The sequence below is a fragment of the Pelmatolapia mariae genome, linkage group LG3_W (genome assembly GCF_036321145.2).
Source record: "Pelmatolapia mariae isolate MD_Pm_ZW linkage group LG3_W, Pm_UMD_F_2, whole genome shotgun sequence".
Lineage (NCBI taxonomy): Eukaryota > Metazoa > Chordata > Actinopteri > Cichliformes > Cichlidae > Pelmatolapia > Pelmatolapia mariae.
In genome coordinates this window covers 76420495-76490848 of record NC_086229.1, presented here as the reverse complement: position 1 = coordinate 76490848, position 70354 = coordinate 76420495, and the positions used below count along the sequence as shown (strand labels likewise).

Sequence of the window (70354 nt, the reverse complement as noted above, 5' to 3'; positions counted from 1 at the left end):
TTCTTTGACAGTCCCTCGTCAGTATGCGTCACGTTGTGTTCACTCCTGCCCTGTCTCGTTATGATTATCAGTGTCACCTGTGTTCCCCGTGTATTCCCACTTCCCTCGTTAACCCTCTGTGTATTTATGTCTGCGTCTCCCTCAGTTCTGTGTCGCGTTCTCCCTCATGGCTGTGTTTCCCTGTGTGTCTCTAGTTATCCATGTCCCAGTTTAGATTTGTTATATTTTTCGTGCTAGCCTGCAATAAAGCAGTGTTTTGAGTTTATTCCTGCTTCCGTGAGTTTTGCGTTTGGGTCCTTCTCCTGCCTGCACACAGCCGGAACATGACAGTAGAACGCGACCAGACAATGGACCCAGCAACTCACAACCCCTCCGCTGAGCTCCGCGAGGATTTAATTTACACGGTGGAGTATCACTGTCAGGAGTGGGCAGCGCTGCCAGGAGAAGAATATCGGGAGACCGTAGCCATCCGTTTGCAGAGGATGGTGTCCGGACTCCCATGGCTATTTGGCGCGCTACACCCCCTCATTCAGGACTTCCTCGTCTCCACCGTACGTATCCGCCCAGAGCTGCCTCTCCAGTATGAAGAGTCGGAGGATGTTCAGCCCGGTCCGCTGGAGGATTCGCGGCCCGGCTCGTTTCCTCCCCCTTCTCGGCGAAAACGGCGTTCGCGCCGCCGTCGCTCCAGTACAGCCAAGCAGGCTGCACCCGTGGGAGAGAGTGACTGTGCGTCACACACTCAGCCCAAGCCTTCTGATCCCGGACTACACGACTTATGCACTACTGTGAGTAACTCTGTTCTGCCCGCCATTGTGTTACCTGAATCGGATAACTCCGCCACTTTGTGTTTGAACTCTAGAGACACTATACAGCGAGGCACCTCCGTGTCAGATTATGCACCAGGTGCTTGCGCTAGTAATCTTTGTGTTTTTGAGCCCTCAGAGTCTTGTAATGCTCGCAGTGATCTCCCTGAGTTAGCCAATATGAATGTTTCACCTGTGGAGTTAGCTGAACTAAAGACTGTTATCCTACACCAGACTCACCTACATACTGCTACCAGCGTTGTAGTCCCGCAGAACTGTTCTAATCAGCCTGTACATTCTGTGGTTTCCCAGTCTGAGCTCAGCCACACACCAACACCACCATCAGCTCTAGATGCAACAGTGCATGCTATGGAGCACAAACCATCCGAGACTGAGTGTTCCCTAGGTGATGCTCCTTCAAGTGACTGTTTCATGTTCCAGCCTGTTTTGTCGTTAGACGTTTCTGATATTTCTCAGCCCACTTCTCAACCAGCCACTGCTCTCTCAGCTCCTCAAAGAGTTACTGAGAATGAGGCCTGTGTTGCTGAGCAAGCCACTTTAACGTCTACTCCTAGCGTTCTGCCTGAGCCAGGTGACACAGAGACTATTAGCCATTCCTCTGCTATGAACAGTTCAATCTTTGAACCAGCTCTTGTATCTGTGACTCCCAGTGTGGCTCTGTCAGTTTCTCAGGCTGTGGTTTTTTCTGTGCCACAACTTGAAAGTGCTAACTCGGACGTTACCTGTGTAACCTCGCCTTCTCTCATGCCTGCTAAGCATGAGACTGTTTCTGTTTTTCCTTGTGAACTCCTTGAAACTGTGCATTCAATGCCTGCTAAGGTTAAGAGCCGTAAGGTTTTGTCTGCTATACATACACTGGCAAAAGAATTTGGTTTGAGCACTGCAGAGCTGGTTGCACAGGTTAACTTTTCTGTTCCCCGGTCGTGTCAGTTTAACTCTGTGCGCCATGCTTTTCGGCCAAGTTTCATGGACTCTATGTGTACCACGTCTCCGGCTACATCTTGTACGACTGTGTGTAGTGTTATTTCACATCCAGGTTATCCAGACTCTGCTCGTGTGAATTCTCCAGTACCTGTGACTGTTCCTGAACTCACTCTTTTAAAGACTGCTACTACTAACATGGACAGCTTAAGAACAGCAGAGTTGCTAAAATTGGCCTGCCGTAGGTCTCTGTTTGCTGAAACTGTGTTTGGCTCCACTAACTTGGTTTCTCCAGTGTCAGTTGCTGTTTCTGTGTTTTGCTCTCCACCTCCAGTTCCTGTACCCAGGGCAGCGTGGGCCCAGCTTTCCCTTGCACCCGTATCAGTTCCTCGGGTGAGGGTGGCTGAGGTCCAGCTGGTCCCTGCTTCTGTCCCCAGCCTGGCAGAGGCTCCGTTCATCCCGGCACCCGTACCTGCTCCTCGGGTGGGGTTGATGGACACCCAGCCATTGCCTGCACCTGTTCCGGTTCCCCAGGTGAGGTCAGCTGTGACCCTGCCGACTCCTGCACCCGTCTCAGTTCCTCGGGTGGGAGCAGCAGAGGTCCAGCTATTTCCTGCACCTACACCGACACCCAGGGTAAAGGCAGCCAGAGCCCAGCTCGTCCCTGCACCCGTCTCTGTTTCTCGGGTGGGGATGACTGGTGTTCGGCCTGGCCCAGAACCCGTTCCTGTTCCCCGGAGGAGAGCAGCCAAGAGTCAGTTATCAGCTCAGTCATTATCCGCTCTGTCATTAACTCTGTCACCAGCTCAGTTAGTAGCTCTGCAACCCGTTCAGTTACTGCCATCCTCTGCTAGAAGCTCTTGTGAGCCCACTGAGCCAGCTGAGGACTGCGTGGTGCTGACACTTCTTGGACAGACTGTTTGCCCCGCACAGCCCCAGCCGTTGCATCCTAAGCAGACTGTGTGCCCTGTGCAGCTACAGTTAGCGTCCACTGAACCAGAGGTCTCCGCACCTGCTGGCTCTGCTTCTGTTGTCACTGGGGGTTCAGGAGGACCCCTCCAGCACCACCTCGTCTCCGCTGGCGGCTCCGGTCAGCCCGGCCAGCACCTCCTCGCCTCCGCTGGGGGTTCAGGAGAACCTCTCCAGCACTTCCTCGTCTCCGCTGGCGGCTCCGGTCAGCCCGGCCAGCACCTCCTCGTCTCCGCTGGCGGCTCCGGTCAGCCCGGCCAGCACCTCCTCGTCTCCGCTGGCGGCTCCGGTCAGCCCGGCCAGCACCTCCTCGTCTCCGCTGGGGGTTCAGGAGAACCTCTCCAGCACTTCCTCGTCTCCGCTGGCGGCTCTCTTCAGCCCGGCCAGCACCTCCTCATCTCCGCTGGCGGCTCTGGTCAGCCCGGCCAGCACCTCCTCGTCTCCGCTGGGGGTTCAGGAGAACCTCTCCAGCACCTCCTCGTCTCCACTGGAGGGTCCAAGTCGCCTTCGCCCGTGCCTGGTCCGGCCTCTACATCGGCTCCAGCTTCGCCGTCGCCTGCTCCAGCTTCGCCTGGTCCGGCATCAGCTCCAGCTTCGCCGTCGCCTGCTCCAGCTCCGGCCTCTGCTACGCTGTCGCCTGGTCCGGCATCAGCTCCAGCTTCGGCCTCTGCTTCTGCTTCTGCCAAGCCACCGCCTCGTCCACGTCCGGCTCAGCCTGCTAGACGTCGTCCACGCCTGGTTTGGCGTCAGCGGCCACCTTCCAGGCCGCTGACTGGACTCCTTCGCCGGCGCGGCCAGCCTCCTGACCTCCTTCGTCGCCACCGCTGGCTCCACGGTCGGCCCCCAAGACTGTGTCCTCTGCGTCGCCGCCGTTGCCCTCCGCACGGTCGGCCCCCAGAACTTTGTCCTCTGCGTCGCCGCCGTTGCCCTCCGCACGGTCGGCCCCCAGAACTTTGTCCTCTGCGTCGCCGCCGTTGCCCTCCGCACGGTCGGCCCCCAGAACTTTGTCCTCTGCGTCGCCGCCGTCTTCCACGCGGCCGGCCTCCGGACCCGTGTCCACGTCGCCGCCGTCTTCCACGCGGCCGGCCTCCGGACCCGTGTCCACGTCGCCGCCGTCTTCCACGCGGCCGGCCTCCGGACCCGTGTCCACGTCGCCGCCGTCTTCCACGCGGCCGGCCTCCGGACCCGTGTCCACGTCGCCGCCGTCTTCCACGCGGCCGGCCTCCGGACCCGTGTCCACGTCGCCGCCGTCTTCCACGCGGCCGGCCTCCGGACCCGCTCTGCTGCCACTGCCGCTTTTCGCGTGGGCGGCCTCCGGAACAGCCGTACTGTGAACTTTGGTGCTGTCGACACTCTGTTCTATGTGGACATTGCTTCCCTGTCTTGGACTATTTTTTGTGTTCCTATGACCCTGGTTTTGTATCATGCTCTTTGTGTTTCATTTGGTTTCGGTCCCTCCGTCCTGGTCCCCCGCCTCCCGCCCTGGGTGGGTTGTTTTGGTTTTTCTTGTTTTTGGTTCTCGGGTTTCGGCTGTCAGGAGCCAGCCCTTGAGGGGGGGGGTGGTGTCATGGTCCTGGGCCATGTTGGCCCAGCATTCTTAGTTTTTCGTGTGTTTTGGGATTTGTTCTTTATTTATGCCTTGGTTTCTAGGTTCTGTTAAGATGTTTCTTATTTGATTACCCCCTGTGTGCCCCTCTGTGTATCTGAGCCCTCGTTTCCCCTCCTTGTGTTTCATTCAATGTTTTTCCCCAGCCCGTTATGTCGGTCCTCTCTCTCTCCGCCTGTCTGAACCTCTGTGCACTTCCTGTTTTCTTTGACAGTCCCTCGTCAGTATGCGTCACGTTGTGTTCACTCCTGCCCTGTCTTGTTATGATTATCAGTGTCACCTGTGTTCCCCGTGTATTCCCACTTCCCTCGTTAACCCTCTGTGTATTTATGTCTGCGTCTCCCTCAGTTCTGTGTCGCGTTCTCCTCATGGCTGTGTTTCCCTGTGTGTCTCTAGTTATCCATGTCCCAGTTTAGATTTGTTATATTTTTCGTGCTAGCCTGCAATAAAGCAGTGTTTTGAGTTTATTCCTGCTTCCGTGAGTTTTGCGTTTGGGTCCTTCTCCTGCCTGCACACAGCCGGAACATGACATGTTGTAGACATAGTAAGACAGCTGATCAAGTTGTTTCTCTAACTCGCTAAACTATGCATTTTGTAAAGGGTAAAGCAGCCTTGGCAATTGTTTGACTTGAAATTGTAATTTTAATCTCAACATTTTGACTTTATTTTCAAAATTGATAATATTTTTTTCTTATTTAGCAACTAATACCCCGTCGTATGAACCCGTGTACTTCTGTGATATAAATCACAAGCTAGAAATGACTAAAAAACATGCTGTGAAGTTGAAGATTTATTAGGCTGTGTTTTCAGTTTTTCACTTTCAGAAAAAGTATATATATTACATGTGCAGCTTAAACTACTCTTTTAATAAAACATCAAGGCAGAACAAAATCAGGGCTGCTTCAAGATACGGGGACTAAACCCCAATTCAACCAGACCCAGAACTGATCTGGAATTAGAACAGGACTACAACAGTTCAAAATTAGGACTTAACCAACAAAGAACCAGAATCAAAACTAGATGACAGTAGCACTGAAAATCATCATAGACCTGCACTACACTGACAACACCTCTTTATTGTGGTAACATGAGACTGTATCTTCGAGGCTTGAGTTTTGCGAACCTATCAATGACATTTTCAGGGTCAACATTATCCAAGTATTCCTTTTCAGTAGATAATATGGCCAAATCATTCAGCCTCTCTTGTCCCGTGGTTCTCCTTAGCCACGTGTGGAGACGACGCAAGGCACTAAAAGAGCGCTCACAGCTGCAGCTACTGACAGGAATAGTTAGTGCAATTCTAAAGATGACCTTCAGAGTTGGGAACATGTCTTCGTCAAGGAAGTGGAAGGCAGTTGTAATGATGTGAATGTCCTCTTTTTCCATTTTTCTTTTCATTAAGTTTTTTGCCACAACAAGTTCTTCAGGCTTTATCGTCACATGGTAGTGTGCCGCAATGGGTTTTAAGGCATCTTCAGAAAGGAATGTTTGGGAGGATGGATTGCATGCCTGAATGCCCTCCATTATTTTCTGTCCTGCCCCTGAAAATCTATCTGCTAGCTCCTGCAACATTCGGTCCAAACAAGGAAAGAATATCCCGCACCTAAACTCTGCTGAGCTTGTGAGATTTGGTGTTGCACCACAGCTGGACTCAAGCACAAATCCTTTGAGTCTTTTCTGTTTGTGCCGTGCTTCCTGAGGAATCTGGATGTGGCAGCTTCCACAAATGTCCATGGCCTTCTCAAATATTTCCTCAGCAGCAGCCTCTGTGCGCAGTTTACTTAGTGTATCAACTACCGACATCTTGTACTCCATAGCTTTGCCCATGTCTAGCCTTTCTCCCTGCAGGTAGCGGTGCAGGCCTTCAGTGATGCCAAGCAGCTGTGAGAACATGATTAACATGTACACAGTCTTGGGTTTTGACAGCTTGGACAAGATCCCTTTAGCAATAGGAGTGTTTGTGGCCTCGAGAGTTGCTAAAACTGCAGAAATGTTGTTGAGAAGGGCTTTAACGGAATTTACTTGGCAGGCCCATCTTGTGTTAGAGAGCTGAACAAGCTCAGATGCAAACAAGGTCCTTTTGTAGTTCCTTAAACTTTGTGTGGTTTACCAGGGAGGTGTTGAAAAATGTGTACACATTTTCCAAAAGTCCAAAGAAGTCGGAAGCAGCAGGAATAGCCTTGCATGTGTGGCAAAGGACAAGGTTGAGCTCATGTGCACAGCAGTGCACATATACTGCTTCAGGGTGTCTCTGTCTAAAACGGGCCTGCACACCACCCACAGCACCACTCATGACAGATGCCCCGTCATAGGATTGAGCAACACAAAGTAAGTCACTGAGCGTGTAATACTGCAACAGCTACTCAATAGTGTCTGTAATGCACTGTGCATCAAACCTTTCTAGTTTCCGTAGACCAAGAAAACACTCTTTGATATGGCCTTTACAAGACACAAAACGTACACAAACTGCAAGCTGTTCCGTGTGCCCATCTCTAGCCTCATCAGCCATAACAGAGTACATCTTAGTTTCCTTCATCTCTTTAACTATATTTGCATTTATTTCATGTGAAATACTGGTTATCATCTCATTTTGTGAAAAATGAGACAGATAGTTAGTATGTGAGATAGGACTGTAATTTTTCAAAAATGGGTCAAATTTTTTCAGCACATCATAGAAGAAGAATGGCTGGAACTCGTTTCGTGCTCCCTAAAGGCATTTAAAGCCCTCTTCCAATTGCAGAACCCTGAATGACTGAGGCCATCTTTTTTTTAAAGTATTCTGCTTCCCAAAAATGCGACATGAAAAACAGAAAGCTAAGTTCCTCACAACAGAATACTCCAGCCATGTAAACTGTTCAAACCAACTCTTATTGAATGCCCTCTGCTGGCCTCCAAACTGGCTCAGCGGATACTGTGGGAGGACATTTTGTCTTGGACCACTTTCTAGAGTTCCTAAATCATCTCCTGCTGCTCCTTCCAGTAAACCTCCTTCAGCTGTCCTTAGCGATCCACCTGCTGCTTCCTGCTGTGATGCTGTTGTGTTTTGGTTTTCTCTTGCTTTCCTGATTTCCCCTGACCTCTCTGAATGATCAGAAAGAGAATCATTACTAATTAATGATCCCTCTGTATTGGTCTTTATGTGTTACAAGTTTGTACCATATTATTTTTTTAATTCTACCAAAGTACACTATTTAGATTCATCAAAGTGTATATAACTATTTAGCCTTGTTGTGCAAACAAGCCTGCATAAATTTGAAAAATAACAAACCTAAAAAAATACACTAGGTACTAGATATCTTGATGCATTCTCAATCATCCAGGAAAGTAAATCTCCAAAAGTTGATTCTGTTCATCTGGACGTAGCGTTTTGTGGGAGAAACGTTTCGTCACTCATCCAAGTGACTTCTTCAGTCTCGGCTGACTGCAGGTTTCCCCAAACCTTATAAACAGTACATTTGCATAATAACTGAAACCAGCCCACTGAAGGAACAATGGGCTGGGAGGTCAGTTCCTTAATCATAATTATGCAATTCTCATGACCATTGATCAACAATCACTGACCAAAACCCACTGATCAAAGAGCACTGATCAATGGCCATGAGTACCATTCAGAGAGAGTTGGGGAATGGCTGCAATCACAGCATTGTAAGATGGTGAAAGATGTACCCTTAGGCCCCCTCCTCGATTCAGAGATGGTCTTTCCCTTTTCACGTAAATGGCCTCCTTGACTCTGCGCTCAAACTATTGCAGTCAAATAATAAATTTATTTATTTATTTATTTATTCCTTCAGTTTGTTTCAGGTCTTTGTTGGGTCCTTTTTCATTCTGTGTGTGCGTGTCAGCATCAGCTCTGTTTCCCTGGGTTTTGGATTCCTGGCCAGCCTGTGTTTTCTATTTTTTTTGGAGTTTAGCATTAAAGCTGCCTGTTGAGTTTGTTCCCTTTCTATAGGGATGGCTTTATGAAACAATGAAACATTTAAAGCATTGCTAGAATTGTATTGAGGTGTCAAAACAATCTGAAGCACATCTCCACAGTGACTTCTGTTGGCCAGTTTGGCAATCACTACATCTTGATGACGCTGTTCTGTAAATCAGTAAAGCAGCCAGCCCTGCACAATTTCAAACAGATACTTATTTTACCAGACTGTCAATAACTGTGATCAATACGTTTTGGAAAAATCCCCGGGCTCAGTCAGCTTCATGTTTTACTCACATCCCTCAAAGTTTGGATGTGTTTGGTTGATTTTTAAGGTTACTAGAAGTTCTATCATCAGGTTTGTTCAACACTGCAACGCTTGAAGGTGGCATAGCGTTAAAAAAATGGAAAAGAAAAAATTAATTTGCCATGAATGTTGTTAATAGCTCACCTGTATTTAATGGATGTTTTCTTTTAACAGTATAAATATATTCTTTATGGCCGTGCAGTATGTGAGTAATGTGTTATAGTGAGGATGGTGTCACTTAATACAACAAAACACATTTTCTGTTGAAAAACAGAGACTCAGAGCTGAAAACTCCTGTTTTATGTTCTTCTTGAAAGCAGAGGTGATTTTTATTGAGGTATTTCAAGGAGTTTGCTGCTCTGTCTCTGCTGTTTTAAGTGAAAGGAGCTCAGTCTCTGTTTTTCTCACCTTCTTTGCTCCATATGATCATTCAAATAAGATATTTACATATTATTTCTACATCTATATAATATTTTTGTAATTTCAGTATGTTATTCAGTGTTTAAATGATTGGAGTATGATTGGAGGGCACTCAGTGTGTTATGCATCAGTAGCTGACACCCCGCTAAGTGTAGTCAGTACATGATGAGACAGTGTACAGCGCCGCACGGAGTAGCTCCTGTTATCCTGCTGTTTCTTTGTTTTTGCAGTTTCTGCAAAAATAAATATGTTGCACGGGGCATGATTTGACCCATCATTTTCTACACTGTAACATGTACAATTTTTTATTTATTTATTGTGTGCCTAATACCCTGTTGTACAAACCTCTGTATTTCTGTGATATAAACCCAAATCTTACATTTTTATTCTGATAACACTAAGCAGCTCAACAGAAGGTTGAGGCCGCAGATATTGTTTTTAGGATCTGTGATTCTGTCCAGTGTTCCCCTCTTTACCTTGGTTATTTCTCAGCTAACTTTAAAAGCAGAATGAAGGTGGTGGACCTAAACATGACTGAAAATACACAAAAAATGTAAAAAGTACTAACTGTTTGAAAACTAAATCAAAAGGCTAAATAAGGAATTACACTAAGTGCTTAAAGTTTCGTAAAGCTGTACTGGAAAACAACACCAAGCATGTAAAATATGGCAGTATCAGTACACATTATTCATATAAATGAATAGTAACTGATGGCTAACTTGGAACTTGGAAAAGTAATTAAGTTCCAAAACCTAAATTGCACGATAAAACCCACACCTCATCTTCTCATGCAGTGACCTGTCCAAGCCTACACAGTTGTGTCAAATATGTACTCTTTTTTCTAACTCTGTCAGCACCATGGTTAAACCACAGAAGTATTTACCAGAGCCTGAATACCTAAATCCCTGGGATTTTCAAGAATTATCCTCTTCCTATTTTTAATAAACCACATTTATCAATGGTCTATTCTCTGTGAAAAGTGTAAAAGGGTAAATGTAATTTTTTTTTTTTTATTCAGAGAGGTGATGTTCCTGTGTAGCTGGGGATCAGTCCAACAGGGTCTCCACCCTTGTCTCCCACCTGGCAAACACTGCACCTGATCCCCAAGCACCTTCTGGGGGTGGTGGGCCTACAGGAGGATGGGCCCATGTCCCCTGTTTGGGTGGTGCAAAGAAGAAAGTACCCGGTCTTCTTGGAGTCCCTGGGTGGTAGGTACTCGAGGATACTCGACCTGGGGACTCTGTTATTCTCCTGGGAGACTTCACTGCACTTGTGGGCAATGACAGTGAGACCTGGAGGGGCCTGGTTGGGAGAAACGGCCTGTCAGTCCTTAACCTGAGTGATGTTCAAACCACAGTTTGTCCATAACGAACATCATGTTCAAACATAAGGGTGTCCATAAGTATATGTGTCACCAGGACACCCTAGGCCGCAGGTTGATGATTAGTTTTGTAATTATATCATGAGCTCTGTGGTCAGAGCCCCCACAGCTGTGCCACGGAGCACACCCTGCCATAGAGGCAAACTAGCGAAACGAGGGCTATATACATAGATGGGGCAAAATACTAGTGCTGTGAGATATATACAAGTGCGTGGGAAAACTAGTGTGACTATGAACATGAGCAAAGCTATATACAAGGACAAGGGCAAAACTCTATGAAAGACAATTAGCACTAGAAGCAGTAAACAGACACGTGACATTACAGAGTTCCAGACACAGCAACGAGAGGAGAGAAGGATCAGTGTTGAACTGTCCTTTTTGCCTACGAAGAAAAACCCTGCTCCCACTGGAGAGGAGGAAGGGCGAATGATGCCTGCTGCGAGTGATTCTTTAATGTATTTCTCCATAGCTGCGCACTCTGGATATAGAGCTGGCTCGATGGCAGAGTAGCATCTGGGAGTAGCTTGATGTCGCAATCGTAAAGTCTGTGGATTGGCAAGGTAAGGGGCTTTGCTTTTGCTTAATACTTCCTGTAGTTCAAGCTGGCTACTCTCTGGCCTGCCCAGTCTAAGTGGGGATTGTGTAGCTCTAGCTGGAGGAAACCCAGAATGAGTGAGGTGTCCGAGGAGTAGAACATAAAAACGGTGAGTGTTTTCCTGTGATTTCCTGAGGTGATGAATCTGACGAGCTCTGTCTAATGAGTTATGTGCGCAACACTTGATTATTTAATGATTATTTCTTTCATCTCATCATGTGCAATAACTACGGATGATGGACACAGAAACAGGACTGTGTTGAGTTGAACCATTCAGGTTCACATTGATTTGATGTCTGGAAGGTTCTCAATGACGTTAAATAACTCCTCTAAATGTGTTAAACAAAAGGCAGTGAGCCTGTTTTGAATATATAGAAAGTAGAAAATAGAGATATTTGTATTACAATATTTAGAGTGAAAGTAAAATATTGTCAGAAAAATAATCAAGTACAGACACCTGAAAATTCTACTTAGGTACAATAATGAAATATTTCTACTTGATTACTTACACCTCTCACAGCCACTAAATATTGGATGACATTGTCTGAATTATGTGTCTTATTTGTATCATAACACAAAAAAATGATCAGGAGAAATTTATATAATTAGCTTTATTCTATGACGTTATACACTTTAATGTAAAAATCCTCTCAGGACTGGAACATCTTCTGCCTGACAACCAAAATGTAACTGTAAATAAAGTGGAAAACTAATTTAATGTCATTTTTGTGTATACAGACATATCTATCATATTATAGCTATATTTACATTTTTAAATGTATGTTTCACAATAAGCCTATGTGCACAGACCTTCAGAAAGCCTGTGTAGTGGTAGGGCCTTCATGTTGTCAGATTTTGGAAATGAGCCACTGAGTGGTGCTCCATCCCTGCAGTGTGTGCGCTGACCTCATGGCTACAAAGGTCACAAGGTCATGATGGATGGGTTAAAGTTGAGCCAGGTGCTCCAGTGCCTCCCCCTCGCAGCGCATGCAGTGGTAGCCCATGGTAGCAGTGATATCGAAGCAGCCCTGGCTGAGGTAAAAGTCCACAGATGGTTTATTCCAGTCTAGGACGGTGAAGTTGAGCTGGTGGCAACCAGCAGCCAGACCCAGCTACAGGAGGGCAACACCAAGAAGAAATGACTGCTGAGCTGAGATACAGCATGGAGGCTTGTTTTTTCTGCTACCTCTGAGACACTGTTTAGTACTTTTTGCTCACAAATACTGAAAACAGGATATTCCTATTAAGGTGTATCTTCTTTAGGTTTATCTTCTCCATTATTCACATATTTCACTCACCTGTGCCACCTTGCTTATTAGTGCTTTGCCAACACCTTTCCCTGAAAGACAGATCATGTGCATTACTTGCGATTTCCTGCAAATACAGTGATGATGTGACATCTTCTCAGAGGCTGTACCTCTGAACTCAGGCATCACGTATAAGTCCTCCATATAAATGGCTCTGCCTGACCAGGAGCTGTAGGAATAGAAGTAAAGTGCATAGCCGACCTTCCTGTGCCCTGAAAAAAGAAAAATATCAGTTTAAGCTAGCTTACAGTTTACGGTTAACAGCTTCAGTATTCATTAAATCTTTATATTTGTTTTGTTGTTCCTTCCCACTGAGTTAATGACTCTGAATATTTAGCACAATGATTATTAATGGCATAATGCTTTACTTTACACTGTAAACACATGACTATGTATAATTTCCTTTACATCAGTGAAAAAACTACATGATTTGTGGTGCTGCTCACAGTTAATGTGCAGCAAACTTTATAAATGAAACCTCACATTTCCCAGTTGTGAGGCTGGTTAGGTCATTTTAACCACTATTACTTCTTTTTTTGGTTTTGGTTTCTTGGAGGCAGCAGAACATCTGGAGTCATGTTGCTAGTGACCAGGGACACTATGCAATATATTCAGTTTTAGAATTTATATTCAATGCTGTCTTATTTTAATGAACAACACTGTCATATACAAAACCAGCATGTCACTAGGGGTGGAAAGAGATCATTTTCAGGCTGGCACATGGCATCCCTCTAGATCTGCCCCTGCTAGTGACTTGATGAATCTGATGATTCTGAGTCCAGAACATTTTAGCTGCTAACTTCTCTGCTGATTGGTTCTGAAGAATTCATGGATTTATTGAGTTTTTCTAGCAGCTGATGAGAGCGGAGCACAACATTAATGAGGTCCAGGACATAAGTAGCTACTTCTCAGTATAGACTCTGATAGTTGAAGTCAGCAGATAGTGGACAGCAGTAACTGTGTGGAAAAACACCTGTGTCATGGAGGGAAAAAGCACAGCTGGGCAGCAGAGAGTAAGTAAGCAAATAAGAAGTGTTTATGGAAGTAGACTAATGTACAATAGAAAGTACTTTGGCAAGAAGACTTACTTGCAAAAAACTAAAAAAGGAGGCTTTCAACACTTTTGTACCCTGTTAGGGTTTTATATTGGTTTATTAAGGTTTACAGAATAATAAATTTGCTTGTAAGAACATGAACATAAAAAACAAGAGAAAGGTGACCGTTTCCTATATTTCTTATTGTGTTTCCCTGACATGCAACAAAGACTTTGTGCTCACTCTAAGACCTACAGGCATAGTTAGTATCAGTCTAGTGAAAACAGTGTGTAAAAACTGAGTGTAACATGATCTCCCTCACCTTCTTTGGTTTTGTGCTGTTCTGGCACCTCAGCGATGACCCCATGAAACAACGGATTATTGGAAAAGCCATCTTGCTCCAAGTCTGAAAAGAAATTACAGACATAAACATCCATCCATCCATCCACCCATCCATCCATCCATCCATTCATTCATTCTCTTTCACTTATCCTTGGCTGGAGCCTATCCCAGCTATTATAGACAAATATTTTTCCCTAATATTAAGGTCACACATTACAGAGTGTTTGTAAACAGGCATTTTGGACAGAAGAAAGAGGCCAAGGATACTTGGTGGTGGAATGAAGAAGTGCAAGAAATTGTTGAAAGAGGCTAGAAAAGAAGATTAGGGTGAAGAGAGTGTGCTGGAAAGATGAAAGGAACAGTTTGAGGAACTGATGAATGAAAAAAATGAGAGAGAGGAGGACGGGTGGAGGGCTGCTGGTCTGCAGCTATTAAGAGGATGAAAAGTGGGAATGTGGTTGGTTCAGAATACATGTACTATTTTTTAAAAAAGGAGAGAAGTAATGTTCTTAGTTTTATTATATGCTTGTTTGGTACTAGCCTGATGTGGCTGTGATGTCAGTGTTTCTTGAGTCTCTGGGTGTCTATGAGACTGTGAGCAAACTGCTTTTACAATGATGTTGTCTTTTTATTATAATTACTTTCCTTTTTTCCTGTAATTATTTTCCTAAATCTGGCCTTTGGCATATGTTCTCGATACAATTAGAAAAAGAATAAAACTAAGATTGAAAATAATATATAATCAACAAAAACTAAACATTTTCAAAAAGTAAAAACTAAATTGAAATATGAAAATCCACCCTGGAAACTAAACTGGATTAAAAACAAAAAGTCAAAATTTAAAGAAATACTGTATATAAAATTAAAAAAAAAAAAACTACAGTAACTTGGCTCTGAACCTCTATTGGGATATCACCCTGGATTTAATATGTTTGTGAAGAGTATAAAATAATACATTTACAGTTAAGGCAAAAACTTGAGACATCACTACATACACTACCTTTCTGGGTCACTTTCACATGCTCTGCCAGTTTCTCATACTCTGCCAGTTCCTGGAGAAAATCATAAATAGTATCAGCTGCCATCATTTATTAGGACATGCTAACATCACTGTTCCTCAGCCAACAGTAAAAACATTATTTACAGGCAGTTTATTAGCCTGTTTGCACTGAAACTGTAGAGCAGGGCGAGCACAGTTCATCCAATAATATCTCATTAATCTAATGATAACAGCAACATTGTGGTTTTGAAAAATTGCATGGATTTAAGGTTTACAGTCTAATATTCTGAATCACACACACAGCTGGACTGCATGAGCGTCCACATGTCAGCTCACCATGATCATCCGCGCGATGTCTTTGCAGTCGTCCAGGTTTGCTGCGCGGAGGGAGAAAGCCATGTCGAGTGGATGTGATGAGGTTTTGTTTCAGTCTATTAGAGGACGGACTGTGAGAAGTAGACGAGCTCTGGCTGCGAAATTATTGATACTTTAGTTTGCTTTGCTCCTCTGAGTCCAGTGTGTTACTTCAGTTTCAACAAACAGCAGACATGTCCTGGAACCACTTTGCCCTGCTCCTCCTGCTCTGCAGCTGGATACACTCATGTAGGCTGGAATGTGTGCCACTGAAAAATCTGATATCGATCCAACACCAAGCAAATACAGGACCAGACAGAGAGAAGTGTGCCATGACTGATAAAGCGAATGCATCATCAGAACGCTTTATATAACCTGCTTCCATACTACTCTCAGCAGTGTCTCTGAGTGAATTTTAAACTGACTTTGAAAGAATGGAAGAGCAGATCAGAAATATAAAGGGATATTTTAACAAAGGGCGTTCACTTGGGGCGTCATGCTATGGAAAATGAATAAATACTGAACCTAATAAAGAATATCTCACTGCTGAGAGTAAACTGGAACACAAAATGAGGTCAGTTCATTCAGCCGTACATTCTCGTTTTTCAGAAAATCAAATATTATATTTCCCTCTGGTTTTCTTTCTGAAAAGTTTTTTTTTAAAACTAATAAATCTAAATAAGCTTCTAAACATTACACATTTTCAGCTATTTTTTCAACAAGGCATTTTCTTTTTGTTTCCATTTTACATATGATCGAAGACTTTTGAAAATAATAAAAAGGGTAAATTTGCAGGCTCGTTAGAACAAACTGTTACGTTGAGTGAATTTCCACTGTGCATCTGTTGAAAAAAAAAACTAAAAAGTGCTAAATAATAAATGTGCTAAAGTGATAAATGTGCTATATTAAGATAACTGAGAGGTCAAAGTGGTCTGGATGAAGAGTTATATTAACCAGGCTTCAGTGTTTTTTATAACTGATATGAACATAATTTGTTTCCTCTCTGACTCCAGAAGAGAAAGAAGTGTATTTGAAATGTCAGACGTATGTTGAATACAAAAACAAATCAAAAGATCCAGGAGGAAATGTAGCTTCAAATATAAGTCAAACAGAATAAATTCACTGATGTGTGCTGGTCAGCATTGCAACTGCTGATGTGTTGCCTTGTTTTTGTTAGCTTAATATTCATCTGTTGAACTCATCCACTAACAAATGTTTGAAATTTCGCTGATTCTTTGGTATCCATCCAAAATTCGACAGTCCAGTCAAGACTGGCAGCCCAAGTCCAGTTTATTATTAACTCCTTTCAGTCCAAGGAACTGGAGACCAAAGGCAGTGACCGCTGTCACAGTTCCAGGTGATCCAGAGGTCATTATAATTCAGAGAAACTGGTCACGAAAATAACCTGTTATATCAGTTAATACAAATACACAGTACACAGCAGCATGGTGGTAATTTTTATCTCTGCTCTGAAACACAAAATAATAACCAGTCAAAGATCCCTCTTTTTAAAAAAAAAAAAACAACCAAAGTTTGACACACAAGTTTAGGTAAAGATGCATCATTATATAAAAAATAAAATATAATTTTAGTCTAACAGTGATTTTAGTGAAACGGGTTTGTTTCATGGACATGGACTTTGACCACCAAACATTGAGCCACTTTACCATGATAACAAGTGCTCACATCTCCTGACTAGAGGTGCAAAATATATATATTTTTAATTTTCGTAACTTTATGTAGCCAAAGGACTTAACTCACCTACTTTATTTAACATTAGAGTGCAAATTAAACCATTCTTTATGTGGTGCGGACGATGAACTTGTTTCACGAGTTTAAAGTTTTACTGCTGCCAATGCTGAAAGTGTCACTGGCTCATCACACTGTGTGCTATCCGCCTAGCTGAACTGGTTTAAAAGTAGCATTGCAACTGCTTATTTATAGAAGCTAAAATTCATAATAAAGCATCAGAACAAAAACTGTAGAAATGGGATTTTGTGTTGTCATCTTCAGTGCTGGGGGATGAATGCAACACATGCTCTCAGGTCTCTGTCTTAAAAACTTTTCTCCCGTCACCACTGGGCAGACGTTTCCTCACAGATTCATTGGAGGACTTCTTCTGTGCTTTTGGTTGAGGATTCGTTGTCATGCTAAAATTACTCCTCAGCGGTGCTTGAGCAACCTGGGCCTTGGGGTCACTGAGATGTTGTTCTGCTGTGTTGTTAAAATTACTTAAAAGTTAGACAGTTCTTCCCTGCTCCGGGTTTTATCACCTTTCTCAGGTAGCCCTCCTCCTCTCAGTCTTAGAGTTACATATACAATGGACCTGTGTCGGATATTATAGTCACTGAGACAGTGACCATTCATCAGCTCCCTGCCTTCAGAAATAATTCTCTGTTGATCTGAAACAGACACAAACTAAAAGTTAAAATCAGGCACCAACCGTCGAGAAAGGCTAATAATTTCTACAAACTGAAAATACTTTTTCATTACAATTCGTACAAAAAACCCCTCCCAAAACATAAAAAAACCAAACAAAAAACATCTACTTGTGATTATGTGACCTGTGTATGTTTTTTTTTTTTTTTGTTTGTTTGTTTTTTTAAACACACCTTGCATAAAGATTAAGGAAAAGTTATATTTGGTGTTCGCCCAGAGGCCCATATTACGAAGCAGGATTTCATCTTATCCACATACACGGTTACCATGCCAGGGTTTTTCTGTGAATGGTTAGAACAGCAGGTGTGAAATCACTGCCTGGTGACCAATCAGATTGCTGGAAAACTGCATCACCATTCCTGGAAGATCTTTTTTTGTCTATCAGATATCCTGAGCTGATATCTGATGAATACTGATGAATTATAAGGAAAGAGAAAATGTAATGACTTTGGTCTCTACTGATTTCACCTAAAGAAGTTGCAAATGATCCCTTAAAAAACACACACACTTTTATATGAACCCAAATGTGACAAAACCCTTAAAGTAAGTGAAATCAACCAACAGAGTGGGCGAGCAGGAGAAACAAAAAAAACAGGGCAGATTTTTAACAAAAGGTTAAAAATTCTCACCACTGGGAAATATTAGGTTTTATATATAAAGTTTTTACTGATGTAAAGGAAATGATACATATTTATGTGTTTACAGTGTAAAGTAAAGCATTATGCTGTTAATAATCACTGTGCTAAATATTCAGAGTCATTCACTGTGACATGTTAAATGAGAATATTGTGGGGTCTGTTGATAACAATTTATATTCAAAGTTATATATAATGGATATGACTTAAGTATAGTATCTCAGCTCAAGAATGATCAAGAATATGAAGTTTGTTAATAACAACTTGCAATCCCTGAAATATATTAATACGCCAGTATAGACTTGCGTGCTGTAAAGAACAAGAAATACATAACAGTTATTTATTTTAATATAGGAAAATCCGAAATACAAATATATCTCAACGACCTGTCCTTCTGCAATACTGGGGGAGATTGCTGAGTTTACAAGTGCAACTAAACGCACCACGCAAACCTACTGAACCGTGCAAACTGATTAGAGCAGACTGTGTGACAGCAGGGCGCTTTTGCATAAAAAACTAAACAAATCATGTAACACCTGAAGGAGTGGGCAGATGGCAGTTTTTCTAACACTATGTGTAAGGCAGTAATCTGTAACTGATGAATGACCGTTTCAGTCACAATCATGCAGTGTATTAACAGCGATTTCAGGCCTACCGGGAGGAATTCCGGCTTTCTCCTTTATTCGAAGCTTAAAACGCTCAACAGTATCAGTGTCCTCCACTTCAAGATCAAATCTAGATCCCTTTTCCGTTATCAACGTAACTGTGAACCTCATTTTCGCGACGCTTCTTTCAGACCTTGTACTTTAAATTTCCAATAATGAAAACTATCATTCGAGCGGCCAGGTGTACAAAATTTGACGCGCTTCTTCTTCTGTTTTTTTAAATTAAACTTTTAGGTGTATTACCGCCACCTTCTAGAGTGGCGTATGGATCAGAAACTACAGTACCGCCATTATATTCTTTCTGAAATTTCTGTTTCTTTCACAAATTTAAAAATAACACAAACTATAAACATTGAGAAATAATTCCCTTATCCTTAAATTATTCTTGTTCTTCAGAAGATTTCTGACCAATAAGTATTTATTGGTCAGAAATATTTAATATATATAAGAATATAGCATATATATGAATATGTGTAATAATCACAATAACCTTTTGCACATTTGTTAATTATTCTTTCCATTTATTTGGTAGTTTTCCTTCTTCCCATATCTTGTTATATAACACTATCAATATTTCCTAACTTACATCAGATTGTTTAGTATGCAAAAAATGATTTGATCTGTAACATGGATGTTTTTTTTTCCAGATTTCTTTAATGCCTTAATTCTAAATTCTAATAAAAATTTACATTAATTACATCCTCATTATTTTCTTGATCATGAAGTATTTTGATATTTCTCTTTATCATAAAGGTACGGTTGTCTGTACTACCCACCTTTGCAAATGATTTTGCTAATAATTCAGATTTCAGATTTATTTATTAATTTTTATCATTATCTATCATTGCTGGGAAGTAATAATCTTTTTGACCACCACCAAAATACCCAGTATTTTCTACAATATTGATTTTTAGTATCTTTATAACACTTTGAACCTCTCATTGTTTCCATATTTTCTATATATATATATTTATGTTTTGAAAACCCAATTGCGTTGTTTTATAGCTAATGTACATTCTGCTTTCCACCTTGGTACTTTTCTCACAAACCACCTTGCAAACACCTCAGTTAGAGCCAAGCCTCAGTCTCCATCTTCATCAGCACCACCGTGTAGACTCAAGGGGTCCAGTCCAGTAACTGGAAGGTTGCCGGTTCGATCCCCCTGCCCTCTCTGTCCTGGTCGTTGTGTCCTTGGGCAAGACACTTTACGCTACCGCCAGAGGGGCCGATGGCGCGATATGGCAGCCTCGCTTCTGTCAGTCTGCCCCAGGGCAGCTGTGGCTACAACTGTAGCTTGCCTCCACCAGTGTGTGAGAGTGAATGAATAGTGGAATTGTAAAGCGCTTTGGGTGCCTAGAGAAGTGCTATATAAATACAATCCAATCCATTATGTTGTAGACAGAATAAAACAACTGGTCAAGTTGTTTCACTAACTCATCTAAACTAAGCATTTTGTAGAGGATTAAGCAGCCTGGGCAGTTGTTTGACTTGAAATGGCAACTGTAATCTCAACATTTTGACAGCTTGTTTTGAAACTATAGAGTGGAAAGTTGAGATATTTGTGTTACAATGCAAAGCATAAAAGTAAAAACTAGTGAGAAGGAGTAGTGAAGTACTTGTACTTCATTCCTTTTTTATTTCTGACAGCTGCTAAATGTGGAAGACGGTCTCTGAATTATGTGTCTTATTGGTAACTTAACACAAAAAACATCCTCAGGAGAAATGTATACAATTCACTTTATTCTATGACGTTACACACTGGAACATCCACTACTTGTAAATTACATGTAACTGCAACTAAATTAGAAAACCAATTTAATGCCATTTATAAAATAAACACATATCTGAACTATATTCATTTTAAAAGGCGTGCTGCACTCTTAGCTTATATGCACAGACCTTCAGACGGCCTATGTAACAGTTATCCTTGTAACAACAACAACAACAACAACAACAACAACAATCTTTATTTATAGAGCACATTTGAAAACCAACGGTATACCAAAGTGCTTAACATAAAACAAGGAAATAACACGAGTATTATAAGGCCTTAATAAAAGTGTGAAATTATGTTCACAGGAAAATGCCACCAATACACAATGGTAATATAACATACACATCACAAATAAAAGCATAATAAAACACCAGTCAAAGAATGAGTAGGAAAATTAAAAGAATAAATCTATGCAACAAATGCAAGCATTAACAGGTAGAAAAGGCAAGATTAAACAAATACACTTTAAGCAGTGATTTAAAAGATTGAATAGAATCAGACACCCGGATCCCAATCGGAAGGTTGTTCCACAACTCTGGTGCAGCCAGGGCAAACGCCCGGTCACCTCTAGACTTCAGCCGAGATCTAGGCTGCACCAATAGTAACTGAGTAGATGATCTTAAAGCCCTGGCAGGAACATATGAGTTAAGGAGTTCCTTAAGGTAGCTCGGTGCTGTTTTGTTAATGATTTTAAAAGTAAGCAGCAGAATTTTAAATTGGATACGGTATTTCACAGGCAGCCAGTGCAAATCAGCTAGGACGGGAGTGATGTGGGCAAACTTCCTAGTTTTGGTTAGAATGCGTGCTGCAGCATTTTGGACTGTCTGTAATCTATGAAGGAGGGCAGAATGGAGACCAAAATAGAGTGAGTTGCAGTAGTCCAGCCTCGAGGTCACAAAGGCATGGATGAGCTTTTCCAGGTCTTTATGCGGGATATACTGCCTAGCCTTAGAGATAAGGCGGAGTTGGTAAAAACTGGATCTAACAACAGCAGACACTTGTTTATCAAGTTTAAACGAGCTGTCAAGTAACACGCCCAGATTCCTAGCAGTGTCAGAAAGGGAGCTAGTAAGAAAACCAAAAGCATCACGAAGTTGGCCACGAGGAACGTTACTGCCAAAGACCACAATTTCAGTTTTCTTATTATTAAGGATAAGAGTATTTGCTAGGAGCCATTCCTTGACGCTGAGGTAGGGGCTTCAAGTTGTTAGGTTTTGCACAGAGACCACTGAGTGGTGCTCCATCCCTGCAGTGCGTGGGCTGACCTCATGGCTGCAAGGGTCACAAGGTCATAACGGATAGGTTAAAGTTGAGCCAGGTGCTTCAGCGCCTCCCCCTCGCAGCGCATGCAGTGGTAGCCCATGGTAGCAGTGACATCGAAGCAGCCCTGGCTGAGGTAAAAGTCCATCGATGGTTTGTTCCAGTTCAGGACGGTGAAGTTGAGCTGGTGGCAACCAGCAGCCAGAGCCAGCTACAGGAGGGCAAAACCAGGAAGAAATTACTGCTGAGCTGAGATGTAGCATGGAGGCTTCTTCTGTATGCTGCCTCTGAGACACTGGCTAGTATGTTTTCGTGCAAATATTGAAAATAACAAAAGCTTCAAGGTTTATCTTCTACAGTGTTCACATGTTTCACTCACCTGTGCCACCTTGCTCATTAGTGCTTTGCCAACACCTTTCCCTGAAAGACAGATCATGTGCATTACTTGAGATTTCCTGCAAATATAGGGACACAGTGATGATGAGACATCTTCTCAGAGGCTGTACTGTACCTCTGAACTCAGGCATCACATACAAGTCCTCCATATAAATGGCTCTGCCTGACCAGGAGCTGTAAGCATAGAAATAAAGTGCATAGCCGATCTTTGTGTGGCCTGAAAGAAGAAAAATATCTACTGGTAAAAACAGTCGACATTTAGAAGAAGCTAAACCGTTTCTGTATTCATAAAATTTGTATATTTATTTTGTCGTTCCTTCCCACTGAGTGAATGAGTCTGAACATTTATCACAGTGATTATTAACAGCATAATGCTTTACTTTACACTGTAAACACATAAATATGTATCATTTCCCTCACATCAGTGAAAAAAATGATACGATTTGTGGTGCTGCTCACAGTTAATGTGCAGCAACTTTATAAATAAAACCTCACATTTTTAACCTTTTGTTAAAAATCTGCCCTGTTTTTTTGTTTCTCCTGCTCGCCCACTCTGTCGGTTATTTTCACTTACTTTAAGGGTTTTGTCACATATGGGTTCATATGTTTTTTTTAAACACTCAACCATCAGTTCTAAGTTTGTTACAGCTGTTAGACAGTAGATCACAACAGTGTGTGTGAAAACTGGGCGTAACATGATCACCTTCTTTGGTTTTGTGCTGTTCTGGCACCTCAGCGATGATCCCATGAAAGAACGGGTTCTTGGAAAAGCCATCCTGCTCCAAGTCTGGAAAGAAATTATAGATACTGTTACACGGTGTTTTCACAAGGGGAAATTCAGTTTACATTTAACGGTTTGAGGCTTTTTATCAAAATGTAATCTTAGCAAAGAGAGAGAGCTTTAAAACCAGTTCTTGACCTTTTGTTTAAAAATACAGTGCAATGGTTTTTCTCAAAGGTCCATAATTCCTAATTTTAGAACGAAGCTTCCTGGGAAAAACTGTTACCTGGTGGTAGAAACAAACGGCTCACAGACAAATACTTTATTATAGTGTGATAAAATCTACTTAGCTTACACAAATATAACTAAACAACTAAATTTGGGGTAGCTGTAGCTCAGGCGGTAGAGCAGGTCATTTACTGATTGGAAGGTTGGTGGTTCGATCCCTGGCTTCCCCTAGTCTGCATGCCCAATATCCTTGGGGAAGATACTAACCCCAAATTGCTCTCCGACGTGAATGTTAGTTAGAAAACACTAAGAAAAAATGTGCTTGGGTGAATGCACAAGTTGTATAAAGCGCTTTGAGTGCTCATAAGAGTATAAAAGCGTTATATAAGAACCAGTCCATTTTCTAATAAACACCAAACTATATTTGATCCAGATACTTTTTGGTTAGAAGTGTGTTTTATGTGGACATGCATTCCCACTTCAGCTCCTGACAGAAACTCCAGCTATGGTCGAAGCCCACATTGCTACAAGATGCACATGACTCTACAGAGGAGGTCAGCAGAGAGGTACAACAGTGTCTACAGCCATCTGTAAAACACGGTAGAGGCTCTGTCATGTTTCAGAGCTGCCTTTCAGCCAGTGGGGTGTTGGATATCCTGTCAAAATGTTAAAATTTAAATGCAGAACTGTGCCATCATAATTTGATCAACTATTCAACACAATCTGGAAGTTTCTGATTAGCAACAATTTCGTCTTTCATCTTTCAGCAAGCACTGCCAGTCATGGACTGAAGCAGCTGCATCTGCTTTTTACAAAATGTCAGTGTGTCTTAGCTCAGTTTATTTTACAGCTGCAGACATTAACATTTAGTTTCTGTGTTTCACTGACAAGATTTTATAAGATCTCATTTTCCCAAAGTCAAGAATAAACTGTGCACCTCCAAAAATATCACCTTGGATTTAATCGTTTTATGAATATTATAAAACAATACCCTGAAAGTCAAGGCAGAAAACTTGAGACATGACTACATACACTACCTTTCTGGGTGACTTTCACATGGTCTGACACTTTCTCATATTCTGCCAGCTCCTGGAGAAAAACAAACAAAGCATGAGCTCATCGTTCATAATGAGCTCTCTAACATTTATTAGCCTGTTTGCACTGAAACTAAAGAGCAAAGCGAGCACAGTGCATCTGAACCATGTAATAATGACAGCAGCAGCAGAGAGGTTGACGGATGTCAGCCTGACGGTCGTTAAATGTCTTACACACACAGCTGGACTGCGCGCGCACGTTTTCGCTCACCATGATCATGCGCGCGATGTCCTTGCAGTCGTCCAGGTTGGCTGCACGGATTGAGAAGTCCATGCTGAGTGGATGTGATGAGGTCATGATCGCAGAGCTGGACAGCCGCGTTTCCTTCTTCTTCTTCTTCTTTGGGATTTAAGAGCAGTTGGCACCCGTTTCCATTGCATTACCGCCCCCTGTAACATGATTCGGTCATACGCTTCTCAAGAGTAAGCGTACTCCTCTGTCTTTGCCAGTTTTTTCTTTACTGGCAGCTTTCCCTGCTAACGCATCTGCTTTCTGATTCCCCAGAATCCCTGTGAGAGCTGATGCCACATGAACACTACTTATATCCACTGACTTTTTATCCTCTAATTAACTGTGAACTGACTGACAACATGGCATAAACTAAAAACCAGCTGTCCCCAAAAGATACCAAAGCTGAAACTAAATCATAAGATGGCAGAAGTTTGCCTGCCATCATTTCCTCTTCCTAATCCAAAGCTAGCAAAATTGTACATTGCCTAAAATCATGTACACTAAGATTATTTTATGTATGTATACCAACCTGATTCCTGGGAACAGCTTCAGTGACTCCTGTCAAATGACTCCTGTCGTGGCTCTTTTGACTCATCTGAAATTTTTTCACATATTCCTTATATTTGAGGTCCAAAGCGTGAAATCTTCTTTTCTTTAGCATGCGCATTTTGAGACCTCCATAGTGGAATTGCAAGACAAATCACAAAAGTCAGTTTTTTAGACTTTCATGTCATTAAAAATGTTTGTTTTTTTTCTTTCAGGCTAATCCAGTATTTTGCAGCATGCTGCCTTATTTGAATCCAAAGTGGAGCCATCCATCAACAACCTTTACACCATCACTATCACAAGAAGGTGGTCAGAGCTGATCCCTGATTTGATCCCATCCTCACATTCAAACCCATCTGTCACTCCTATCACACCTCACCACTGTCTCAGTGTCCTCAAACATGTCATGAAGAAGCTGTGACACGGCTACAAATCAGAAGACACAAACAACTTATTGTTTTTTTCAGTGCATTAAAGTCCCTGCTGACAGATCAGTGTCATTTCCTGTTTCTCTCAGCGGTGTTCTTAAACTGATTTTGAAAAAATGGAAGAATAGATCAAAATTATAAAGGAATAATTTTTTTAAAGGCATTCACTTAGGCTGTCATATAGAATATAGCAGTGTTTAACCTGATACAGAATATTGCATTATTTATTAGCTATGCCATACTGATGTATTATTGCAAGTCCAACTGCATATTTTTGAGCCTTTGAGGTTGAACTCTTTGCTTTGCTTTGTGTTAGTTTTTGTTTATGGTCATATTTTTATTAGTATTTTATATTTTTAGAGTTGACTTTGTTCCCTCCTGTCCTCTGTGTGTGTCCAGCCAGTTTTAGGCTTTGTTTACTTTTCTGATGGACTTTGCTTCATGAACCAGTCATGTGTCTGTGATTGTGTCTGTGTTAGTCCAAATAAAAAAAGTTTGAAATGCTGCTGATTTTTTTTGTATCTATCCAAAATCTTCCAGTCCAGTCTGGCAGCACAAAGTCCAGCTTATTATTAACTGCTTTTCAGTTTAACCAACTGGAGACCAGAGGTAGTGACTGCATTCACAGTCCCAAGGAATCCGGAGCTTATTATAATTTAGAGAAACTGGATGAGCAAACAACCTGTTCTTAACTTAGTGAATATAAATACATAGTAAACAACCAACTTAGATTTAGGTAAACAAGTACAGTTAATGAGTTTGCCTTTCAGTCTAACAGTGAGGGAATTGTTTGACAGAGATGTTTTGTAACTTTCAGTAAGCCAAAGACATCTTCATTGTGCTGACTTAAATCATTTACTGTATGAATGAAACCTGTGTCCATGTGGTGAGGTAAACTTGTTTCCAGAGGGGAACGTTTAAAGAGTTCAAAGAGTTCAGTGCTGCTGATATTGAAAGTGTCACTGACTCCTCGTATTGTTTGGCTAAACCAGTTTAAAATTGGCAGAGCAACAGTGAATTTATAAAAAGTACAATTCAAAATTAATCATAAAAACAAAAACTTTTGAAACAGGCTTTAAATGGTTCCCCGTTTTAGTACTTAAATGAACAACATCTTCCAGAGGAGTTATCTAAATAACATTTAATGAAAAAAGAAACTCAAATATTGGTCTTTGGTAGTTAAAAAAAAAACTTAATTATGAGTGGTTCTTGCAGAAGACTCTCAGATATGAGTGGAGGACTTCTTCCACACTGCTTTAGCTTCTTGTTACACTAAAATCACTCAACCATGACAGAAATCTTGTTCTGTTGTGTATTTCAAACTATTTAAAAGTCAGTCAGCTTTTCCCTGCTTCAGTTTTTCCCATTCTTGTCTCCCATATTACCATTTTCCAGAACTTTCCTTCCCCCTCTCAGATCCAGCTCTGGGTATAACTCATGTTTTTGGGGTCTTTTGACCCAGCATGTTGAGTTTCATACCTTTTTCTGTAATTGTGTGATTCCTCCCATGTTGGTGTCTCCCCCACCATGTTAGTTAGTGTCATGTCTTCCTGTACAAGTCTGTCATGTACCTGTGTTTAAGTGTCACTCTCCCTTTGTCTGTATCGGTGATGTCCATTTTGGTGAAGAATTGTGATGTCAAATATGATTTTTATAACTCTATTTTTCAAATGAGATTGACATGCATCCACTGTATGCATGTATCTTTGCACACAGTTATTTTATGTTAACTTATCCATTCTGTGTTGCTTTAACGCTGGCTTAATGGTCTTAAACCCTGTAATCACCATGTTTGCTTTATCACAGCTGCTTGTAAAACATGTAATTCATCTGAGTAGATTCACTTTTAAAATCATGATTAAAGATTGCAAATATTGTTAATGTTTTTAGGTTACAGCAGACACTTTGCAAGACAGCACATTTTTATCTGTGTTCATCATTTGTACAGTAAAGCATAAATAAACAAAAACATATTATGAAGTTGCACATAAAACTGCAATTTCTGTTTAATTACATTAGATAGTATATTACTGCAATCACACAACTACTAATCTGTAGTGGTATGGCCTCTTATAACTGCTGGAGAGAATCATAAATAAATAAATAATGCATTAAAAAAATCCCTTTTGAGGCACATTTAGTGTTTACTACTCATTCACCAACCTCCTCTGGGAGATGAAGGTGTTTTGGGTGTGGCATGCTGGCACAGCCTGGTGCAGCATGAATAGGGCCAGGAGAACTGATAGGACACCCCTGCCACAAAACAAGGAAACATAACTACAGGTAGAGAGACGTGCGTTGTGAAAGATTAAGAATAATGGAAACAAAATTACTGCATGATGCCACATGAGAAGACTTAATTACACTCAATGTACATCTGAACATTTAATCTTAAGATGGACAGATGTTCAGCTGACATCTGCAGCAACTGTGTGATGTCATCACGTCAACATGGACGAAAATCTCTGAGCACCTTGCTGAATCTATGCCACGAAAAATTAACGCAGTTCTGAAAAGGGGGTGTAAGCCTGTACTAGCAAGGTGTACCTAATAAAGTGTCTGTAATATGTGATCGACTTATATCACACATTATTTGGTGCACAGCTCCACCTAGTGGCAAAATTATTTTTTTTCTAGGTACTCAGTAAAACATAAATTAGATAAAAATAAGATAAACACACAGCTGTCCAGTAGCAGTTTTTTGATACGGGCGACACGGGCGGTTGCCCGGGGCGGCATCGTGGTGGGGGCGGCATCACGGGCATCGGCAAAAAAAAAAAGTTGCTAGTACTCATGCTGCCAGCGCATTTTGGGGATGGCATAGGCACCAATCGGTTTTCTATCGCCCATTTGCTGGGAGTAAAGGCGCCCTCCTTTTGCGAGGTGCACTTGCTGCTTGCGGCACAGGGAGGAGAGGGCGGGGCGGCGGGGGAGTCTCTGGTGGGAGCAGCATCTAATAACCAACTGCCAAATTAAAACAAAATATAAATAAAATAAAAACAAATCAACAAACACGAAAACACCAGACATTATACGCGAAAAGTGAGCGCGAGAGCCCTCGGTGCGCCTGCTTGCTGCTGTGTTGAAGTCAAAGTAAACTTTATTGTCAACTCCGCTACATACACAGTATAGAGAGACGAGAGGCTCCAGTTACAGCAGTGCAAGTAAACAAACGATAAATATAAGAAGAGTAAGAAAATAAATATACACTTTAGGACTGGGGTAAAGGCATCAATAACAATTTAAATTTTATAATTTACAGTTTGATGATTTAAAGTCTCACACACAACCCGTCGAAAGGGGAGGGGCCGGCTGCTTCCAAATAGAGCACATTTCATTCATAATGTTGTAAATCCAAGCCCATCATGTATTCATGATTTGAATCCTGGGGTGTGCGAAAGCCCAGAAATAAACCCTAGACAAAGCGAATCTGTGAACTAAGGATGGGTGTTCATACTGGAGTGCAAAATTAAAACCAACGGAAGATGGACAAGAAAAGTTCAAAGCCATCAGGTGCTCAGTTTAGAAAAAAATAGAAAAGAAGAGGAGAAACGAGCCAAAGATACAGGTAAGCAGATGTGTCATTGGATAATGGCAGGTCATGTATCCTGAAACGATCAGAATCATAATTTAATAATCACTAAGGAAATTATGTGGGTTACAGTTGCTACAAGAAGAAATTGTAGGAGTGTTCGCAGGAGTTTCTGTTAAAGAATCAAGCAATAAAAAAAGAAAATCATTTTAATTTTTAACAAACATCTGTGTAATTAAACCTGATCGATTCTCTTGCTATTCAAACCAAAAATAATATTATAATAAAAAAAGCTGAAGCATCAGTTTAAAAAAATGAGAAAGAAGGGAGCAGAATTTCATTTCCCAGTCCTGTAAAATAAGTTTCACTCATTATTTCTCTTGTGCTTTGCCCTTTTTCCTCACTTTTGCTTACTTCATTTAAACAGTTCATTTGTTAATGTTTCCTTCATTATTTTCAAATCATCTCTCAATACTGCATTTTAAAATATTAAATAAAATAGTATTACTTCAAAAGTTTAGGACACCTGATTGGCTGTGGAAGTAATGCAAACACACCTCAGATGAATTTGAAATAAATAAAAAAATTAATTAGATTTAAAATTGTGGAATTTATTTTAAATATAAAACACACACACACACACTCACACACACACACACACACACAAAAAAAGAGGTCGTGTGTCCAACAGGTATGCAACAGGTCAATGATCACAGCATGCAAGCAAATCCTGACATTAAATTCACTTGTTTTTGATGTTCATCCTCAGTTGTTGCATGTTTGTCTTCTCCGTCGCTAATCTCAACCTGTCTATTAGATTATCACAGCTGCATCTCTGTCACTGACTTCACTCCTGAATTTTCATGAGGCCGGACAATTTCTTTATGTCCATTTCCCCCCCAAGTGTCCTCAAAAAGCTTCATTTACTGGGTAATCTCATTTACAGCAGAGTTCAGATACAACACTAATTATCACTGTAATTCTACTCGTCCTTCATTTTTGTGTGTATTATCACTCTGCAGTGTGAACTGAATTTGCTTTCTCATAAGCATCTTCTCACTGGTCATATTTTTCACTGATTGCAGGTGGAAAACCTGCCTGTTTTAACTATCTACAGCATGAATAATAAAATACATAATAAAATAAAACAAATATAAAGAAACAAATGCTTGTGGTAACAATTATGACTCTTGCTTTTTGCCTTTCTGTAAAATAAAAGATATGCACTCTGGGATCTAGAAGAGGAAATAGAAAAAAGACAAAACACAACTTAAAAAAACCTTAAAACAATTTTGAAAAATATAATCTGCACTTGTGATTAGAGTTTGGTGTAACATACTCCATACTACTGTACTGTACAGTCATCTATATTATATTTGTGTTTAAATAACCTTTAAATATTGATATATTTGCAAATTAATCTATAGCAAGGACAAGAAGAAAGACAAAAACCTACTTCTCCTGGAATGGCTGGTAATTAAGCTGTGAAGGAAAAAAAACCCAAATATAACATGATGAATTTTTCTTTTATGTTTATACATAAACATACAATACAGTAATTTCTGAATGTGTTTCAGTTACACTGAAGAAAAGGTGATCAGCCTTACCGGTGTGACCTGGGCATCATCAAACATATACCATCTGTCTTCACCCTGGGTTTTAATTGTTGCGCTGTAATGTCCACCTCTCAGACCACCAAAATGATCCACAACTGCATACAGTTCATACACCTCATTCTGATCACAGAGGACAAAAAATAACAAAGTGAGAAAGAAAAATGAAGACGTTTTGGATCAAATATTAACGTACACTTTGTAAATACCTCTGGTATTTGCAGGCTGTAGGGAACCTCCACAAAACAGCTGATTTTGAAGTAGGACATGTAACTGTAGTTGAACTCAAACCTCTTCAGCAGCAGAATCAAAACATCTGGGTGATGTTTTATTACATCTGTCTGAGTGAAAATATGGGTTTTCAATGTGTGCCATTCTGTTATAATTTTATTAAATCAATATCAATGTTCAGAAATCACAAAAGAAGTCTTCATTTACAATAGTAGCATCAACTTTGTGACCGCAGCAGTCACAGTACATCTGGTGTTCTCCATTTAGATACGTAGGTCTGAAAAACTCCTCGATGCCGTTCACCTGAAAAACGAAAACTAATTCAGAAGCAGCTTTGATAAAGATGTGGTGAAGAGCTCAGTGTTCACAAAGGCTTTCTCAAGAAGGGCATGCTAACATTAAGAAATCATGACCTCTTTAAAAGACATAATATTGTCTTTTGAAGAGAGATTTAAACAGTAAAAACAAACCAAAAATTCTAACATCAATGAACACATATCAGTGAACTCAGGACTTGGACTGTAGAGTTGATTAGATGTGTCAGAAAAAGAAAAAAAGGTATTGGACAGATCTGAAGACAAACTGTAGGGACTACAATTTTATTGGCAGTTTACCTCAGTGGGAATTAGATCCAGTAAGTAAAATTTCACTTAATCTTGGTTAAGCTTCAATTTTTATTTTTTTTTTTGTAGAATTCAGAGATGAACTCTATAAGACCTCAGTAACACAGGCTCACATACTTGATAAGTGTTGGAAAGTGTGTATTCCCAGTTAGCGAGTGGTTGCTGGCAGTCACTGGGTGAAACTGGTCACAAAGATGCTGAACCAAAAAACTAATTGAAAGTTCTTTGGTTGCTAGTATTTTGCCATGGTCATCAAATTTGGATGATAGACATTAAAACTTTTAGCAACCACTCGCTAACCCATTTTCCACAAAACAAACAAAAATCAAATCAAAAACTCAATTTTGTTTTTCTCCAAAACATTGGATTAGGGTCACCTTTTCTTATCATTTTGCACTAAAAGATACATTGTTGCATTTTGTGACTTAGGATATTTACATGACTCATGAGACTATAAGTCAACTGTGTTATGTTTGTTTTGTGATGCATTGAAAGTAATCAGAAATATATTTTTAAAAAAGAAAGATTTTCTTTTAGAAATAATATTAAGTTTTGCAATTCTGCAATATGTTTTGACACAAGCATGATCTAAGGCATCATCCGATTTTTATGTGTCCTCAAAGTAGATACATAGATCCCAATCAAACAAAAGTGTTCATTAAGGAAAATGATAGAATAACACAAATATGTTACTGACAAAAGTATGTTAACTTGTTGCAGCTGCGAGTCCTGAAAACAGAAACATGCTGAGAAGTTTATGCACTTACTACACTGTAGTCTTGATTGTAAAAATCCACCAATGACAGAGGAAGATGCCAAAATGGTGCATCCCTGTCAGTCTCTTTATGACCTTTAGAGCAGGTGATTTGGTTTGCTAACAGACCGTGGAAGATCTGAAAACATAAATGAACAAAAACATGTTTTTAAGTATTATTTTCAAACCAAACGATTCCATTTAATATTGACAAAGACCTTACCTGTGATGCCTCAGGACTGGTCATTGTTAAAATCTTCTCGATGCATTCAGCAGCATCTCGCTGTTCATACACTGAGTGGAGAAATATATGTGCATGTCTTTAACAAACATATTCATTAATTTAAAAAAATATATAACCCCGTAATTATTCACTACAATCAAAAATGCCAATCATAAACCCCCAAAATGTCATGCAAACTGATAAAGTTTCTCAAAAACATGAAACATCAAAAACATTATTCAAAGGTTTTGTTGTCTGCGTGTTATCATACTGTACCTCTGTTGATGCCCAGCTGGGTTATTATTTTTTGTGTGTTTGCTGTATGTTTCTGTAAATTATCAAACAAGTCTGTAAGGGCACCAAAAAGCCCAATGCCAGCATTTTGTTTGGAGGACCTAAACAAAGACAAGACAAGTCCCCATAAGTAATAAAAATGAACCATAGACCCCATTAAATGTACATATATGACAATAATAAACCTTTTCACAGCTTCTCTGAAGTCTTCGGTCATAAACAGCACCTGCAGCACACTGTTCAGGTAACACGTCGCACCTTGGTTTACCAGCCCATGGTATTTATTATTAGCTTCTGTAAGTAGCAGAATAAGAACATGAGTGTGCATCATAAACTGCCAGCACAAACAGAAGGTCGTCGGAAAATAGCTCGTTCCTTTTTACGTCTTTTCTACAGTCCATTGAAGTCAAAGATTTTCTCCCCACTGATCTACATTTGCTAACATATCATACCAAGAATATTTTTTAAATAATAGAATTAATTAAATCTTAAAACTAATTTTTTAACCCTGGCTTTTCATTGGAGTTCCGTTTAAGTACCATCAGTTTTTTTGTTCATACTGTCACAATATAATGCATTTGCGTCTTCTCACATTTAATTTTACTGTATTTAGTTTCTATTGTTCATTAATTAACTTGTAATGCATTTTGGTTAACTTTGTTGCTCGTAAATGTGCTTTAGAAAACACTGATATTTACAAATTGACTGACATTCCTTGTCAGGTACCTAGCAGGTTAAGAAAGGCACGTCCTTACAAATGGCGCAAGGTGTATAAATTCTCATCATATGTCAGTAAAATCTTAATAATAAAGCAGCTCAATTGAAGACGATCTGAGTAAAGGACAATCCCTCCTTCAACAGCGTTTCCAGGCTGAATTTAAAGGCGTCTGAAGAGCGTAGGAAAAACTTTCTATAGAGAACACACAGAAGACCAATTAACAAAAAAAGGACTTTCGAAATCCCCCACAAATCTTACCCACAGAGGTTAAGATGTTCTTGAAACCCCGCCGACCAAATAAACGCATTTTCGGCCCCCTCTGACGATCTACAAAGAAATTGTTGTTGGAGGCGGAAACAAACGCGATTATTTTGAAAAGAAATCAAAGTAAGCCAAAGATGCAGGCCTGCCTTCAACACAGTTTTAAGACATTTCTTCGGATACTTGTTAATAAAATAGTTCATCCGGAGCATTAGGGTATCTCAATCTCCTGTGCAGTTAAAAACACTCAGACTATCGCTTTCTCTTTCACTTCTGCCGGATCAGTGGTGAGTTCACGGCGTGTCGGAAATGTTAATTGTTAAAAATGTGGCGCATTTCTGTCACTGTTTCCTATTCCACAGGTGCAGACTCAGCAGCTTTCTTTCTCTTCCCAAACTGTTCTGTTCTCAGTATTTCTGTTCCCAACAATAGCTGGCATCAGCTGTTGCTCTAATCTGGAGGTTCATGACTACAGCAGACTAAACAGCACCAAGACTTTAAAAAAAATATTTATTCAGATTCAGTTCAACTCAGTTGTATTTATATAGCGCCAAATCACAACAACAGTCTTCAAGAAGCTTTATATTGCAAGGTAATGACCCTATATTAATACCAAAAAACAGACAAAACCCCAACAATCTTAAGACAACCATAAGAACCATAAGACACAGACATTTAGTATAATATATTTATTTTATGCAATGTCAGAACCTGTATGTTTCAAATGTGAATATTATAAAGGATAATTGCAATTTAAGAAGCTTATACAAGGGTCTGGTGCTTTTCCTCATTCATCTTTGCACTTTTTCATTTTCATACTGTTTCTCACAGGCACTTAGCCCATCTTGTGAAAATGTTTTTGAGACTGTGAGGACAATTAAAAACGTAGAAGTGCACTTTAGATGTTTTTATGCCAAAGAATCTGAGGCTGCCAGTACTGAGATTCACAGGATTTGTATAGTAATGAGATTCCATTTCCTGTGGACACCATAAACACCTTAAAGCAAAAGAAGTATCAGATATCATGAGGCATCAGTCTTACAGCAACTTTAATCACCATAAAAATGCCAGATATCTGCAGACCCCACAATCAGATTCTTGTTTGTGAATATCAAACACTGACTTCTCTCTCATAAACATACTGAGAGATCAAGAAAATCAAAGTGACACAAACCCGTCCATCTTTTGCCTCAGCTAAAGAAAGGTTACTAAAAATATTGATGGTTAAAAACTGTATTCAAAGACAACTTGACCTCTAGAACTTTCTTTTTTAAGCAAGCTCATCCAAAGCTAGCCCAGTAGAGTCCATAAACGACAAGGAAGACAGAGAAACCAATAGAAGAAAGAACCCGAGTTACACATACACTTCATTCTTGTTTTTAAGTTTTCCTCCACACAGGGATGGAGGTCTGCCTTGGAGCGACCCCACTGGGGCACATTCTGTATGGTGAACTGGAACATTCACGCTTCAGTTTCAGGCAGACAAAACAGAACTCCATTTTGCAGCGAGGACATTTGATATTTTTGCAGTGTTTTCTGTTATGTTCCACCCTCAGGCCACATGTAGGACAGAGTCTGATGGCGGGGCAGCTGGTGACGTCCTTTACGTCAGGCAGACTGATGGTTTTGCATGTCTGCAGAAGTTGCAGGTCCTTGTTCTCACAGCCGTCGTTGTCGCAGCGGTCAGATCGAGGGCCTGAACCCTTCCATGGTTTCAGACACTGCCAGCAGAAGTAGAATTTCTTCTTCTGAACAGCTGTGCATACGACACACTGGACACACAGGTTAGACAGATCCATCCTCTCCACGCTTGTTTTGCACTGTGGACACTGATGTGGAAATGAATGAAAGGACATTTTTAAGAGAAACCCAACCACAATATTAAAAAAATATTGAGTCCACTGAATTTCACTGAAATCAAGAAGCTGTCAACATTAAAAAGGAAAAACAAATTAAAACATAAATGACTGGGTCACTTACTTCCTGAACCTCGCAGTGGTCTGCAAGAGCCAGACGGGCCATGCTCTCTTCAAAGTGCTGCATTTCCTCCACAGTCAGATCAGCCAGTCTGCGCACCTCCTGATACGACCACTCTTTATTACACTGCTTGGTTTCCTCCACTAACGCTGGACATCTGAATTTGTAATTCCCCTTATAAAAAATTACAATTTCAACAAAAAAAAGTTAATTTAATTAATTAGAATTTGTTGTTTTCAAAACTTCTTTTATTTTTAATGCATCTTTATACCTTCATTCTTTTACATTTTTATATAGTGTTAAATCTGCAACATGTTTAGCTACACATATAAACAGTAAACCAAAACATTTCTGCAGATTATCTATTGGCACCCAATCATGTGATATCTTAAACAAAATCAGTGTATTTTATAAGTTCAATAATTTTACCTCTTTTTGCTACAAACACATAAAGCTGTTGAAATCAATCTGAAATGATCTTACCAAAAAATCCAAAGACCTTTGCTCCCGCACTGGTCATCTTACCATCTCCATCCAAATTATCCAATTAGTTTAACTCACATACTAGATGTGCAAAGCAGCCGATATTTGTATCTGTATTTGTATTTGTTGAGGGGGGAAAGTATTTGTATTTAAATAAAATTCAAAATAGGCTTAAAAATCCCGTTTTTTCCATTACACTTCTAATTAATTTTATAGTGTAATTATTCTTTAATTATATCCATTATAATAATTATGGATATGGAATATTAGTTGATGGTTTTCCATAAATCCAGCAATTAACATGTAACAAGGAACATCACTGAAAAGAAAATAACAGCCATTGCCTCATCCATGGTTAAACCAACAACTAATAAAATACCATTGTGAATATTATGAACCCCACCACCCCCCGTCCTTGTTGGAGGATGCTGAACAGACAGTGAAACTGACTTGCAGGGACAGAACATGGCTGTGATGATGAACTGGTGCTGGTGGAGGGATTGGCAGACAGTACCAGGAATAAGATGCTTTAAGTGCATGTGATTATGCATAACAGATGTTGACAGATGTTTGATATCTCTGCCTCTGCTGATTTGACTTTTCCACACATTACATATCAGTTCGGTTTCATCTGCAGCACTGACTGTAAAATGCTTCCACACAGAACTGGAACAAGTTTTTTGGCTGGTGGAGGACTAAGAGGTGGCTCAGCAGCAGCAACACTCTTTCTATTTAGTTGACCAAATCCATGTGGGGAGTTTCAGCTAAGTTAATAAAGACAACGGGAAGCTCTGCTAAGGTTAACTGGCCTATAGTCTTTATCTTGCTGTCTGCAAAAGACAGAGCAACTTAAATGTACCATATAACTTTCACAAGTGCATATAATTCAACAGAACTACACAAGCATTGTTTTAACCTTTTAAACCGAACTTTAACGTTACTCTGTCAACAGCATCTTGTCTAAATTACCGAGCTAACAGAGCTGCGTAAACAGAGTGAACATGAGAGCACCCGACTGCAGACGTCAATTACTTGATTTATCTCCTGATATTCGTGAAAGTTATAAACTGCCTCCGGAACCCAGTTAGGGTACAAAAAAATCTATTCAACAAAAATAGTGATGCAGTTCAGTCTTTTATTGTTCAGCCGAGTCCTCTCTGTTGCTGTGTGGAGCAGCCCCTGTCAGTCACCTTTCACACATCACTCACTCATCCGGTCATGCACTGCGGTCTCATAAGGAAACTCAGCTTTTTAACATTAAGTTTTTCTTGTTCCCGAATATAAATATTTTTTAAAGTATTTGTTCGAAATAAGTATTCATAAAAAACACGATATTCGTGTCTTTCCGAATACCGTATTCGGCTTCAGCTCCACCCCTATCACATATATTATTTGCTACAAAGACATGACATACCTGATCCAGCAGGGTGCGACACCATCGTGTCAGAGATTCAGGAGTGACAGCGTGGCCACAGGACATCTCTGCTCTGAGAGAGTCATCACCTGAGGAAGAAGTGGACAATATCAGATGTATCAGCTACACTACATATACTGGGTTCCACCAAAATATAAAAAACTCCGTGGCTCATGAAAAATTTAAAAAAGGAATAGGAGAAGTTTTATAATGTGTGGTAATGACTGTCAGAAAAAATGTTTGTAGCACTTTTTGTGGGGCAACATGGTGGATGAAAAAGAAAAAAAATCTTACACAGTGGATTCAGATCATCTGGCCTGTTGACGAACTTCAGGGTAGAATCTAGTGGATCGTATCGCTTCTCCACCTGCTCCTGTCCTGGAACGCTCATTTGGGTTCTATGGAAAGAAAATCTGACACTATGAATACTGTCTGGTTTAGTGTTATGTTTAGTTTAGTTAGTTTAGTTTAGTCTATATATGGATTTCAAATCGCATCTGCCGTTATCATCTGTCACAAGAGCCATGTCTTTTCCAGACTCGATACAATAAAAACGTTAAAAGGTATTAAAGATGTATTTAAAGTGCTGAAAGAAAATAATCTTACTTATGAGCTATTACATTTCTTTCTCACAATCGCTATTCTAGTTCATGTTAAATCTGTATGATGGGGCTGAGTTCAAGGAAACACCAAACTCATTCAGCCACGCCTTTATGGAGCTTGCATTCTGCACTGGAATGTGCATATAAGAACATGTATTCATTTATGATCACGGGCTGAATGGTGTTGACTCATGTTAGAAAATGTCAGTTTTCATAGTTACACAAAGCCGCTACAAAGTGTGTAAAAGGGCGAAAGGGTCTGAATACTTTGGGAAGCGACTGCATGTTGCTGCTGTTGTGTGAGCCATCATGAGCCTGTTTAAACAGCATCCAGGGAATTTCCAGTTGGATGATTGCCTATTATTTTTTAAATAATTGAAAACACCTCTAAGAACAGTAATCACTCTATTAAAAATGACATACATAACTATATTAGGACTACCTTATGTCACAGATTCTATAAGATGACACAGATTTAATTAGCAAAGGAGCAAAGACTGCAAATATCAAGAGTAGGTTTAAAAATTAAAACGTAACATCTTACCCTGTTGGCACAGCTTGTGTCGCTTGAGTTTCTGGTACTTTCCTTCTTCTTTTACTTCCCAACAGGTATGGGAACAGCAACCTAAAAGTAAAAAGGATTAACTTAGTAAGTAATTGCTTAAACCTGTGGACAAAATGTGAACCATCACAGAAAATCTAACTAAGCTTCCTAAACGCACAGAAATATATAGAAACGTATATAGTGACAACTTATTGTCATCACATAGTCACAATTTATTTTTATTTTATTTTATTCTACCTCAGGGAAACCTATCATCAGTGGCCATTATATATTATATATGTGTGTGTACCAAAGGAGTTACGAATTAAAGTAAAATATACACCACTTAAAAACAAAGAGTGAGCTCACGTACCCGTTTAAATAAAGCTTCAATAAAGCTTCACACATGACTTCGACTGTACTTGGAAACCTTTAAAGGATGAAGAAGAACAGCAGACAGCATGCATGCAGTTTAATTTTAGCGTGTTACAATAAAGTGCTGTACTCGACAGAAACAGTTTACACTAAAAACAAACAAAAAAAACTATAACACAAGTCTTATGAGTGTATCAAGTAAAATTTGAATACCTAACTGGTGTGCAAACATGTACACTAAGGGTACTCACCGCTCCTCAGCAGGACCGCTAGTCAACGACGGTACTAACCTCCCGGAAGTGACATGACAGGAAGTCAGTCGACCATCGCGCAGAGGAAATTTTTTCTTTCTTTTCTTTTTTTTTTATCACGCAGAAAAAATAAAAGCTCCCAAAAATACAAATATAGAAATTAAATACACACATACACATAGCGAGACAGAGAGAAAGAGTTTATACTCTTTCTGCATTAACAATCTAGTTCACTGATATAAATAATTAAATAAATCGGCAAAAAGCTGCTTAAATGCTGCTTATCGATAAATAAATCAACAAATACAACAGCATAATGCATAATGTAGTTCACTCTTCTATGGATGCTCCGTTAGTATCTTCAATGCTTACTTTTAATTCATTATTATACTCTTCTGCGAGCAAGAAATCTTAGTCTTCATCCTCCACAGCAAATTACATATCTTTCAAAGGAAATTTTCCAACTAAATATATATCTATATCTATATCTATCTATCTATCTATCTATCTATCTATCTATCTATCTATCTATATATATATATATATATATATATATATATATATATATATATATATATATGTGATTTCATCAAAACCACATGTGAATAATCCAGTCAGAGCATAGGAACACAGTCTATGGCTGAGCACTGAGCTCTAGTCTCACCTGTTAGAGTGAGATAAACAAAGACATGAAGAAAAATTGTATTTGTTAAATAGCTTAATGGTCTGACTTTATTAAATATACTTTAATAATTAATTTAATTGAATAATAATGAAAGCAGAGGGTAAAATATGAAGACTGAAAAAATATGGCTGTTAAGACACCACTTACATGAACATTAACTAAAATATGTAGCATCATATCTAAAACAGCAACCTCTGGTGACCAAACTGATGTTCATCCACAACCCCAGAGACCGTGAGGGAGGAGTCTAAAGTGGTGTGGATCCAGGTCACAGTAACAATGTAGCAGGTCTGACCTCTGACACATTGTGCTGCTAAACTCTGCATTGTGCTGCAGAAATGTGCAAATGAAGAGATAAGCTGACCCCTGCCTTTTTAACTGAGTTGATTTAATCTCCCAAAACTGTTTAATTAAAAAATAAATTAAGTAAAGTTACTTCATACTGTATGACTTAGCCTTTATCTGCATCCCACATCCACACATGTGCAATAACACTAAGTGCAATACTCTTTTTCTGACAAAGTTGTATTTTTACTCAGTTGTATAAAGCATTTGCATTCTATTTTTATCCTATTGTATATTTTATTCTATTTATTCTACTGTATATAGTATTTTATTTTATTCTATTCTGTACAGTTGTGTACAGTATTTTATTCTTATTGTATTCTAATTTTGCTATATAACTTTTGCACTGTTCACTTCCTGCTGTGACAAAACAAATTTTCCACGTGTGGGACTAATACAGGTTATCTTATCTTATCTTATCTTATCTTATCTTATCTTATCTTATCTTATCTTATCTTATCTTATCTTATCTCTCCTCCTGTTTGAAGGTGCAACACCAAAATAAATGGGAGCAAGTCTCTGGGAAGATCTCTCAAAAAGAGCAAAATATATCTGTATCATTCACATGTTTTTAATGTTTGAAGATATTTGTTTGTTTATTATGAGGTTAAAAACTTTGAATTAATTAAAATAAAACCTAACTGACATAAATTTTTTGTAGCAAAGAATCAAATCCTTTTCCAGTCAATGTCATTAAAAAGGTTACTCCAGTAATGAAATTGATAGATGAACACAGATCAGCACCTCTTCAACAAGTTACCTAATTTTGGCATGCATATTTCCATGGGAGGAGAAACAGGTCTGACCTAATGGAGATTCTTCAGGAGGAGACATAGACAAGGGTGATGAAGGGGTGAGAAAGGATGCCATCAGAAACATTAAAGATCTATTTTAGGTTTAGTGGGGTGTTGTATCTGTTTAGGAGCTCTTAGTAACTGTATAATAACTTACAAAGAGTTTCCCTTGCTGTTACAACAACAGGCCTCCATTACTTTACATCTGCCCTCATTACTGTACAAGTTAACTCATTCAGCCAACTAATACTGCCATCTTCTGGTGAAAAAGAATATTACTCTACATCAGGTAAGAGAAAATGGGCTTTGCATCAGTGACACAAAATTGCCTTTGCAACAAAATTCAGAAAGAAATAGGGGGATCACAGTCACAGTAAAACTCATTCAGTTATCAAGTTAATGAATTATTAAATTATTAAACTTAAACAGTTTAATAATTTACAATCTGTAAACTAAACAGTTGGGCTGTCTTCTCTTCAAAGAATGACATAAACTTTTATTAATAAAATCTAAACTTATATTAAAATATTCAGGGCACCACAAGCCACTTACTCAGATTCATGCGTGAGCAGCATTTTATTAGTAAGTCTGGCTCATGTTGTTCAACCAATGGCCAAAATAATGGAATCACCACGTTGAAGATATTCTTTCAGCTTTTTTACTTTGCAAATTAAACAAAGACATGAAACCAAATTGTTTTTGTCAAATAGCTCAATGGTCTGCCTTTGTTCATTTAAACATTTTAAATGAACAATTATGAAAGCAGAGGGTAAAATATTAAACCATAAAAAATATCAGAATTATTACTTTATTGTATATTCTCTGGCTTTTGTGTGCCCTTTATAAAAAAATGTTTGAAACATGGACTTCATCAGCAGCATGACAGATGACTTATTTCTGCTCAGGTACTTATAAACCAACAGACAAGCAGATCTAATTTGAATAGCTAGAAATGTTGCTTTAAAAATAATAGCTTTGGATTAAAGCAATGCATGAAAACAAATCCAGTCCACTATAATAGACCCTTTGGAAATAATAACTCCTGCTTTAGCTGTCACACAGTGAGTGATGTAAAAAAAAAAAAAAACACTGATATCCTTGATGTGTTTTCAGATGACAATGCCTCACATTTTATCTGAACAGCATGCGTTGGGTGTGTTAGAAGATCAAAGATTTCCCAAATTATGTAAAAAGGGTGGATACTATAGTTTGGTTTGAGTCCTTATCATATTTTTAGACTTTTCCAACCTGAATAATTTGTTTGGAAATAATGCTCATTAGCTTTGTTGCAATGAGAAGATTGATACTACTCTAATGTATTGCTACAGGCAGCAGAAAGTGATCTTAGCTTAGTATATCGGCTAGAAGAAAGAGGAAGAAAATACACCAGGTCAAGTTCACCAAATTACCAAAACAACAGTGTAAACAGTGTAAACAGTGTAAACACAGTTATAGAGTCAAGAAACCTTTCCCAGAAGCACAAAGACACAGTATGTTATTTAATGATTCACTGGGCAGAGCAAGGTGTTTTGCTGAGCTAAGCTAAGCAAACAACGCTCTGCTCTAGCTTTCTGTTTGAGTTTTACCAGAAAGACAATTCAATTCTAAAGAAAAGTCTGGTATGAGAGAAGAGTAGAGTCCATGTTGCCTGCTACTTTCTGCGCCACACAGTTATTGATGTTTGTCTGGGAGCCACACCATCACTGCAGGGGATGAAGTATGAGCTTGTCCTCAAGCACACAGGAGTGAGTTTCAGACACACAAAGCAGAACTCTTTCTGACAGCGAGGACAGATGATATTCTTGCAGCCTGTTTTGTCATGCTCCACTATCTCACCACAGGTGGGACAGGCCCGGATGGAGGGACAGGCATCAACCCCCCGAACCTGAGGGAGATTAGTAGTCTTGCAGTTCCTGAGAACTTCGAGTTCGTGGTTTACACAGCCATCATTATCACAGCGGTCTGATCGGGGAGCTCTACCTTTCCACGGCCTCAAACACTGGCAGCAGAACTCGTACGCTTTGTTGTTGTCTGCTGTACAGATTGTGCATCTCACACTCAGGTTAGTCAGGTCCTCTCTCTCCACATAGGTCTTGCAACCAGGACACTGTTGTGAGAAGAATAAAAGGAATAGTTCAAAATTTGATAAGTAAAATGTTCTTTGCTTTCCCCCTAATGTTCACAGATGTGGGCAAAATTCATTACTGAGTGATACTATAGGTATCTCTAGGCTCTCTTTAGGCACTGATAATCTCAAGTTAACAGTGCTCTTGTGCAACATTTATAAAACAGCCATGTCCACCTAGAAGGTTTGCCAGAATTTCTTTGGGGCCAGCTGAAAGACCTCCTCCCTGCTCTTCTTAAAATTCTCCCAAGGCCTCTGCACGGCCTAATCTTTCAAACAAACTATATCTCAACAGCAGGATAAACCGTAGTCCCCTGAGCTGGAAAAGCTTGAATAAACTGAGCCTGCAGCCCCACAAACTTTGCATGCAAAGTAGGGTTTAAAGGCCAGAAGGCCACACCCTGGAAGCTCTCCTTGTAGAGTTTGCTTGTTTCCCTTTAGGTACTCCAACTTCCCCCTACAAACCAAATTCATGCTCATTCATCTATATTTGCATCTTCTTATTTCGATCTATATTTGCTTTGTGGGATCTTCGACTTCCTGTGCATGTCACTTCTGGGAGTTTAAACATAAATTTTCAAGCAGGGAAGTTGAGTTGTCTTGCCCTGTGTCTTCCTGTCTTATGCCTATGTGTTCATGACTGCTGAGTGGATTAGAGACAGTCTTTATAGAAGACTTACTGTTTTCAATTCACAGTACTCTCTGGCTGCCAATTGGGCAATCTTCTCTTCAAAGTAGGCCATCTCTTCAACTGTCAGTGCTGCCAGCCTGCGCACCTCTGGATAGGACCACACTGCACCACACGTCTCGTAGGTGTCCTCATTTAAAGCAGGGCACTTAAATTTGTACTGGCCCTGTAGGGACACAAACGGCTTAATGACCCCTACTGAGGTAGACATTAGAGTGAGAAACCTTTTTTTAAACAACAAAACAAAACAAAACAAAACAAAACAAAACAAAACAAAACAAAACAAAACAAAACAAAACAAAACAAAACAAAACAAAAAATGAGGGTAGTGAAAATGAATGGTAGCCTGCCTGGCAACAAAGAGCTTCATCAAAGTCCCATCAAGCCAGATGAGGATGACAGTTTTTAAAATTAAGGGTGACCCATGTGGCATTTCCATTTGACATGTTTGCTATTTTACAGTAAACATTGGTGATAATTTGGAAAGAAAAAGAAAAAAAAATGAAGACAGAAAGAAACCTGATCCAGCAGACTGCGGCACCATCCGGTGAGAGATTCCGCTGTGACAGCATGACCGCAGGACATCTCTGCTACGAGACTGTCATCACTGGCTGCACAAAACAAAGAGAAAGGACACCAAGTTTAATATCAGCGTCACATACAGTCTATATGTGGCACAAGGAGTTACCGAAATACAGAACATATGTGAGCATCTTCTATATACCCACATAGCAAAATTGATAAGGCCCGGATCTGGCCCACACAATGTGCTTACACATGGCCCACATACCGCAAAGAATGACGGCCCTTTGGTGGCCCAGATCTGGTTTGCCAGAGGTGGCCCACACATGGGCTGGCCCAGACAACGGTTGGCCCAGAACAGTTTCAGCTCTGGCCCCAGATGTCAGCCTAATGTGAACCTTAGTCAAGCCTGTAATAACAACATGTGTCGGAACATAATAGTGCAAAAGTAACATGACGAAACTCTGTTCAGACAGTGAAAGGACTGATTGTTATATAGCACTTTTTTACTCTCCCAGACTAAAAAGAGACAAAGTGCTCTATACAACATGCTACATTCACCCACTTTCTCTAAACTGAGTGCTTCCTAACTAAATTCACACACATTCACACTCCTGACATGCAAACTGGAGGAACCAGGGATCGAACCACTAACCTTGCGATCAGTAGGTGACCTGCTCTACCTCCTGAGCTACAGCCACCCGGTGGTAAACATGAGTAAACCCTCACTAGGTTTTAGATAAAGTGTACACTCACAAACCTGTCAAACCTGCATTTGAAACATTGGCTACCATAGCAGTATAGTATTGCAGCATGGCATTTGGGTCTTCTAACTAAAATAGGAACATAAATAGTGCCATAATTGCCAGACCTGGCCCACATCTGGTTGACATACACCCTGCCATGACACCGGTCAGTCAGAAGTGCCAGCTTGATGCCGGATCTGGGCCAGACCTGGTTTTTATGAGCCTGGGACACATATACCGAACCACAATCGGGCCAGATGTGGCATGCCATCACATAAACAGTGCCAGGCCTGGCCCATATCTGGATGACATACCACTTACCACGCCAGAAGTCAGCCTTGACACCAGATCCGGGCCAGACCTATCTGCTATGTGGGTATAGCCTGCACCGGCATAACAAGTGCATATAACTGCTTTAGTTGGCTTAATTGGTAATATAACAAGGATACAAACAACAGGTAAAAGTACAAACCGTGTATTTTAAACATATTTTAATTCTTACATAATGGATCCAGCTCATCCCTCCTGTTGACAAATGTCAGCGTAGTATCTTTGGGGTCGTATCTCTTGTCATCCTGATCTTGTGTCGTCATTTTGGTTCAGAGGAGGAGGTCTGCTCTCTGTCCACAAACTTGGTCTTAATTTAAACACTACAAATGAAATTAGCACCGAGCTCCCTGCTCTGTCTTCCTCTTTTAAAGCACCAAGATTCAGCAGCCTGTTTAACTTTCAGTTTCTCCACCACACTTACAACAAATCACATGGTGCAGGCTTGCATTATCTTCAAATATATTCGCACTATGTGTACAATTAATCCTTACAGCTTTAAGTAGCCTCCCATAGAATATGAATATTAATTCTGGTAGTAGAAAAGAGTCGTGCTTGGCTTAAAAAAAAAGACCCCGATTAATGTCAATATTCTATAAACAAACGCTCCCTGGTCACATGACAAACAAAGGTGAAACTCACCCCCTGATAATAAACATTTTTAAACAGTTTTACGCAGACGGAGAAGCAGAGATACCACCTTCAAAACACTAAAAAATAAATAAAAATAATTAGAAGATGAAGAATTTTAAGCGAAAGTGAAAGAATTTATCTGCTCTCTGACGTCAAATCTTAAAGCCAAACAGCTGTTCGCACTGGCATATCAGTGACAGAGACTTTAGGAGCGCAACAGGTCGCACTTAAAAGCAAAATGGGAAAAATCTACCAGGTTGTGGTTCATGGACTAAGGGGTCAGAAGATGATGGTGGACCTGTGCAACACCGAGGAGCAGTTTAAGAGCATGACAGTGAAACAGCTCAAGGAAAAATTGGCGCAGAAGCTTCCGGAGACCGCAGGTAAGACAGTAGATAATAAAACGTATGTATGATTGTATGTATGTATGCTTTTATGCTATGTATGCTTTTATGATGCTGATTAATTCAAAGGCATATTTACTGTAATGAGATTCTTCATATAAAGTAGGAATCCGAAAGTAAAACACTCAGCAGCTTGAAGTGAAAGTAAGGAAGTGGCCACGATAAATAATGGTTTGATGAAAGTGCATTACAGTATTACAGATACTTTCGTGTGTCTGTGCGCGTGTGATTTTAAAATGTTATTGTCAATAGAAACTGAGTGAAGTAAATACTGAAGCCCAAATTGAAAGTTAAGCTAGCCCAAGAACAGTGAGCTTAACGTCAGACTGCTCAAGTTCATGTAATTATTTGTGGTTGTAGTTGAAGAGTTTTGAGGGAAAACAATCTTTTCTTAAGTCTTATACACATTTTAATCAATATGATAAATGTAGCGTGTGTGTGTTTGTGCGTGTCTGCAGGAGAGGAGGCTCTACGGCTGATATTCACAGATAAGATGCTGGATGGAGACGACACCCTTCTGTCTGACTATGGAATCCAGCACATGTCCGTCATCCACATGGTGATGAAGGTTCCTGGAGGACTGAAAGCTTGACTAAGATCATCTCCACCTGTCGTACCAATACTGCTGCTACTTTCTGTGATGCTTCATAAAACCTCTTGACACTGTTTACATGAAATGTAAATGGTACACTTTCTATACTGTTTTACTGTTTAATGACAGTGATCGTTTAACTGATCATCCTTTATTCCAAATGAAACACCAGTCTGTGTTGTTCTAAAAAAAATAAAAATAAAAACTTTTTTCAAGTTATTTTCTTTGTTTCTTTTTTTTTTTTTTTAAAGAAATCTATTTAAATGTTTTTTCAGTTACCATTTAGTCTCACGGTTGTGTAGACGGCCACAAAATATTTAAAGCTTGGTCATACTTCCTTTGAGTAATTATAGGAAATTGGGAATGACACTGGGCACCTTTTGATTTTAAGTTTTAATATTTTAGTTATAGGTACAACATATTGTTTAAAAAGTCTATTTTATTTATTTCAGTTCTCTAAAATGGTTTACATAGTTGGTTTAGTTTCAGTTAGATTTTTATAGCCATGTTCTCCTAAGTGCTTCATCTACAAAAATGTGTCCAATTCTTAGGACACATTTTCAAAGCATATTCAACAGTAAATCACAAGTTTGTCACTAATGTCTTTTCATAAATAGTTTAGCTGCTGAAGATCCAGCTGCATGTTATGACTAATGAGACTGAATCTGAGCACAGACTATCATGAATCCCACAAAGTTAAGAAAGAGGTAGTGACCTACCTCAAAATGAAGAACTAAAATGATCCATTAGGACTGCAGGACTGCAGATTTACTCAATGTGGAAAGGTGTTTTGAAGCCAGCAGATTCCAAGATCTTCATTTCAAACAAGAACAGAACGCAGTATTACATACGCACTTTACCAACGTCTAGAAAAAGACTCAAATTGTCATGCTCAAATGAGAGGAAATTGGGTATAATGTTCAAGAAAAACCCAGGAACCGTCATGCCACTGATGTATAACTGCTGTTACTGTCCACAGTGAAGACGGTTATTCATCTCTGTGGACTGAGAAGCTGCTGACCAAGAAAGAAGCCCCTGATCTACCTTCCTTTGACTGAAATTCGCAGCTCCTCACATGTTAAGCCAAATGCAATCAGGAAAAAAGTTTTATGGTCAAACGAGACAAAGATTGAACTATTTGGCCACAAAAACAGGAAGGTAAGGTTTCTCAAATTTTGGGGGGAATTTTTTTTTATCAGTTTACTTTAAAGTTACAGTGGGATAGACACACCAATTTCACCATCCAGTGGAAGATACGTGTGATACTGTTGAGTACTTTGAGAGTTTATGAGGATTATGTGATCAAGGCATTTTGTTCTCTGCAAAAAAAAAAGGGAAATTACCCAGCTATGGTGTTTGGTATGTTACCATTGCAACCTGTTGCTTCACATCCTGTTTGTCTTAATAAAAAAGTATTTTGAAGTAATCTGTCAATCCAAGCTGTGAGTGGTGAATAAGGAACTTCACACAGATAGCATTACCACAAAAGGGCAAAGGTTTACTTCAACTGCAGTACAATAAACCCATTATTTGACAAATAAAGCTGGACTGTTAGCAGTAATAGTTTAAAATTACGGTTGTTCTGTGGTCCTGTAACCTTTTATTGCTGCAAAGAAAGCATTTTAAAAAATCTACTAATATATCTTGTTAAAGTCTTATTCAGTTCAAGGTCAGACGTAGCTGCATATCATTGCCATAAAAACAAATGATGACTAATAAATCACTTGACCACTTGAAAATCAAAAAAAGATTTTCTAAAATAAGACTTTGTTACTGAAAATAAAAAACTAATCCTGCAAGGTATTATCAGTTTGAATCACAAGGTTACAGGCAGACGTATTTATAGTTTTAATGACATGTTTCCGGGTACAGCAAATTCTTTGGCATGATATGATCTCAGCTGAGGCTAAAGCAGTAAAAGAAGGTGTGGGAGAAACACCACATCATTAGGGACATTTTTTAAATTCACCATTCTCGCTATGTGTTGATAGACCTCTCTGCATTGAATCATACTTGTTATTAGTCTCTGGCTCTCTTCCATAGCATGTCTTTTATCCTGTCTTCCCTCTCTCACCCAACCGGTCGCGGCAGATGGCCACCCCTCCCTGAGCCTGGTTCTGCCGGAGGTTTCTTTCTGTTAAAAGGGAAATTCTTTCTTCCCACTGTCACCAAGTGCTTGCTAATAGGGGGTTCATTTGATTGTTGGGTTCTTCTCTGTATGTATTATTGTAGGATCTACCTTACAATATAATGTGCCTTGAGGTGAATGTTGTTGTGATATGGCACTATATAAATAAAACGGAATTGAAATTAAATTGAATTGAACAATATAGGTTGTTGTAAACCACATTAGTAGCTCGAAAGGGCTACAAAAAGTAGGCTTACAACCATGTGCAAAATTCACAGGGGCAAGTTTACCACTGTATTGCATGGCCTCTTCTTTTAACAACAAAATTGTGACATTTGGAAAATGAGGAGACCAAGTATTGCCATTTTAAAATTTTGCTTAGTGCAGGATTTTAGCTGCTCAAGTGTTTGGACTCTCATTACCTGTACTATATGTACTGTATTTTATAATGCTCCAAATGCTTTCAGTGGGTAGCAAAACTGGAATGTAGGGAAAACACACAGGAAAAGGTGATAATAACCTGGTCAAGAGAATGTCATGAATGGATGGATATAGTTGGCGGGCTTTAATAACCTGTAGTACCTTGCTAAAGCACAACACTAGCCTATTTAGTTTAGATTCTGAGCTACCCTTAAATATCAACAACTGACTGGTGCCAGGGGTAACAGAGGACTCTTTGTGAAGTTATGAGCATTCAAGTGCCAGTTGGTGTGTGTTAGAGAGTAGACCAAGAATGAAGACTGCATACTATATGAATGTACAGTTGTGTACTGTATTTATTCTTATTTTATTTTATTCTAATTGTCCTTCATAACTTTTGCACTGTCCACTTCCTGCTGTGACAAAACAAATTTCCCACGTGTGGGACTAATAAAGGTTATCTTATCTTATCTTAAATAAATAAATAAACAAATACAAAACAACCATTTATAATATAGGGCCCTAGGCCCTATTCCAGGAAGTATGTTCAATAAACCTTGAGTTTAAAAATGATCTCAGAGTTGATTATCTCTGAGATCAGCAACTCCGAGTTTGCTGTTCCAAAACAACAATTTCAGTATGGTCACCCTAAGTTTAGGGTACGCCTTAGCAGAGAAAGAAAGCCATCATCAATTGAGCCCCAATAATAAAATGCACCATGGCAATAGGTAAATAAAGAAGAGTGTTTTTAATCAGTTTTGGTCAATGTATCATCATCATAGACAGAATAAAGCTTTATTAATATATATATATATATATATATATATATATATATATAACCTGATAGGACAGCATTTAGATGACAGAAAGTGAAGATCAAATGTGGAGAGAAAGATCAGACAAAGGGTCTATCAGATTAGTTACCCAGACCGCTACAGACTCCATGTGGATCCACACGCTCAACTCAGTTTTTTTGTTTGCCAATTACATTTTTTAAATTTCAATAAATCCAGTTCTGGGTCAACCCACTGTGACTTTTAGGTGATTTTCAGTGAAAAATATGTTTAGGTTCAGTCTCTGAATCTTTTGACATCATTTAATGACTGAATCTCAGTCTGTGAACACATGTCAGCATGAAATGGAATCAGATTGCAACCAGACTGTCTGCAGCTGTTTTTAAAACTTCAATTAAAATACATTTAGTTCTGTTTTAGAATTTTAGTTATTTCAGCCTCATCTTTACTTAAAAGCTTCACATCATTTCCAAGATGCAATTGTGACAGACATTTTTTCATCAGAAATGATTGATCATTGATGAGTGTGTAACATATAGTACATGTTTGCAGTGCAAGGAAACTGATAGTCTGACAGCCACAGTAATGTCCACAGTGTCACAGAATTAGAAAATGGAGACTACCGATTTTACTCTGAGCTGATAATAAATCTGTCATGTAATCACTGTCTCTGTCCTTACATTTTGATAACTTAATAGCTGTAAAAGTCTTCATGTTAAGTACAGAAAATAGCAAACTAACATTTAAATGGGATTTAAGTGTTTGTAAAAATTTTAACTTTTCCAAATAAATTTGGTCTGCATGGACTTTGATAGTTTTTACATTTTTATTTTACTTTATGAATGAGGAAAAGAATCAGCATTAGTCAGCTGGTTCAGCTGCAACAGTATATGGAAGAGTCAGAAACTCGTGAGTTTATTGAAAAAAACCTGCCAGCAAGCAGGTTTGGATTGAGTCTGAGTCTGTTAACTTTAACTCTGAGTCAGTTGCTGGGTAAATCAAAAAATGACTTAATTAATTTAAGGTAATAAAACATTTTGGTTGCCATCGCTGTTTCCTGAAATCTATTATCGTTATGTTCACAAAATAAATATTTTGTCAATCATTCAATTACACATGTTATTACTGTTATATGTTATTATTTTACAAGGGTCACAACTTAAAAAACAAAAAAACAAACAAACAAACAAAAAAACTTTTAAAAAGCAAGTTTGGATCTATGAGCTTGAAAGGTGATGATAGTAAGAATTTGCTATTTGAAAATACAGCTTGGGAAATAGTCTGTTATTCTCAAAGTTGATAGTTCAATGCTCAGTTTGCCTTACACACAAGACTTGGTGTGACACCATTACACCAAACACCCAACCTTGCATGGTAGCTCATTAATCAATGTGCTCAAGGGAGTGTGCATACAATTAGGTCTGTTAATATTTGGACAGAAACAAAGCATGTGGCACATATTAAAGAGCTGAAACTCCTAAACCCTTCATCCAATTTTAATGCGGATACCCTCAGATGAAAGCTGAGAGTCTACACATTATCTCCATGTCCATTATATAGCTATAATTAGAATATGTTTCTGTAAACAGGTAAAAAACAAACAAACCAAAAAACCAAAAAACTCATTGTGCAAATATGTATGGACCTAACTGTTTGTGTACATACATATGGCTGAGTGTGGGAAATGATTTCCCACACTCACTGAATGCACCATTTCAACTGACGTGGTAAGAAGTGAAAGGGAAAGTATTCTGAGTGAAATTGGGTTGAAGCCAGAAACAGTCTCTATTCTAACTTTACTTCAAATGATCTGAGGAAAATTCTTAAAACTGATAATTTTACAGTTGAAGGTAGACTTGCATGTTTTTGTCCTCACATTGTATTTCCGAAATAGGCAATCGCAATTATTAGCTAACATTTCGAGATCATAAGAACCTATTGAAAATGAATTCTCGACGGTCACCCAAGAACACCTCTGCCTCTCAGGGTAAGCTATTGCATTCAAATCAGAACGTGTCACGAGCACCCTTTTGTTGTTGTGTCATTGCTGTTGTTGTGTGTTCATTATAGAGAATCATTTTTCTAGTGCTTTTCAGAACCCCTTAAATTCAGCTCGGAAAACAGGCCGTTGCAACATTGATTACTTTCGTCATAGTATTATCATTGTTAATTCACAGCAAGAAGGTCTTGAGTTCGGTTTCACCAACTGGCTGGGGTCTGTCTGTGTGGTGTTTATGTGTTAGCGTGAGTTTTCCGGCTTTCTCCCACAGTCCAAAGACATGCAGTTAGCGGGGTTAGGTTATTTTTCTAATTCTAAATTGTTGCAGCGTGAATAGTTGTCTGTTTCTGTGTGTTAGCCAGCGTTAGGCAGGGGACATGTTCAGGGGTGTACCCTGCCTCTCTCCTAGCCTATCTGGTATTACAATCCCCCTCCCCACCCCCGCGACCCTGAGAATGATAGGTGGGGGAGAATGGATGGATGGATGGATCTTCCACCAAGCTGCTCTATCATAAAGTTTGCCCTGACATGTGCTGTGAATTTTGGGACCTTAGACACGTTTTTAAATTTACTTTATAAACTGACTAAATAAATGACAAATGCAACACCATTTGACAACAAGACAAATTTTGCAAATTAGATATTGTATTGCTAAGCCGAAAATTCTAGTGTTGTATTCTCATAATAATTTAAAATGTTATATATTCATTATGTTTTCCATGATGTTACTGAATGTACAAATCAAAATATACAAACCTAAAAGGTTCTAAATATTTTCTGACTACTTTCTATGTTGGTAGGTAATTTATGATGCACACTAATTTTCTAATTTTGCAATTTACAGAGGCTAATATTACGCACCATGGACTGATAAACCACGGAGCAACATGTTATTTGAACAGTGTGCTGCAGGTGCTGTTCAGGACCAAAGACTTCAGAGAAGCTGTGACAAGGTCTGTTGTTGTCGAGCTTTAAGCATGATTCTGTATTTAGTTGAAAGCAGCTAAACAGTGTATTTTTCACTTATTGACACTTTGTTTTTGTTTAGGTTCAGCGAAGGAAATGCTCACACTAAGTTTATTGATCATCATCTGAAAGTCTTATTTGATGATTTACTGAAAGATGCAGCAAACACATATAAAATAATACAGAAGCTGGGTATTGACAATGGTACAGTATGCTAACACAGAACAACAAAAAAAATTTGAATAGTCTAAATGTTTTGTATTTGTAATTGTGACATTTGATCACATTACATGAAGTTTTGAAGTTGTTTCCTGATGTGATCTGCCTCTTGTGCACGAGAAGTTCTTTTAAAAACGAAATATTTTCTGTCATTATAATTATGCAGTATTATTGAATATGTTTGTTGATGAGATGCATATTTGTCTCTTCACCCAGTGCATGAACAGCGTGATGCTGCAGAGTACTTTGAGAGGGTTTTGAGAATGACCAGTCCCGAGGCATCAGATGTAAGGTTTTTGTCAATAGTAAAGGGTATCTATATTTTGGTTGGAAAATTATTACTAATACATTTTTATACATTTATTTCAGATATTCCATGGCCTGCTGGCAAACCAAATAGCCTGTTCTAAAGGTCATAAAGAGACAGACAGAGCTGCACCCTTTTGGCATCTTCCTCTTTCATTGGTGAATTCATGCAGTAAAGACTACAGTGTGGTAAGAATTTGAAGAAGAAGCAAACCTTTCAGCCTGTTTCCGTTGCCAGGATGAGTTCACATACTTCTGCCCCAACAAATGTATAATACTGAATAAGCTTTGCCAAATAGTGAATGTTCAACATTTTAGGTTTAATTTGCAAAAAAGATGAAGAAAAATAATTCAGCAGCCACAGTGATCCTATTTGTTAAGAGTATTTATTTATGTAGTGTTGTAGGTGTAACATTTAGCATCCCACTAGCACTGTAACAATAACAATAATAACTGAACTGCAGCTTCATGTTTTCCTCTTCAGACACAGGTTATCCAAACAAATCCAGGTCATCTTGTAGTGGAAAGTGTGGACTCAAAATGTAGAACATGAGAGAACTGATAACAGAAAACAAAGTTATTTGGGGTGTAGAAGAAGGCTAACTGGTAGCTGAAGACTGAGATTTGCCTAAGTATCTTGAGTCTTAATCCAGAATAAACAAACTAAAAAGAAAGAAAGAAAGAAAAACAGTGTCATGGTCTGCATGATTTGTATGTGGAGGATCCAAACGCAGACTCTCAGGCAGGCAAAGGTTAGTTTAAAACAATATATTTATTTCATTCATTTTAGACAGTTGGTAGTAATAGAAAGGGTAAGCATAAGTCCAGAAAGGTGACTACACACACACCAGGAATGAGAAGTGCTAGGAGGACAAGGACAAGGGAAGACAGCAAATATGAATACACAGTACAGCAATTACTGGAAGAGGAGACAGCTGGGGAGAATACGACATTGCTGAATTTAATCACAAAGGATGAGACAAGTAAGCAAAATTAAAAGCAAAGCACAAAGAACAACCAACTCGCGTAAAGTAGGAATTGCAAAAACTGGGAAAACCCAGACACATAAATGTAGTAAATACAGAAGACACAAGAGAATGAGACACTGAGGTAAGAACTGAATTCTAAAACAACTGAGAAATAGGAATAAAACTGAATACAGTAAATAATTCACAAAGTAAATAAACATAGCGCAAAAAGTAAGGACATTTCTTTTTTTGGTTGATAATTTCTTTGTTAAAACAAAGTTTCTTGGCAATGAATCTCATTAACCAAAATAAACACATTAGCTGACAAATGCTGGTTGAAGAATGGGGTGCCATCCCACAACGGTGTGTGACCAAGCTGGTGAACAGCATGAGGAGGAAGTGCCAGGCTTAGTCCAGAGTGTGGAGAACTAATCTGAGCAAATAAACAGTGAAATTTAGAGCCAAAAAGCCCAGTTGAAAAGTTTCGGGCCTGAGAAGGTGATGCTGTAGACTGAGGTGTAGCAGTGTGGATGAGAGGCTGCAGGTTTAGTGATTGGAGGCAGATGTGGACAAGATGGTAAACTTTGACTGTCCTACTTTTACAGCAATTATTTAAAAGTGTGTTTCTTGTGTTTTTGTAGCCAGCTGTGAGGTCAGTTTTAAAATGCAGGCCATCAGCTGTTCAGTATGATTCACTGTGCGCACTCTGTTTTTATACCTTGTTTGTTTTAGTCTACATGAAAAAGTCCACAAAATTAAAAGAAAAAACCCAGGACTATGACACTAGTAATAAATGTTTTACATGTCATAATTAAATCCTGCTTCCACTTAGTGCTACTTCACATACTGTATCATTTAATTTCAATATTTATCATTTTACAACTGATAGGTCTGTCTAGCACAAACCTATTTGCCGGAACGTTCAAGACAATTCTACTACACAGTAAAGCAAGACATAGGTCGGCAAAGTTCTTTGTATTGCTCGTGCACGAGGGAGACCCGACTGAAGTCGAGTGTTGTTCCTCCCACTTGACCTCCGTCGGACTCTCAGCCAGGTTCCCTGTAGAGCTCCTTTTATTGTGGTTACATGAATATGCATAGGTTCATTAACATATGACATCTTACATAGGCGCACATGTGAACAAACAGTACCTTGTCTGTGTGTCATGTAGGCATGTGTGTGTGTGTGTGTGTGTGTGTGTGTGGGGGGGGGGGGGGGGGGGGGTGTCAAGATGTGACCCTTTGAACGACTCCCCAAAGCGGCTGCCAGAAGTCCAGCGGTCCACCTAAACAACAGGCACTTATACTTAAACAGATACAGAGTAGGTGTCCTCCTATAGTGTAAATCAGTAAGAGAAGGTACGACCTCTCTCATGACCTTAAGATGTGTGTGCATGCCAGAGTGCTCTGGGAGGCAATTAGAACCTAAAAACTTTAAAATATTTTCTATCACTTTGGAATAGTTACATTTAATAGGCATTCTTTGAAGTTGGGATAATATGGTTCATTTTAATTGTGAGTATTCCAGAAATTGTGAATTTCTGATACTGAACTGAACTGAATTCATCTATCTGGTTGTTATGTGATGACATATAAATTTTGCTTCTGGGTCCAAACTCCTAATTTGTTCATAAAGGCTGCTGGCTTTTTTATGTATTGTAATGCTTTGCATCTTCTTTTATTTATAGGCCTTGATTGATCTATTATTGCACTGGAACTTATCATGTAAGAATTTTGACCAAGGCTTTTAACCATTCTGTTTCTAACGTTATAGTCAGTATTTGGTTATGACAAAGTTAAAAGCTGTGTTTTAATTTTTTTTTAAATAAATTCTCTGTGTAGAACATCAACAAGAGAGATCCTTGCATCTAAAGCTGTCAGTTTTCTGGTCTATGGATGAAAGAGTTTCACTGACCACAGGAGAAAGGTTTTATCATTTTGTCTGGTTAGGTGAATCTGTAAATCACTCTGGTGTACACAGGCATTTTTAAGAAGGTGTCAAGCTTGTTGTAGGTTTGTGGTTTCGCTAGTTAACTAAACATGATATACCATGTTCTGATTGAGAGTTTTCTGGAAAAAAATAAAACGTACAGCTCTGCTATCACTTCCAACATAATTGAAGACAGAAAACTACACAGCAGTGACATTTGTAGGGTTACTAAAGTTGGGCTAGCTGGTATATAATGCTGTGCTACGTGATCGCTAGAGACACAGCTATGTTAGCATAACATAAACACAGTGAAGCTAGAGGATGAATGCTAACTTTTTTCCACTCGATAAAAGTTCCCAATGGTTTTTGACAAATGCAATTGCATGCATAGATGCTGTAAACGGACCAAACTTCAGTCAGGAAAACAACTGAGATAATCCATCCACAATACGAGGTTAGTCATTAATATAAGATAAGATAACCTTTATTAGTCCCACACGTGGGAAATTTGTTTTGTTACAGCAAAAAGTGAACAGTGCAAAGTTACATAGCAAAAATTCTTAAAATTATAAGGCTGTAGAGGTAAACAGCAAGGCTGGCACTGGCAGTCAGAAAAAGCTGCAGACAACTTGGGCTCCGTTGATTGTGGGGTGCTCCTAGAGGAAAATGCAGAATCCATCAACCCGGTGGTAGGTGGGCGGCCGCGGCGAGGGACCTGGGCCAGAACCACCTGATCATCTTGCAGAACATGTGCAGGCTTAAGTCTGTCAACAGAGACAACCTCCTGCCGACCTCTAAAGTCCAAAAGGAAATGTTTTAGGCCCGGTTTAATAACCCTGTACAGCCCATCATATGGTGGGCACAATGGAGTTCTATGGGCATCGTACCTGACAAAAACAAAACGAGAAGAGCCCAACGAACTCGGAACAAAAGTGTCAGGCAGGCAGTGGTGCACAGGGCCAGGAACAGAAAATGAGTCTCTTGAGGGGCGAAGAGGCAGCACAGAAGTATCGAAACATGGGGGGAGGGCTCTCAGGTAAGAATTCCCCGGGGACCCGGAGGGGCTGGCCGAGGACCAGTTAAGCCGGGGAAGCCCCGAGGTCTGCGCAATCCCAGCAAAACCCACGGAAGACGGTCAACCCAGTTACCACCTGTTAAGGAAGTCCGGAGCGCGGCCTTGAGTGACCGGTGAAACAGTTCGCACATCCCGTTAGCTTTCGGGTGGTATGCTGTGGTGTGGTGGACTGTGACCCCCAGGCCACCAGCCATGGCAGACCAAAGCTCCAAAACGAACTGGGGGCCCCTGTCTGAGGTAATGTCAGCAGGGGGACCGAAACGCGAAACCCACGTAGACAAAAATGCCCTGGCCACTGCCTCTGCTGTCGTGAACACCAGGGGTACTGCCCCTGGCCAGCTGGTCGTGCGGTCCACCACAGTTAAAAGGTGCGTGCAACCCTGTGACTGTGGCAGGGGACCAACCAGATCCACATGCATGTGATTGAAATGCCTACCGGAGACACAGAAAAGGTTCGAGGGGTGCCTGTAGATCTTCGAGCGTTGGCATGGGATACAAGCCGCTGCAGAGTCTTTCACCAATTTGCGAAGGCCCGGCCAAACGAACCTGGTGCTGACCAGCTTGACCGAGGCCCGGACGCTCGGATGAGAGAGGACATGTAATGAAGAAGCAGCCCCTTGAGGGCGGCGTATTTCCCTTGGGCGGGTGGGTTCCGAAGGAGGGTCATCGCGCGACGGGTGGCTAGTGGGTCGAGCGAGACCACCACATGGTGATACTTCGTGTCGCCAGCCAAGATGCTGCGAAGGGCGAACTGAGCCTCCATGTGCACGAACCACGACGGGGGATCGTGGAGCCAAAACTCCGGCAGCTTCAGCGCCACAGCAAATGCAGCTGCAGCAGGAGGCGAAAGACCGGCGCCCGCTGATGCATCCAAAGCGGAGCCGGCATCATCCTTGACCTGTAGCATGTTCGAGTCTGGGGTCACCAATGTGGAGGTAAACAGACGACACGGAGCTATTATTTCTCACCCCTGCTTTATTCCTCTTCTCACATCAACTGAGCATATCGCGCCCACAAAACACAGCAACACACTTCCTCAACACTGGGTGTGAGTAGAGCCCTCTAGTGGTCCGCCACAAGGCGTTTAATGTGCCTTATAATCCGGTGCGTCTTATGGTCCAAAAAAAATACAGTAGATTTGATTTGATTCGATTTGAATCGGGGAAATTTTGCCTCAGACAGTCAGAAATATTATAATTTTGTTTACTTATCAGTACATATGAATATGTTTATATTTATAAAAAGAAAGCTGCCGCTTGTGAGACTTTATCAAAGGTGTAAGCAACACAGCAGATGCCTTTATGTCAAAGTAACTGAGGATAAAAAACACAGAAAAACATGGAGATTTTCCTGGCCTGGCTTTTTATAGCAGATAACCTTAAAAATATTCTGCAATAGAACAAAAACTGTAGAAAACCATGAATCAACAAATGAACATTACCTGATGCTGCTAAAGTGAAGCAGAGCAATGTTACAGAGGTTTTTGTTAGAGACACAGCTAAGCATTTTGCAATTTTGCATAATTTTAAAAAGTTTAAATTTCTTTAGTATTGAACAACAGAAATGCGGCTTTCTTGTCCAAAGTCATTTAAGTAAAATAAAATTAAATTAAATTAAATTTAAAAAAAAAACAGCGGCCAACAGCGCTGTACATAATGGTAGACCGGTGGGTAATAAGCATGTGAATGGAAAACTGTTCTTGAAGTACACTGAGAGAGAGAGAGAGAGAGCTGTGCATGAAGTGTGATTTTATTGTGGTGGAGGCAAAACAGCAAGTAAGAGGGATTTTGTGATGCTGTTTATGTGAATCGTAGTTTGGATCTTCTTTTGTTGCTGGTTCAGTCACCTTTGGTTGGAGAGAGATGAAACTTGCAGCTTCAGAATCTAGCGCAAAAAAGAGATGTAAGCACAAAGAGCGGACCCGCGGATACATCAAAATGAGTGAGCTGTCGGCTTTCAGCCCCGACGGCGTGCCCGTGTACGTGCTGTCAGGTGAGAAAGCAACAGGTCCGCGCTTTGTGTTTACTTCTTTGTGCAGAATACATGTGCCTGCTCTCATTTACTGTTTTAGCTGTTTGGTTGTTGTCGGATTTTTGTGAGGTTTAACCTGAGATTCTGGCGTTTCGGGCAAAATACATTTATATTTAAAAAATCGATTCAGGATTTTAATGAATTGATATCACTTTATTCAAGCTAGAATCGAATTTAATCAAAAAATCGATAATCAAAACCCACCCCTAATGGAGTATTTGTGCCATTGTTATGGGCCATTCAGTCTCTGTATTTGCTCCTGCAGTGAGAGGTTGGTACATATTACTGGCAGTAAATCGGAGAGTGGGTCCTACTTACAGGTGGGTTTTAAACTCCACCAAGGCTTTTCTAGGTCACTGATTCTATTCATTTTTCAGTTGATAATTTATACTTTATCAAAGGCTCTTATAAATAACATGAGTGCATTTTTCAGGTAAACGGCATTGAGGAGTTTTTCAGAACTACAGAGTTAACTGGAGAAAACCAGATGTACTGTGACGAGTGCAATAAAAAAGTCGATGCTGCTATTGTAAGTAAAGGCTTGTTTCTAGTTTATAGACATGAAATTATAACATAATGACAATAATTGGGGGCCCATATTTTTCATTTAGACAGATGTGATCAAGAATCATCCAGATGTGTTAATTCTGCTGCTAAAGAGGTTTGAGTTCAGCTATCAGTGCATGTCATATGTCAAAATCAACTGTTCTGTGGAGATCCCCTCCACCCTACAGATCCCAAAGGTATCTATAAAGTATATTTAATTATTGAATCATAATCCTTTTTTCCCCTCATTCTGATGTTTGTATTTTTTTCATTGGGGACCAGAATGAGACATATGAACTGTATGCAGTTGTGGATCATTTTGGTGATCTAAGAGGTGGACATTACACTGCAACAGTAAAGATCCAGGAGGAACATGGAGACAGGTGGTATAACTTTGATGATACCACAGTCACTTTGGTAAGACTTTTTTCACAGTACTGAAACATGTTATAAAATTATTGTCTTGGATATTTATCTATTAGAGAGAGATGGCACGATACCACTTTTTTTTATGTCCGATACCGATATCATAAATTTGGATATCGGCCGATACCGACATGAACCCGATATAGTGTATTTTTTAATCAATAAAACTGTTTTTTAAATATCTTGCTGTATTTTGTATAAGATCATACTCAAGTTTAAAAAAATCCACAAAAGCTATTCTGTTATACCTGTATGCAAAAAATACACTGCACTCAAAATATTTCATAGTTCAGCAATACTGATCAATCTAATAAACTTAAACCTACTCCATCCTCCCTATTCTGGTATTTTAAAGAGTACTTAGCGGAAATATTAAGCAACCTAAGTAATAGGGTTACCAACTCCCAGCAAAAAAAAAAAAAAAGGGGGAACCACCCCCCACCCTTGCGATGCTTAATCGACGTAATCAACTTTAATTTAAATCACATGTAAACAGAAAAATGCACAGAAATCAATTATTTTTCCACACTAATTAAGTAGATTCAACATCTTTCTTCAACAGAATTGCAGACTGCACAGATGGTATCTTCCCAAAGGAAAAAGTACTATAGCTTACTAGGGTATATTAGACTTAATAGTTACTATATACAGTAATGGACTTCTATACATTTTACATCAGATTAAAACTTTGGGTGTAAGATTCAGATAATTATTTATTAAAAGCTAGACATTTTAAATTACAATAAAAAAGAAAAGTTTCTTTGTGCTCCCCTTTTCCCTGTTAATGCCCTATCTGGCCCCCTGACCAGCCATCAACTACGTAGAAAAGGATCCTGGTGTAGAAAGTAATATTAAATACATTCTAGCAACAACTTATCAAGCTTAAACGTGCTGCTGTTGTTCAGCCGCTGGTTTCCTCTTTCTGGTGCAAAGTGGGACAAAAACAAACAAGAGAGATGGGAGTCACGACAGAAAAGCCGATCAGCTGATCATTGATCAGTTTCATGATTGAAGTAGCAACAGGAGAGGGAGGGAGAGAGAGGCAGTCGCTCCATATATCGGCTGTTAAGCTTAACGTGGGAATGCTTTACAAACATTCAGAGATGAACTTACACACTTGCTTTACTTCTCTCTGGGATAACTTTCTCGGAGATGAAATGCCGGTTTGGTAGCAAGGCTCCAACTGCTCAACCAGACCGCCGACAGGTCTCGCACTAGTGATGTGCGGATCGATACTGAAATATCGATTCCTCCGATACCAGTCATTTATGTTCTAGAATCGATTCTGATATTAAAATATCGATATTTTAGTAATTTAGGGTAAATTTGTAGTTTATCATTAACAGGAACACAGTGGAAAGAAACTATAGCATTCGGATTGTCTACGTTGGAAGGAACTACTTCCTCTTCCGCCTTTCATAGTCATGTGCGAAATACGGCTGTATAAATGTGTTGCAGCCCCTTGGTGTGTGCACTCAATGGCTGAGTGCAAATGGAGTTATGTGCAGACATATTTTACATCCACAAACAGCCGAGACGCGGTTTGCGATACATGTGGCAAGAAAGTGAGGTGTTGTGGCAACATCACTAACCTTGTCAAACACCTCAGAGTAAATCATATCACAGAATATGACGAGCTTATGTTGAGGCGAACTGAAGAGGAGGAGAGGAGAAGGACACGTTCTGCTAGAGCGAGACAGACGTCTCTCATGGAGTCCTTTAGTGCTGCAGGCAGGCAGCGTGTTCAAATAGCACACAACTTCAGTTTTTTAAATTTCTATATGATGAATTCTGCATTATTAAGTGATAAGAACAAGTAATCTGATGTCCTGAATCATTATGATGCTATAATTTGAGACAATAAATAAAATAAGTTTAATACAAAGTATCGGTATTGGATCAGTATCGCCGATACCACCCTGAATTTTACTCAGTATCGGATCGGAAAGGAAATCAGTGGTATCGCACATCATTATCTCGCACGCCACAGCCGCTCTATCACATGACACATACTGCTCCGACGTGCTAAGGTTATGACCTGAGTTACGTCATGTCACAAGTTTTGTGAGGTGCTTTCGTGATATTTAATGGATCGGATTACATTTTTTATTTCTCTCTGATATCCGATCCAGTAATTTAGGTCAGTATCGTATCCATCATATCCAGTATCCATCTCTACTATTAAAGTGGACAGAAATTCATAATATTATGTTTTGTTATTCTTTCCATCAGCAGCTTAAGAAAGAGCCACTCCAGAAGCAAAAAACTGTGAAGTAAGTTTTTGTTCTACTTCTTGTCACCATTTGTTATTTCTTGTTTTGCAAATACTTCAATAGTTCTAGTTACAAAAGCACTCTCAACTAAATCACTAAGTGATGGAAGGCTTCTGTCTTGGTGGACTCAGAGTCTTATCTCTCTGCTTTTTGTGGATGCTGTCCTGTTGGCTTAATCAGGTGGTGGTTTGCAACCACCCGAAGCAGCAGGTATGAGAATTAGCACATCCAAGTGTAAGGCCATGGTCCACAGCCAGAAAAGGGCAGAGTGCCAAATCTTACTGCCATATAGTAGTGTTGAATTACCCCTTTCCTGATTTTCTGTGTTTTTGTGTGTTTGTCACACTTAAATGTTTCAAATCATCAAACAATATATTGGAAGAGTTTAAGTAGTATAAGTATAGTAAGCAGTTTGGGCTTCTCTGCTTATGCTGCTGCCTCCACAAACTGGCCCTGGATAAGCAGAAGAAAATGAATAGATAGAGGAATGGATCAATGGACATAATTGTTTTTGAATTTATCCAAAGACACATTAATCCACAGATATAATTTACAGTATACAAATTAGTAGTTTATGTAATACATTTTGCTGTATTTAAAACTGACAAACTTGTATTTAAAATATTAAATCTTGTTTTGTTTTCTTTAAATTTCTTCCTTAAGCTCTCGTAGTGCATATCTTCTGTTTTACAGAAAGAAGAAAGGTAAGGTGCTAATATTTTCATTTTGGATACTGAAAAAATACTATTGTCCTTGAATTACTGTTTTTTATTATTCATACTACAGATACTCAAAACACCACTGAAGCTTATCCACCTGCTACCATTCTGAATTGTGGTCAAGAAGCTAAAGAGGGTGAGAAGAAAGCAGAAGTCAGGAATGACACTGAAGAAGCTGCTTCTGTTCACAAAATTGATAGAAGAGAAATAACAAAAATAACTGACTCTAAAAAAACAGACATATCACAACATGTAGATTGTTCAGACAATGAACTTGGAATAGAACAACACAGATGGCTCTTAACAAAATATGACCTTTATCATGACTCGCTGCAGTATTACAGATTTTGTGAAGGAATCAGTGTGGAGAATGAAAAGAACAGTCTAAATCCTGATAATGTTGAGGGATGCAATAAAAGGATTAAAATAAATGTTCCAGAATATAAGGATGGAAAGGCTAGAGCTAATGAATCAGCAACAGGCCGCAGACAGCTCTTAACAAAGTATGACCTTTATCGTGACTCTCTGCAATATGAAATAGTTGAATATACAAAAGATAATCCGAGTCATTAAAGAAAGTATTAGCAGGTTTTACAAAGGCCAGATTGTACAGGAGGATAGAGATCAAGTGATGGTTCATAATATTAGAAAATCGCTGTTACACATTCAAGACATAAAGATCTTGATGTGAAGACACCAAAAATCTGCAACTATATTAACAGAGAACTTTCTGAGAAAAGGAGCATCAGAAAGAAATGAAACACTGACCAAAAAAAACCAAAAAACAGAGAACATCTAATGGCAAGTCCTCCGCCTGAAGTAAGGACTGAATTTGATGGATTAAGAAAGACTAAACAAACACTACATATCAAAATAATCAAGGAAGAATTATACAGAGCGCTGCTGATAGAAAAATGAACAGAGTGCATAAAAAGACAAACTGCAACACTAAATCTTCTCTTGCCCATCAGAACCACCATCAAACAAAACTGTTGACAAGAAAATGAAAAAATACCATATTATAAAAACATATTGTCTTATTTCATAAATTATGTTAATTACACAATTAAAATGTATGTTTTATAAAATTGCATTTATTTATTGCCAGCTCTAATTCAGGTCAGGTCTGGACTGGGACATAAGCTACACAAGAATGTGAATTCATCTCTCTTTCTCTCTCTTTCTCTCTCTCTCTCTCTCTCTCTCTCTATATATATATATATATATATATATAGATATAGATATATCTATATATATATAGATATATATATATTGGCACTCAAGTTGTCGCCCCACTGGGGAAATTCCCAGTATGCCAGATCACCAGTACAGACCTGCTTGAGGTACACTTTCATGGCTCTGAGTTTGGGAATCAGAAAAGTTCCCAAGGCTAAATTAAGAGTTCGGCAGAAAAAAAATGAAGGAAACATTTTAAAAATCTGATCCAATAAAAAAAAATGCATTACACAATTTGTCAACAGGTGTTTCCAGTTTAAAACTGAATGAGTCGCCTTTGCACGAGCAGCAGAAACAAGGAACCAAAAGGAAAGAGGACAAGGGGACAATTTCTTCACATACCAAGAAAAAACTAAAAGTTTGTCATACATTGGCAAAATCTACTTGAATAACACATCTTGTGAAAGACCCAGTTAAGAAAAAGTGAATGAAAAAAGCATAGCAGAAAATAAGTAACTGGTATCAGAAGACTCAGTGACATTGTTGTAATTCAAAAGATATTTTTTGTTTTTTATTAAGTATTATTATCAACACTTGTAATGGTTTTGTAGTTATAAGTTATGTCAGCCAGCCATTAGAACAATAAGAGTTGATCAACTTTGATCCAACTTTTTCTAGTTCTGTACAGTACCTATACCAAAAACTGAAAATTATTCTTTGTGTGTAAAGAATCATCAGGCTCAACTTAAAAGTTTCTTTCCTAATGTTGTAATTTCCTATCTTTATAATAAAACATAGAAAAATAAATTCAACCAAGTAAAATCACAAATGACAAGAGAAGAAAAATAAAAGAACTCAACTAGAAGCACGCAGAGCACAAACCTCCATCCAGTCAGCTCACTCTCTGGGCAATATTTACTTTTAAGGGAATGGTATTGTATTTTGTATAAATTTAATTTGTTTTCTTAGTGGCTTTAAATGTGTTTTTAGAGGTTTTTGGTGCAATAAGGGTAGCATGCCAGAAATTTACTTTAAAATATTTTGTAGAAGTAGGTATTATAGTAGGATAAGGGATATTGATTTATTAATGACTGGAAATTAATAAATTGAGCTTATTATATACAAATTATAATATAATACAGTTTATTTCTAGAAAACTAGGTAACTCTTTCTTTTTCTCTGACAGTACTTATATATAATACATCAACTTGAAAAAAGGCAGATGTAAAATATAAAAGTAAGGTCAGAGGTCAAATATGACATGATATTTGGATGTAAAAGATAATCTAATATTCAATATTCCAGTTTAACAGCATTGTTTCATCAGTCTTGCTAGTACTAACATGGGCAGTAGAAGTTTCAGCAAAGTTTAACGACAAAAAAGATTTTGTGAAAGTTTGGCCTTATTTGACATTAAAGAAGAGTTTAGAGGTCCAGTGCCTTTGTTAAAAGAGCTGTAAACTTAAACTGGTTTAATTACATAGAAATGTATTTTAAACAAAATGTTTATGATTTTCATCATTCGAGGCAAGGCATTTTAGTGAATACATCAAGGCAAGGGAAAATAAAATAATCTTTATATAAAATTCCAATCCCTGTCCAAAGAATGATTTTTTTGGTTGTTTTCTATAGTGCTTCACTTTAGTCAGTCAAAAATTGAAAAGCTGTATTGACCATTTTATTTACAAACTGTTTGTGTTAAATTGTTATGCTGAAATTTTTTTTTGTCCTACCTAGCATGATGTAATGTCTAAAATATTTTATTTTGTTTTAGTTGTACAAGCGAATAAATTTAAAATATAAAGAGTTGTTTCTTTATCTGTTTTTTTTTTTGTTTGTTTGTTTTGTACTGAAATGTATTGTCTTAATCTACCACAGTATAACTGTGTTTGCTGCTGAAGCGATAAGTTCAGCTAAAAGATCCACGGTAGTTAAAGCCAAGGTGTGAGGCCAGAGGTAACAAAAATCTGGAAGAACCCTGATGGTAAAAGTGTTAGGACAAAGAGCGGAATAGAAACTGCTGAGAAAACCTCATAGGGCACCATTTCAAAAATAATGAAGGAAACACTGACAACAAAGCTAATCTTAAAAAAGAGACAATGGAAACTTTGTCCAGAGATGTTGAAGAATTAAAAGTCAACATGTTAAGTTTGCCAGGTCAACAAAAAAGAGGAAGACAAAGAAAATAACAAAATTACCATGACTCAAATAATTCAATAGACACTAAAATTCTGAGCTATGACACCTGCACAGAAGAGGAAAACACCCAGTTGTTTCTTCAGGTGGCTTACTGTAACCCTCATGGAGCTGGTAATGACCCAATTGTACTGGCCAGGCACTGGTGTGGCAGTGGTGTGCATCCTGCCTAAAGTATCAGCTGGTAAACCATCCAGCCATTCCGAAATTGCCCTTGCGCACACTACCTTTAATGAAGGCCCCATTTGAGTATATTGGCATGGACCTCATTAGGCCATTTCACCTGAGTGTGCGGGGATTTTGTTTTGTGTTAGTTCTGGTGGATTATGATCAGTGATGGGAATAATGGCGTTACTAATGGCGTCACTTTTTTCAGTAACGAGTAATCTAACTAATTACTATTTCTATCGTTACAACGCTGTTACCAGTGCAACTCTGTGCAACTGATATAAGGTGTGGTAAGCTGAACACAGCTTCAACCGTCTGTTTTCTTGTTAGTAACGGTAATGGCGTTGTAACGATAGAAATGGTAATTGGTAGATTACTCGTTACTAAAAAAGGAACGCCGTTAGTAACGCCGTTACTTGTAACGCCGTTATTCCCATCACTGCTCACCATGACAATGCAACTTTATTAAAACTTTTAAAGTATCTGATATAAAATAGAAAATTAAGCACCCAGAGATTTAATGATGAAGACTCTGGGTTCTGTAGTTCAGATCCTGAATGACTCTTTGCACATTCATATAATTTACTGAAGTGGAGTTTAGAATGCACTTTACATTTAGACTGTTGCTATTTATTTTTTACATTGTTACCTTGTTATGTCATGAATAAGGCTTACCTGTTGGGGGTTTGATGGATACATGGTTATAATATAAAAGGACTGATACTGAATATGAGTATTTCATGAAAATCGAAGTATAATACAAATTCCTAAGTGTTTGTTATATCCAGCCAGAGTAATATTAGATGAAAAAATAAAAATAGATGTTATTTCTTCCAAACTGACCAGAAACATACTTGTCTTACTCTCACAGCATAGGATCAGGCTCACTGTCCATGACGGCTCAAACCAATAATGTATGTTAGATTGTCAGTTGTTTAGTATGCTTCTGTACAGTTAGGGTCACCATCTCTATTTCAGGATAATTAATATGCAGAAAACGCTAAAAGGTATGTATGAATTTGACCAACAGTATTATTAATTGAATATTTTTCTTCCTTTTTTCTAACAGAATTAGAAAAATTAGACTTTGTAAATACATGAAAATCTCATATTGTTACAGTCCTAATGCCAATTTGATTCTTCATAACTTTTGCTTTGAAATACTGAACTTTAAAATTTATCTCGTGAAAGAAAATAATTTACAATGGCACTCTGTCAGGATAATTCTGACTATAATATCGCTGTATTAATCTGAATCCTTCTGAAATGTGCTGTGAATGAATGCTGATGCAATTCACTGTGGGAAAGCTGTTAATAAAATGAATCTGTGACACATGCAACACATTCACAGAGGAAGAGGACACAAAGGGAGGACACGTAGAGGCTGTGGTAAAGTCAGAAATCCAAATCTTTAGTCAAAAACAGGCAGCGGTTACAAACAGGAAGACAATCAGTGCATTAAACAGTCTACAGGGTCAAACATACAGTGAATTCAAACAGCAGTAAAAAACAACTGGACACGGAAAACTTAAAGCAATGTGTGAAGCAATAAAAGGAAGCAGCGCAGTATATTCACTGAATTATCATCAATTACAAAAAGAGAAAAATTACGATTTCAAGGGTTTGCTTTCTTAATTGCAGTTAGAGTGTGGCTGGTAAAGATGAAAACACATACAGAATGTAAACTTTGAGAGTTTGGTGACCTTTGTTAGTAACAAATGAGGTAAAAAAAAAAAAAAAAAGAACCTAAACAAAACAGACAAAACACAGAAAGAGGCTCTCAGTATACATCAATAATTAGAAAAGCATCTAAACATTTTGGTCGTGGATTTTTACAGTCTTAGTTCCGCTCGCTGTCATCATTAATCATCGTGATCAATGGCGAGGTCCTGAGGTGGGCAGGGCTGTCTCTGGTGATGTCACCATGAAAGACCGGAACAGCATCTGGCACGTGTTTGTGAAACATCCCAATACACTGGTCTAGTTTCCTCTCCAGCTGTTTGACATCTGACACTTCAACATTAAGGCAAACAAGAAGAAACAGTGTTAGGTCAGGTGACCACATGATTTCTAAGATAACTGACAGGAAGAAACCAGGCCGTTAGAAATGGATGGCATGTGTTTAGAGTTACTGTAGTTAGGTAACTCTACTTACCAAAAGCAGAAGCACACAGATGAAGGATCAGATGCTGAATGTTGCAGGAACATGCTTATGTGTGGTGGTCATTCACGTTGTCATTCTGCTCTGGCAGGTTAGACAGTCCAATAGTGATATCCTGCCCATCTGAGAGTTTGGAAACACAGATGCAAAGCTTTATTTTGTATTACAGTCAAAGTTGGATGTTCATTTTTGTCCTTTAAAAATGTTTGTGTATTTGAAAGCACTATCATTTAAGGATGACTCAGATAGTCTCTCTCTAAGAGCATCTCCTTTGAAAGCGGAGACAAGTTTATCCCCTGATCCACGTCACTTTACCTGGATGTTTTCTTTGAAACTGGATGATGACTCCTCTCTCCCTCACTCAGAAACACTCCTAAAATAACCAAGAAAATAAATAATATTGAAGATTTGGTCATGTCATTACAAAAACAATAAAAACATCTCCCTTTGATTCCATTTCCATTCCTGCTGAACATCAGGCAACAAATATCCCAGTAAATCACAGTAAAATGTAAAGCACATACTGTGTACAACATGTGCATGTATCAGGAACATTCAATTCTAAAACTCACAACTATTTGTATTTTAGCTGTGTATGGTTTATCTGCAGCCTCTGATGAAAATCAGAATTGTAATTTTCTATGCTTTGTCTAACCTCTGCAGAGCCTCTGTCAAGAAAAACATCCATAAGCATAGAAGATGC

General features: G+C 39.2%; 6 protein-coding genes across 6 annotated transcripts; 1 reads left to right on the top strand and 5 right to left on the bottom strand.

Moving 5' to 3' along the window:
* Nucleotides 1–11553: 11553 nt before the first annotated feature.
* Nucleotides 11554–15233, bottom strand: LOC134618598 (thialysine N-epsilon-acetyltransferase-like). The gene is made up of 6 exons (XM_063464069.1): nucleotides 14959–15233; nucleotides 14623–14674; nucleotides 13603–13686; nucleotides 12357–12458; nucleotides 12238–12278; nucleotides 11554–12051 (listed from the first exon to the last, which is right to left on the bottom strand). Exons 1-6 carry the CDS (start codon nucleotides 15019–15021, stop codon nucleotides 11884–11886), a joined length of 510 nt encoding a protein of 169 aa, XP_063320139.1. The 5' UTR covers nucleotides 15022–15233; the 3' UTR covers nucleotides 11554–11883.
* A 5244-nt stretch (nucleotides 15234–20477) lies between these two features.
* LOC134618588 (thialysine N-epsilon-acetyltransferase-like) lies at nucleotides 20478–24510 on the bottom strand. The gene is made up of 6 exons (XM_063464058.1): nucleotides 24400–24510; nucleotides 24132–24183; nucleotides 22849–22932; nucleotides 22261–22362; nucleotides 22129–22169; nucleotides 20478–21960 (listed from the first exon to the last, which is right to left on the bottom strand). The coding sequence occupies exons 1-6, from the start codon at nucleotides 24484–24486 to the stop codon at nucleotides 21793–21795; spliced, it is 534 nt and encodes a 177-aa protein (XP_063320128.1). The 5' UTR covers nucleotides 24487–24510; the 3' UTR covers nucleotides 20478–21792.
* Nucleotides 24511–29572: 5062 nt separating this feature from the next.
* On the bottom strand, nucleotides 29573–33784 carry LOC134618579 (ubiquitin carboxyl-terminal hydrolase 46-like). Its single transcript, XM_063464045.1, has 10 exons — nucleotides 33641–33784; nucleotides 32850–32958; nucleotides 32647–32765; nucleotides 32371–32441; nucleotides 32161–32286; nucleotides 30978–31073; nucleotides 30749–30880; nucleotides 30534–30662; nucleotides 30383–30408; nucleotides 29573–30161 (listed from the first exon to the last, which is right to left on the bottom strand). The coding sequence occupies exons 1-10, from the start codon at nucleotides 33687–33689 to the stop codon at nucleotides 30038–30040; spliced, it is 981 nt and encodes a 326-aa protein (XP_063320115.1). The 5' UTR covers nucleotides 33690–33784; the 3' UTR covers nucleotides 29573–30037.
* A 494-nt stretch (nucleotides 33785–34278) lies between these two features.
* Nucleotides 34279–39320, bottom strand: LOC134618571 (uncharacterized). Its single transcript, XM_063464033.1, has 7 exons — nucleotides 39290–39320; nucleotides 39037–39093; nucleotides 38664–38744; nucleotides 37812–37915; nucleotides 37518–37606; nucleotides 35624–35794; nucleotides 34279–35472 (listed from the first exon to the last, which is right to left on the bottom strand). Exons 2-7 carry the CDS (start codon nucleotides 39069–39071, stop codon nucleotides 35023–35025), a joined length of 930 nt encoding a protein of 309 aa, XP_063320103.1. The 5' UTR covers nucleotides 39072–39093; nucleotides 39290–39320; the 3' UTR covers nucleotides 34279–35022.
* Nucleotides 39321–42745: 3425 nt separating this feature from the next.
* On the bottom strand, nucleotides 42746–45927 carry LOC134618561 (E3 ubiquitin-protein ligase DDB_G0292642-like). The gene is made up of 4 exons (XM_063464021.1): nucleotides 45697–45927; nucleotides 44446–44537; nucleotides 43919–44092; nucleotides 42746–43220 (listed from the first exon to the last, which is right to left on the bottom strand). Exons 1-4 carry the CDS (start codon nucleotides 45785–45787, stop codon nucleotides 42765–42767), a joined length of 813 nt encoding a protein of 270 aa, XP_063320091.1. The 5' UTR covers nucleotides 45788–45927; the 3' UTR covers nucleotides 42746–42764.
* Nucleotides 45928–46317: 390 nt separating this feature from the next.
* On the top strand, nucleotides 46318–47295 carry zgc:194655 (uncharacterized protein LOC794380 homolog). Its single transcript, XM_063464008.1, has 2 exons — nucleotides 46318–46537; nucleotides 47017–47295. The coding sequence occupies exons 1-2, from the start codon at nucleotides 46393–46395 to the stop codon at nucleotides 47148–47150; spliced, it is 279 nt and encodes a 92-aa protein (XP_063320078.1). The 5' UTR covers nucleotides 46318–46392; the 3' UTR covers nucleotides 47151–47295.
* The last annotated feature ends 23059 nt before the right edge of the window (nucleotides 47296–70354 follow it).

What these genes read in the sequence shown, in the direction of transcription:
- LOC134618588 (XM_063464058.1), bottom strand. Translation starts at nt 24,486, where the DNA reads ATGACCTCATCACATCCACTCAGCATGGACTTCTCAATCCGTGCAGCC. An exon ending in ACATCGCGCGCATGATCATG is followed by an intron (nt 24,184 to 24,399) that starts GTGAGCGAAAAC and finishes GTTTTTCTCCAG; the next exon opens with GAGCTGGCAGAATATGAGAA. An exon ending in TAATGAGCAAGGTGGCACAG is followed by an intron (nt 21,961 to 22,128) that starts GTGAGTGAAACA and finishes GCCCTCCTGTAG; the next exon opens with CTGGCTCTGGCTGCTGGTTG.
- zgc:194655 (XM_063464008.1), top strand. Translation starts at nt 46,393, where the DNA reads ATGGGAAAAATCTACCAGGTTGTGGTTCATGGACTAAGGGGTCAGAAG. An exon ending in GAAGCTTCCGGAGACCGCAG is followed by an intron (nt 46,538 to 47,016) that starts GTAAGACAGTAG and finishes GCGTGTCTGCAG; the next exon opens with GAGAGGAGGCTCTACGGCTG.
- LOC134618579 (XM_063464045.1), bottom strand. Translation starts at nt 33,689, where the DNA reads ATGCGTTTATTTGGTCGGCGGGGTTTCAAGAACATCTTAACCTCTGTG. An exon ending in CCAGTCCTGAGGCATCACAG is followed by an intron (nt 32,287 to 32,370) that starts GTAAGGTCTTTG and finishes TTATGTTTTCAG; the next exon opens with ATCTTCCACGGTCTGTTAGC. An exon ending in ACAATCAAGACTACAGTGTA is followed by an intron (nt 31,074 to 32,160) that starts GTAAGTGCATAA and finishes TTCGTTTTTCAG; the next exon opens with GTGAACGGCATCGAGGAGTT.
- LOC134618598 (XM_063464069.1), bottom strand. Translation starts at nt 15,021, where the DNA reads ATGGCTTTCTCCCTCCGCGCAGCAAACCTGGACGACTGCAAAGACATC. An exon ending in ACAGCACAAAACCAAAGAAG is followed by an intron (nt 12,459 to 13,602) that starts GTGAGGGAGATC and finishes TTCTTTTTTCAG; the next exon opens with GGCACAGGAAGGTCGGCTAT. An exon ending in TAATAAGCAAGGTGGCACAG is followed by an intron (nt 12,052 to 12,237) that starts GTGAGTGAAATA and finishes GCCCTCCTGTAG; the next exon opens with CTGGGTCTGGCTGCTGGTTG.
- LOC134618561 (XM_063464021.1), bottom strand. Translation starts at nt 45,787, where the DNA reads ATGACGACACAAGATCAGGATGACAAGAGATACGACCCCAAAGATACT. An exon ending in GGATGAGCTGGATCCATTAT is followed by an intron (nt 44,538 to 45,696) that starts GTAAGAATTAAA and finishes TGTTTTGTGCAG; the next exon opens with CCAGTGATGACAGTCTCGTA. An exon ending in GCCGCAGTCTGCTGGATCAG is followed by an intron (nt 44,093 to 44,445) that starts GTTTCTTTCTGT and finishes GTGTCCCTACAG; the next exon opens with GGCCAGTACAAATTTAAGTG.
- LOC134618571 (XM_063464033.1), bottom strand. Translation starts at nt 39,071, where the DNA reads ATGTGTGAAGCTTTATTGAAGCTTTATTTAAACGG. An exon ending in AGATGATCTGAATCCACTGT is followed by an intron (nt 37,607 to 37,811) that starts GTAAGATTTTTT and finishes CTTCTTCCTCAG; the next exon opens with GTGATGACTCTCTCAGAGCA. An exon ending in ACCACTGCGAGGTTCAGGAA is followed by an intron (nt 35,473 to 35,623) that starts GTAAGTGACCCA and finishes TTTCCACATCAG; the next exon opens with TGTCCACAGTGCAAAACAAG.